This window comes from Coregonus lavaretus (assembly GCF_964263955.1).
Source record: "Coregonus lavaretus genome assembly, contig: HAP1_SCAFFOLD_823, whole genome shotgun sequence".
NCBI classification, from domain to species: domain Eukaryota; kingdom Metazoa; phylum Chordata; class Actinopteri; order Salmoniformes; family Salmonidae; genus Coregonus; species Coregonus lavaretus.
In genome coordinates, this window is record NW_028161102.1 from 1224 (window position 1) to 73312 (window position 72089).

The 72089-nt window shown below is 42.8% G+C and overlaps 2 protein-coding genes across 6 annotated transcripts; one reads left to right on the forward strand and one right to left on the reverse strand.

Moving 5' to 3' along the window:
* Nucleotides 1-3562: 3562 nt before the first annotated feature.
* Nucleotides 3563-10465, reverse strand: LOC311121095 (proteasome subunit alpha type-7). The gene is made up of 7 exons (XM_084195625.1): nt 9838-10465; nt 9447-9573; nt 9051-9175; nt 4761-4883; nt 4392-4511; nt 4147-4209; nt 3563-3999 (listed from the first exon to the last, which is right to left on the reverse strand). Exons 1-7 carry the CDS (start codon nt 9937-9939, stop codon nt 3904-3906), a joined length of 756 nt encoding a protein of 251 aa, XP_084051751.1. The 5' UTR covers nt 9940-10465; the 3' UTR covers nt 3563-3903.
* Nucleotides 10234-29979, forward strand: LOC311121093 (protein SSXT-like). Of its 5 annotated transcripts, none has more exons than XM_084195621.1 (11): nt 10616-10824; nt 11555-11631; nt 11767-11851; nt 14443-14602; nt 21070-21300; nt 21455-21625; nt 23730-23777; nt 24078-24200; nt 25741-25877; nt 27998-28060; nt 28860-29979. In XM_084195621.1, exons 1-10 carry the CDS (start codon nt 10756-10758, stop codon nt 28013-28015), a joined length of 1119 nt encoding a protein of 372 aa, XP_084051747.1. In that variant the 5' UTR covers nt 10616-10755; the 3' UTR covers nt 28016-28060; nt 28860-29979. The 5 variants fall into 5 exon arrangements, with proteins under 5 accessions (XP_084051749.1, XP_084051747.1, XP_084051750.1 ...); XM_084195624.1 differs by lacking the exon at nt 27998-28060 and adding an exon at nt 22018-22095 and having other exon boundaries at nt 28860-28977; XM_084195623.1 differs by lacking the exons at nt 10616-10824; nt 27998-28060 and adding an exon at nt 10234-10303 and having other exon boundaries at nt 28860-29976.
* The last annotated feature ends 42110 nt before the right edge of the window (nt 29980-72089 follow it).

A 72089-nucleotide genomic window follows, 5' to 3' on the forward strand; every position in this document is an offset into this window, starting at 1 on the left:
AGTATAGTATATTCAGCTAGCTGTTAGCTAGACTCATACTGTAAGCCTTAATGACAAAAGTGAGATGAAAGTGTAACTGATATGAATGTACTGCTTTTATGCAACACTGCACCCGGCTGGTGACAAGTGGTACTGGCTCCATTGTTTTCAGTGGAACAGAAGCACTCTGTAAGAGAGGAGGACTGATATAACCTTAGCTCCCAGGGGTTGTGTGTCTGTATGTGTGTGTCTCTCTGTCTGTGTGTGTGTTTTGCCCTTGAAGCAGTTATCTTATCTGGACCTGGGGACATTCCACACTGATAATTTGAAACATCCCAAGAGGGGCCTGCTTTGAAATACAGCCACGGGGTAACACATTAGAATGACAAAATGTAGATCCCAGCCTGCGCTGCCTGCAATGTGCACTGTATGTGAATTGAAATCAACACGACAGGAAGCTACATTGATTTTGTTATTATTAGGCAAAATGCAGCAGAATCATACTACAGGCAGTTTCCATCTATTTTTTATGCATTCAGGTAACATAAAAGTATATTCATTCAAACGCATAAATACACTCTGTGTTGAGAGTATGTGTGTTGAGTTGTATGGGTGTGTGTGTGTGTGTGTGTGTGTTGATGTACATTTTTATTCAGTTTACAATGTCTACTACGTGTAGTCCGCAATATATGTATACTATTGGTTTGTGAGGCGTGTGTGTGTACATCTTATACTGTTTAGGCTACTGTGTTGTCAGTAGTCTAAAAACCGCAATATGTTTGCACAATTGGTTTGTGAGGTACATTAAGAGTGTGTGTGTGTGTGTGTGTGTGTGTGTGTGTGTGTGTATACTGTAATGCACTCAGTCTACAGCCCTGGGCACTGTGCATTCTTGCTTGGAGAGCACATGTCCCCGGGCCTCGTTCCTCCGTAGATGACCTCTGGTGGAGCCATTATTTTCTGCATTAATGACGAACAGCAGCCAGCCAGTGATGGGCTTTGTCCCCAGGCAAAGTAGCTCATTCTGATTATGGGCAACAACAACGGCAGGCAGCGAAAAACAAAGAGAAACTCTTCCCACAAGCAGTACAAACAGAACTTGGAGCAGAAGCCAGCTTTGGCATTAGAAACATAAGCTGTTCTCAGTCTATTGACAAGATGGATCTAGATAACCTCTGTGTCTGAGAGGACTACCCTTAGTGAACTTGGAGAAAATTAAGGAAGTAGCTTACTTCGTTGCTGCTTTGTAATTCGGCTTCACTTTCAACCACTACCGCAAGCATCAGAAAAGCAATGTTTGTCTGTCTGTTGTCTGTGTCTGTCAGAATAAGAACTTTGCAAGCGCTTCTGACATACAACTGAGAGCTTCAACATACAACTGACTGAAATATAAAATGAATATGTTAGTGTGTGGACAAAAAAAATGTAAAGCTCATTCTTGATTAGCACACATCTGCACTACCATTGTCCTTAAATCATTGAAGAATTGAGTTTGATAAATAATTTAACAACCTATACATTTATAGTATGGCTATAAAGGATACTCCGGAAATTAAAGTATTCATACCCACCCATCTATAACCCACACAAACAAGACAAATTGCGGTTTCTCTTGCCACGGCAGTCATGGCACCCACTCAGGAAATCCTGTCTGGGGGAGATGACTCTAAATGAAGGACTTTACCATTCACCATGATGTCTTTGGTGAGAGTCACAGGGACCCCCGGGGCTCCTCAGCACAACTTTTCAAAGGGCTCCAGATTAAAGTCACTGAAGTTTCCCACTGGGGTCTGAGGCCAGGATCCCATTAAGCAGGCCTACTACACCAGCGGCCATAATTGTGTTTTTGAGAATTCAGAGCAGCGGTTGCTTGATAAGCAAATTTAGGGTGAAATAACAGGAGGGAGTGAGGCAAGAAAGGAGGGAAGAGGCATACAGACCCTTCCCTTGGTCCATCACTAATTTATTGTAAAGCCCTCATGCAGTCGTTGTAATTTTATTTTAAAATCATCACTGTATGTCTAATAAACCAATGTGTGTGTTTATTTAAAGAAAATAATTCCAAAAAATATATATATATTTCCCTGAGCCTCCTTTGGCCCTTGACATGCTCAGTCTGATCGTGTGGGAGTTAGGAAACAAATGTGAAGATATTTACATACACAGCCCTGATTGGCTGATAGGATGGTCTAGAGCCCACCTCCTTACCCAGATGAAAAGTAATCTGTCTATTATAATCAATCACATTGTGATGTCATGATGTGGACTAAAAGTTCCATCCCACCTGAACAGGCTGAAATTCCAGGCATTTCTTTCAAACAGCTCGTACACAAAAAGGGCATTATCATCATTTTCAGAGTGTTATACTCTGAGTCGATATTTACGTCATAAAAAGGAATTATCCTCGTCCACGCCCACAAATTGGGGAAAACAAACATTCATTCTTTCCCATTGACAATGGGAAGTTGTATATATACAGAAATAACAAAAAAACGCTGAAAAGCTGCTGTGTTGTTCAATGTACGATAGAGGCTACGAGAAGAGCCCTGTGGCTTCAGGCTATTTGGAGTGAGAAATGTAGGGACCTGGTGTCCAAGTAGGCTAAATGTAGCTAGCTATATGTGTGGAAAATATTTTATCACAGGTAAGACATTTAACTTGTTTTCTATAGTCCATTTGTAACTCCACTCACTACTTGTAGCTGTATAGTCCGTTTGTTTGTTGGTCTTGTTCTAGGCGCGACATTCTAATACCGACTGGGACTATTTTGACCTCATAGCTGGAAAATCACATGTAACTGCACTGCCCTTTAAATGACTGTGAGAGATGAGCGCTTCATAAAGCTGTCTGTCTGGTGCCTGGGCTACTCTTTATTCACTGTATGAGTGATATTCCTAAAGAATGCTGATAAATGGAAACATTGCCATTATGAATGTTGAGTTAACTCTGCTGGAGTGAGGAATAACAGTGATCTTTTTATATACTGCTGGGTATGATACTTAAGTGAAGAAAGATAAAATGACATTGACATATCAGTGGGTCAATATGAAGAAGAAATTATGAACTAAGCCTTCATTATCCCCCACGATGAAATCGGGGACTGTGGATCTGTCCCCGTCCATCCATTAGTCACACACGACATCTCTGACAGCAGTAGCCCGATTTTGACAAAACTTGGGTGAATGATGCGTCTTGCCATAGAGATCCGGCATTTACAAAATTACATTGATTGGCCCAAGGCCTGAGCTATAGAAATTAACTGAAATGTGTTAGTCACACACAATATCTCAATTGGTCCAATGGGGGGCGCTGAATCATTCATGGGGAGATGTTTACTGTGGCCTATTCTTGAAATAGTTGGTATACTGCTGTTCTGATTCCATTTTGAAGATGTTACTACAGTATTTTTTTTATTACTATCTGGGATTGGGTGCTTGACTTCTCACTACAGACATTATTTTAGCATTAACTAACACAACTAAGATAACATGAATCTAAAGAAAATAACACTGTCTCCCTATAATGCAATGAATGCTATAGAAGTTAAAATAATATAGCATCTTGTCAATAAAAACAAAGAATGTACATAAACAAGTTGACTTTATTAAGTATGTTGATCTATTAACATTCACTTCAAATAAGTTCAATGAAAAAAAAAAACATACTGTTCTTAAAGAGGGCAGAGGTGAGATCTCCTTGTAGTTCTGAATCCTAACTTGAAATCCACACATTTTACTCAACTTCCACATAAACCATGCATTGATGGCAATGCCAATGGGATATTTGTGTGAAAATTCAACATAGGAACCTTAGTGTGTGATATGAAAGCTGGATTTGGGCCTATAAACCTTTTTTTATGTTTACCGACCAAATACGCTGCCTTTACCCAAGTGCTAAACGAAAGCCGGTGGTTCAGTAACGACTTCAAGTAGATTTCTTCTGTTTTTTCTTCTCTGCCTCCTCTTCCTTCTCTTTCTCGATCTCAGCCACCAGGGTCTCAATTTCTTTGGACTCCAGTAACTACATGGAGCAAAAAAAAGAAGCAATTAGCCCATAGACAAATACATTTGTAAAGTAAGTCGCTCTGGATAAGAGCGTCTGCTAAATTACTATAATGTAACGCAGTAAATACTGGGATCAGAGCACCAAACTCTTTGGTGAGGTTACCTTCAGTGGCTGGTTTCTTCTGATCACAGCAAGCTCAATGTTCTTCCCACCAGACTGAACCACCTGTAAACATAGTTCAAAAGGTAAATGTACACAATGGATTGAATACGCTAATAGCTGCATTTGAGGCCATATTGAATACACAAATGTAACTGTCTCAGATCTACAGAAGTGCCTAGGGAGTAGGAAGTAGGGGTTAGGGGGTCGGTTTGGAGTTGAGTATAAAAATGACTGTTTGACCTCACCTCAAGCAAGGCTTTGATTGCCAGCTTTATCGCCTCGTTGTCAGTGGCGATGGCTTCGTCTGTGTAGTTCTTCTCCAGGAATTCCCTCACTGTCTTAGCACTGCGGCCAATTGCATTTGCCTGAACAAAGGGATGGGTAACAATTCAGTAACTGAGTATTTTTAAAACAATAAAATACCAATTGAGCTGTATTTATGGTTTTAAATACAGTTCAATAGCTAATGTTGATTTAAAAAACAGACCTCACAATTAAGACAAAGAAAATCTAATTTTTGCAACGATACACTTCAGAGAATCATCATGGCTGTGAAAAACATTAAACATATTTATCTGTGGAGAAAGGTGAGGTATTTTTGTGGATTGGCTGACCTTCCATGCATGGTATGTTCCTGAGGGGTCAGTCTGATAGAGCCTGGGGGTCCCATCGTAGTCAAAACCCACGATCAACGCTGAGATGCCAAACGGTCTGCGTCCATTACTCTGAGTGTAACGCTACAGAAGAAGATAAAAAGCTGGCTTTCAATGAAAATAAACAAACAGTCAAGTATCATATGAACTCTAGTTTACTCTACCAAACTGGGTCCAAGGTAGCCTTGCATGCAGGTTTGGCGAGTAACGGATTGCAAAAAAAGTAACTAATCTGTTACCAGCTAAAATATTGTAATCAGATTAGATACTTTTGAAAAACTAGATTACTTCTAGGGTTACTTTTAAATTCAGTTATTTTTTTTGTACATTTCTTTTCTCAATGACATTCAAATCAGCATTGAAAAAAGGCGCAAGTTTACGTTTGTTCTGCCTGAACGAGTCTGACCACAAATCAAAGACCAGTATGATGACACACCAAATGTGTTTGATGGATCGTGGGAAAAGAGCAGGAATAGGCTTTTTGTAGGCAACAGTCCAAGCTACTGTATGTCTTCCAATGGTGCGACTGCTGTAGGCATCCAAAGATGATCCAACTTGAATAAACGCTTGGAGTTAAGGACTACAGCAGTGGTACGTAACCTATGAGCGATACTGATATTTATATTTATTGATGTCCAGTGTAGCTCAGTTGGTAGAGCATGGCGTTTGCAACGCCAGGGTTGTGGGTTCGATTCCCACGGGGGGCCAGTATGAAAAATAATGTATGCTCTCACTAACTGTTAGTCGCTCTGGATAAGAGTGTCTGCTATAATGACTAAAATGTAAATCACACTACTGCTCTCATTTATTTGCGCCTTAAATCAAATTGTATTTGTCACATACACGTGTTTAGCAGATGTTATTGCGGGTGTAGCGAAATGCTTGTGCTTCTAGCTCCGACAGTGCAGTAATATCTAACAAGTAATATCTAACCATTTCACAGCATATACCCAATACACACAAATCTAAGTAAGGAATGGAATTTAAGAATATATACATATATGGACAAGCAATGACAGAGCGGCATGGACTAAGATACAGTAGAATATTATAGAATACAGTATATACATATGAGATGAGTAATGCAAGATATGTAAACATCATTAAAGTGACTAGTGTTCCATTTCTTAAAGTGGCCAGTGATTTCAATAGGCAGCAGCAGCCTCTAATGTGCTAGTGATGGCTATTTAACAGTCTGATGGCCTTGAGATAGAAGCTGTTTTTCATTCTCTCGGTCCCAGCTTTGATGCACCTGTACTGACCTCGCCTTCTGGATGATAGCGGGGTGAACAGGCAGTGCCTCGGGTGGTTGATGTCCTTGATTATCTTTTTGGTCTTCCTGTGACGTCGGGTGCTGTAGGTGTCCTGGAGGGCGGGTAGTTTGCCCCCGGTAATGCGTTCGGCAGACCGCACCACCCTCTGGAGAGCCCTGCGGTTGCCGTACCAGGCGGTGATACAGCCCGACAGGATGCTCTCAATTGTGCATCTGTAAAAGTTTGTGAGTGTTTTAGGTGCCAAGCCAAATTTCTTCAGCCTCCTGAGGTTGAAGAGGCTCTGTTGCGCCTTCTTCACCACACTGTCTGCGTGGGTGGACCATTTCAGTTTGTCAGTGATGTGTATGCCAAGGAACTTGAAGCTTTCCATCTTCTCCACTGCCGTCCCGTCGATGTGGATAGGGGGGTGCGCCCTCTGCTGTTTCCTGAAGTCCACGATCATCTCCTTTGTTTTGTTGACGTTGAGTGAGAGGTTATTTTCCTGGCACCACACTCCCAGAGCCCTCACCTCCTCCCTGTAGGCGGTCTCATCATTGTTGGTAATCAAGCCTACTACTGTTGTGTCGTCTGCAAACTTACAGATTGTAGTTGTTGTGGATGGCTGTTCACTAATGTATATGTGTATTTTAACCCAATAATGGTTGAATTTAAGAAGTTTAAGCTGCTTATCAATCATTGTTTTTGCGACCAGGGGTATATTAATTACGGAAACCATTTAAGAACCAAACCGGAAGCAAACAGAGCAAAACGCAAGTTTCTATTGGACAAATTCAAGTAGGTCCCTCCCACTGGAGGTATCATATGAACGGTCCCTCCCAGTTTCATTCAGTTTGCTTCTGTTTAAGAAAAATGTTGCAACACAATCGGAGTAATGAATACGCCCCAGTGGACAGCCAGTGAAAAATGTGCTCTTGCAACAGCTGCATAGTGCGGATCCCAGCCTATGGAATAAAAGTTTGAGTTCCTCCCTTTTAAACTCCCCCATGGTACTGTGCCCCATACTGTCAAAAACAAGTTTAATTTAAGAAGACCACAAGTGGGGCTTTTATTTTCTTCATGGAAATGTACCATCTAGATTTTCACATGCAAATAGCACTTTTCGGTAGTAATCAAAGCATGCCATTCCGAGAGCAGCATTTCTTTTTCAACTCGAAGCCCAATCAGTCCTCTATGACAACAAAATCAAAAACAACATATTAGGCTAATTAGTCCTTAGTTTTGGGTTATGATCAGGTAAAACAATTTGGCTAATCTATATTTCCAAGTCCTATTCTTGAAGATCAAGGGGTATTAAATTAATTGGAACGACTGGAAATCTGACAGACTGTTGGTTTTATGTAAAGCCTAATCGTATTACCTGTTATGGAAAGCAATGTTTTAGAAGAAGCCTACACAACCAACCCGTAAAGTAAAATGCAACATCCATTTATGGCCAGGTCTGTAAACACTAACACTGATTTATCCTGCAATAGATGTCGCTCAATTGGTAATATACATTTTGGTCTCCTAATGCCTCTTAAGCAGGTTGACGTTTATTGGGATGAGTCTTGTCCTTAAGGCAGAACTGAGCGATTTCCCATAGATGGGCCAAAATTGGCCATTAGGTTTAAAGTCAGATTTTATGACTTTGTGGCTGTGCCAGCTACTAACCTGCGCCTGAATGTAATCAGATTACGTTACTTAGTTTGGGTAATCCAAAAGTTACATTTGGGATTGCAATTTTGGACAGGTAACTACACTGAAGAAAAATATAAACGCAACATGTAAAGTGTTGGTCCCATGTTTCATGAGCTGAAATAAAAGATCCCACACATTTTCCATACATCCCTGTTAGTGAGCATTTCTTCTTTGCCAAGATAATCCATCCACCTGACAGGTGTGGCATATCAAGAAGCTGATGAAACACATGATCATTACACAGGTGTACCTTCTGCTGGGGACAATAAAAGGCCACTCTAAAATGTGCAGTTTTGTCACTCAACACAATACCACAGATGTCTCAAGTTGAGGGAGCGTGCAATTGGCATGCTGACTGCAGGAATGTCCACCAGAGCTGTTACCAGAGAATTGCAATGTTAATTTCTCTACCATAAGCCAGCTCCAACGTCATTTTAGAGAATTTGGCAGTACGTCCAACTGGCCTCACAACCGCAGACCACATGTATGGTGTCGTGTGGGCGAGCAGTTTGCTGATATCAACGTTGTGAACAGAGTGCCCCATGGTGGGGTTATGGTATTGTCAGGCATAAGCTAAGGACAACGAACACAATTGCATTTCAGCATGATAATGCACGGCACCGTGTGGCAAAGATCTGAACAAAATTCCTGGAAGCTGAAAATATATGTCCCAGTTCTTCCATGGCCTGCATACTCACCAGACATGTGACCCATTGAGCATATTTGGGATGCTTTGGATCGACGTGTACGACAGCGTGTTCAAGTTCTCGCCAATATCAAGCAACTTCACACAGCCTTTGAAGAGGAGTAGGACAACATTCCACAGGGCACAATCAACAGCTTGATCAACACTATGCGAAGTTGATGTGTCATGCTCCATGAGGCAAATGGTGGTCACACCAGATATTGACTGGTTTTCTGATCCATGCCCCTACCTTTTTTAAAAAGTTATCTGTGACCAACTGATGGATATCTGTATTCCCAGTCATGTGAAATCCATAGATTATGGCCTAATGAATTTATTTCAATTGACTGATTTCCTTATATGAACTGTAACTCAGTAAAATATTTTCAATTGTTGCAAGTGCCTGACAAATTGCTTCCCCTCACATTAAAACAAAAGTCTTACACAAGCTATCTCTTGATTGTGCACATATGAGAGAAAGACTATTGGAGGACTGTTACTTCCTGTTTTAGTGAAGTCTGTCTAATTGTTAAATTGAGTGGTGTCTGTCTGTGTCATGGCTGGCAATAGCAAGTCGTTAGGGGCTGTTAGTTGGAGAGGTGGTGTGTAACGTACCTGTTTCAGGGTGGCTATGTGTCGTGTGATGTACTCAACGGTGACTGGGTCCTCCACAGTGAGCCTGTGACTCTGGCACTCCACCCGAGCTCTGTTGATCACAATGCGGGCATCTGCTGTCAGACCTGACAGAGGTAGACAACTGGTTAAATAAGAGAAACTAAGACCGAAACGTTCAGCTGGTTGGGTTATGAGCCACATCAAACCAAACAATATTGAAACCAGACAAAGGGCAGAAAGTACCTCCCTAGACAACGCTTTACCTATGGAAACAGCTATTACACGAACTGTTCTTGCTAGACAATGTTAAAGTAGCTACGTCTGGTGATCAAGATATGATGCAACAACATGCAATGTCAAACAAATTAATGAAGATGTAGTTAGCTAGCTAGATACCTGCGAATGCCATGCAAACATGGTCGTCTAAGGCGCAGATCTTGCGGACTGTTCTTTCCTCCTGTAGTTTGGCGACGGACTTCTTCTCAACTCCAAGGACAACAATGTCTTTGCCCCTGATGCCCACCTAAATTAGGAATGAATGGGGAAATTAAACAGTTAAGTAGTTCGACGCTAGCTAAGTAATCTCACTGAAATTCAAGTAAATATTCCATATTGCATTCAACAACAGAACATGATAGTTAGCTAATGTTAGTAGTAGTTATGGCTAGCAATTTGCTCCATCAACAGCATCACAATGTTACGTTAACTAGCTATCTTATCATAAATTAGCTTGCTAGCTACGTAGCTAAATGACACAGCTAACGTTAGCTTAGCGTCACAAACTTACAGCAGTGGAGCCTTTCTTCACAGCCTCTTGTGCATATTCCACCTGAAAAAGGTGACCGTCGGGAGAAAACACAGTGATCGCCCTGTCATATCTTGCTGCCATTATGTTTCTAAAAACAGATGTACTGAAATGTTTAAAAAGTGTAGCTAGCTACTCAGCTAGCGAATGTTTAGCTAGTGTTGATTTTGTGTTCGTGTGTAATCACATAGCGCATGCGCTTGCACTCTTTCAATTTTAAGCGTTCCCCTAAGAAACTATCCACCATTTAAAATTATGGCACTGCAACATTTTATTTTACTCTCCATAAACTCAACAGCATTTCAGTGTTATCATAAGTGGTTCCGGGACCATAGTAAGGGTTTGATACAGACGTTTTCCGCGCTGTTTGGCCCCTTTCCGGGGGATATTATTTTCCAATCCCCTGTGGCCTTCGGATTGAGTTTGGATTATTCCACCACTGGACAGGGTTTGAACATATTGTTTTGTTTTTATAAAAGTCTTAGTTAACAAAACAACAATAAAATGCATTTACATAATGTTTTTCTCTCGATATTGCAGTTATTACTTTTATGTATATCTGACGAAGATATATTACATCTCAAGGGCATTATCGTTCACCCCTTTAGTTGGCCGTGTTCGAGAGCATCAAAACGATTGAAGGCCACTGCGGACTGACTGATCTACAAATCACGATGCATCATAAGTAATAACTCATTGTTATTTGTAGATCAGTCAGTCAGTCACAATTTTCCCATGATACATTGCGGTTTTGATCCTCTCGAACACGGCCATGGACTACTAGCTACATCACAGTATAACATCAGATATTGCTATTCTAAACTCTCTGCTTTGAGTTCTACAGATTTGTTAGCTGTTTAGTTGTATGTTTTAGTTTATTTAGCTTTATATGAAAACACCATGTCTGTGGCGTTTGCACCTCACAGACAACGTGGAAAGGGTGATATAACACCCGCTGGAATTCAAAAGGTAGCTAATTCATCTTTATCACGCACTGCAACAGAATGGAGGCGGATAGCACCAGCTGCTGTTGCTAGCTAACTAGCCTAGCCAGCGGCCAGGTCGAACTGTAAAGAGGGAAATAGATAGTAACAATGTTGCTTGGGTAAAGCGCGGTCAATATGAACTTCGCGGGAGTAGGAAAATAATCTAAAAATAACTAACATGTTTAGTCGATTCGATGGACTAACATTGAATTTGTTACTAATATGAATGGAGGCATAGGCTAGGGTTTTCTTAGCTAGTTGGATTGTTAGCGTCTTTTGTTAGCCAGGCACGCACAGAACAGGACTACTAGTAACTATGACATTGATTCTAGCTAGCTAACGTTAGCTAGGTAGTAGTTAGGTAGCTAACGTTGGAGAGAAAGGCAAAAGACCGGTTGAACAGCTAGCTACGATGTTGCCATCAACGTCATGTATTACTGTACTTTCAAATAACATATAATGATTCCATGAGTAGTCTACATTGGAATGGGACAACAGTTTGTCCTGCTGAAGTTCAACCAGTCAATACAAGCAGCATTGTTTCCATGCATGTTTCCAATCCCCTTAACATTGTATTTAGGCTACTGTATTCTCTCATATGTAACAGGTCAGATTGCAAACATTACTGGATAGGAAGATACAGTTGTCTGTTTTCTATAGGCCTATCCAAAAAAAAATCAGTTTTCTTCCAGTTTTGCTCTGTCATGTTTCAGTTACTGGATGAGAACAATCAGCTGATTCAATGTATAATGGACTTCCAGAGCAAAGGAAAGACAGCAGAATGTTCACAGTAAGTTATCCGTTATGTACAAAAGCTCCATACCTGATGGGCTTTCAGGTTGCACACTATCATGCATCTAAGTTTTTGGCCCATCTCCCTGTCTTTTAAATGATAAAATTTGTTTCATGTTCTTTCTGTCAAAAGGTACCAGCAAATGCTCCACAGAAATTTGGTTTACCTGGCCACGATAGCAGACTCCAATCAGAACATGCAGTCTCTGCTCCCTGCTGTGAGTATGGTTCCAGGGCGAAGGGCAGTGATTTTACAACAACAGGGACATAGGTGCTGATTCACTCCGACACATTTTTGCCAGAGAGAAAACATGAAGCTTACAAGATTTCATCAAGTTGTACAGATACTGTACAATTTCAAAGAAGGTGTTGTTATTGGCTCCGATAGTTCAAAGATTGTGGTCAGTTATGTCAAATCCTGAACCAAGCATAGACTAGTATTTTTTTATTGCCCCCAACATGACTCTCTATTTGAAGGTGTCTAATAATACCCTCTCCATAATATTCCCTTCACCATCTGATATTATTATAATAATAATAATAATATATAGGCCTAGATCATGACTTGACATAAGGGCATAGACGGGCAACAACAGAGCTATGCTGCAATTAAAGAATACCCTCTATATATACATTACACTGCTAGTCAGAAATTCCACTAGATACGTCAAGTACAGGAAATTAAACCAGAATACGGGTTACCCTTTCCCTTTTGCTTGTATATCTACCGCTGTCAAGCTCTGACGATATATTTTGTGGTGCATGTGAGATTGACTGTAATAATATGATATGCCTCATATGCCACCCAAATGCAAGCTTGCCCGGTCTCCCCTATTGTTGGACAAAGGGGAGGTGTATAATGTTCACCTAGATGCTCTGTACTTGATTTCAGAAGTGTGACTCCCCTACTCCCCCAGAGGTAAAGCTTGAAGTGAGTATGGAAGGAGAAGTGGTGTTTGAATAATGGTAGTTGTGATAGGGTGTCTTGGTTCACACAATATTCATACTGTGTATTTCAGGCTATGTACCATAAATATACAAACAGGGTGTTTTATTGTGACACGTCACACCTCTGAGACACATTGCTGGTAATAGGCTAATTGATGGCCTTTACAATAGTATGAGATAGTGTAATGTAATGGTATACTCTGTTGATAGGCCGATTACTTGTTGCTTCAATCTGGCGCTGTGAAATAGTGGATAGATTAACATGTCATATCCAGAGATTATACTGTGCATTCGGAAAGTATTAAGACCCCTTCAGTTTTTCTACATTTTGTTACGTTACAGATCCTCTCAAGCTCTGTCCGGTTGGATGGGGAGCGTCGCTGCACAGCTAATTTCAGGTCTCTCCAGAGATATTCGATCGGGTTCAAGTCCGGGCTCTGGCAGGGCCACTCAAGGACATTCAGAGACTTGTCATGAAACCACTCCTGCGTTGTCTTGGCTGTGTGCTTAGGCTCGTTGTCCTGTTGTGAAGGTGAACCTTCGCCCCAGTCTGAGGTCTTGAGCGCTCTGGAGCAGGTTTTCATCTACGATCTTGCTGTACTTTGCTCCGTTCATCTTTCCCTCGATCCTGAGTAGTCTCCCAGTCCCTGCCGCTGAAAAACATCCTCACAGCATGCTGCTGCCACCACAATGCTGTACCATAGGGATGGTATTGGCCAGGTGATGAGCGGTGCCTGGTGTCCTCCAGACGTGACGCTTGGCATTCAGACCGAAGAGTTCAATCTTGGTTTCATCCGACCAAATAATCTTGTTTCTCATGGTCTGTCCTTTAGGTGCCTTTTGGCAAACTCCAAGTGGGCTGTCATGTGCCTTTTACTGAGGAGTGGCCTCCGTCTGGCCACTCTACCATAAAGGCCTGATTGGTGGAGTTCTGCAGAGATGGTTGTCCTTCTGGAAGGTTCTCCCATCTCCACAGAGGAACTCTGGAGCTCTGTCAGAGTGAACATTGGGTTCTTGGTCTCCTCCCTGACCAAGGACCTTCTCCCCCGATTGCTCAGTTTAGCCAGGCGGCCAGCTCTAGGAAGAGTCTTGGTTGTTCCAAACTTCTTCCATTTAAGAATGATGGAGGCCACTGTGTTCTTGGGGACCTTCAATGCTGTAGACATTTTTTGGTACCCTTCCCCAGATCTGTGCCTCGACACAATCCTGTCTCGGAGTTCTACGGACAATTCCTTCGACCTCATGGCTTAGTTTTTGCTCTGACATGCACTGTCAACTGTGGGACCTTTATATAGACAGGTGTGTGCCTTTCCAAATCATGTCCAATCAATTGAATTTGCCACATGTGGACTCCAATCAAGTTGTAGAAACATCTCAAGGATGATCAATGGAAACAGGATGCAGCTAAGCTCAATTTCGAGTCTCATAGCAAAGCATCTGAATACTTATGTAAGCTATATCTATTTTTTGTGCAAAAATGTCTAAAAACCTGTTTTCGCTTTGTCATTATGTGTGTATTGTGTGTAGATTGATGAGGGGGAAAAATTATTTAATCTCTTTTAGAATAAGGCTGAAACGTAACAAAATGTGGAAAAGGTGAAGGGGTCTGAATACTTTCTGAATGCACTGTATATCCAGAGATGTCATGTCCACAGAAAGATGAGGCCTGAGTCTTTTAATTCTGTACCTTCAACAGCATTTGCTTTTATTTTGAACGTGATCGTTTCTGATCCTTCTTTTTTTAAGATTGCATGGTCATCCATCCATCCTTCCTCTCTCCCCCCTTTCTCACATGGCTCAGATATGTATCTTAACACGGATGGTGTTTCTCTCCCTGTGTCTCTGTGTTGTCTGTCTGTAGCCACCCACTCAGAACATGCCCATGGGCCCTGGTGGGATGAACCAGAGTGGAGCGCCGGGCCCCCAGCCCCCCCACGGACACAACATGCCCTCGGAGGGCATGGTCAGCGGCGGCCCCCCAGCCCCACACATGCAGAACCAGATGAATGGACAGATGCCTGGTAAGTGACCTCCCCTCCCCGTCACCTCCTTCTCCCTCAGTCCCTGTCTCACTCACTAGGGTTGCCTAGCAACACCACAGCTGGGAGAGGATGGTGCTCTGCTAAACAATGATGTCACCCATCTGTCTGTGAGCTCTGGTGGTCTTTTAGGAGAAGGAACAGTCAGATGTGTCCAATTTGTAAGTCGCTCTGGATTAGAGTGTCTGCTAAATGAGGTAAATGTGTCATGATGCCCCCAGAACTAGCCACACTAGGAACCAAATGTGTTATTTATTTTAGCAGACGCTCTTATCCAGAGCAACTTACAGGAGCAATTAGGGTTAAGTGCCTTGCTCAAGGGCACATCAACAGATTTTTCACCTAGTCGGCTCGGGATTAGAACCAGCGACCTTTCGGTTACTGGCACCACGCTCTTAACCACTAAGCTACCTGCCGCCAAATTTGAAATGGAATTACATAGAAAACAATGGAACAGGGTGAATTCAAAATTTTTATTAAAACACGATTTAAATGTATTTTCGGAAGGCCTGTGGTCTCCATTCAGGTAATACATTAAATATATACATCAGACAGTATTGGGGAGCTTTTTCATGGTTTTTTTCACGGGTACATTATTTTCCCAGTTCAATCTTATAGCAAGCCTATCTGCTTTGCAGCCCTGTTGTGACAGAGTGGAAGGGCAAAGCAGACTGTCATATGCCCCGAAATATTTTGATGTGCAACTTGGAATAAAAATGTGAGAGGACCAGTGCTTCTATAGTGAAATAAATCTCACATCTGTGCTGTTTGTGAGCGATGTTGTTAGGCTACAATGTATCGTTGTTTCCTCTTCAGAGCCCACTGGTGCACAAGTGATACGTTGTATAATTTCACTTGACCGTGAGAACCACCAGTTTTTTCAAGTCTTGCACTGTATTTTCTGAAGGTTTGTATAAAAATTCATGTCATTTGAGTAGCCTATAGGCCTACTATAAAAAAAAATCTAAACTGATTAGATCCCCCTCTCTAAAACCCTGAACGAACGCGCTATCCAGCGCAAAGCCCGCCACCTGATCTACAGCCCAGACCACTCCACTGCTTTGATCTCCCATCGCGCCACCACTGCTTTGATCGCCCATCAGGTTAGAGAAATCAGACAATTAACCCCCTAAAGTCAATTGACGCACCGGTGCGTCAGTCTAAGTAACGTAATAAAATAATCCCCATCAAAATCCGTCAATTTAAACTAGAGATATATTTTTGGTTTCGTTGCATTGGATGCGTCTCAATCTGCCGATGTCGCACTTTCGCATCTGCGGTGAAAGGTAGCAGAGCTAGAGCAGTGTTTGTCAGACCATGTGACATCCCGAAACTATTATGACTCCACTGTGGAAAGGGAAGATTCTCACTAACACGATGGTGTTCTCCATTTTGCTCTAGGACCCCCCCCACAAGTGTCACGGAACTCGTCTGAAGGTAACCGGTACCGGTTTTTAAAAAAATGAATGGAAGTATGAAGGTAGTTTTGTGCTTACCCAAAAAAAGGGGTTAAATATGTGTAAAAAAAAAAAATATGTATACAAAATATTTCCTGAGCTTTCATATATCTCCTAAATATAGGAAAAACACTTCAAAATATTGATTCTAATGTGTAGTTACCCTTTAATTATTGTGTGCACCCAGCCAGAGACCATTGTTTGGTTAGTGATGTTTCTATAGCGCTCATGTGATTGCAGAGTTTGCAAAACAAATGGCCACTGGATTGAAGCAAATAATCATGATATCATTCTGCCAGGTAGGCATAGGCTAACTTTGTAGTTAATGTTTAACCCACTACAGTCGATGTACGTGCCCCTGCGGAACTCAAATTAGCATAATAAATTTAAAAAATCCATAAAAATCTGTCTGTTTTAGCTAGAAATATGTTTTTTGCATGTGCTGTCTCAATCCACTGTACCGCCAATGGTGACCTTCCACATCTGCGGTGGAAGGTGGCTGAGCTACAGCGGTGTTTGTCAGACCATGAGACATCACGAAAATCGGTCTTCTCACTAAAACGTCTGTAGCGTCCGAATGGTTTGGCCTACAAAGTGAAAACATGTTTTTAGACATTTATTGAAAATTAAATACAGAAATATCTCATTTGCATAAGTATTCATGCCCCTGAGACAATACATGTTAGACTCACCTTTTGCAGCGATTACAGCTGTGAGTCTTTCTGGCTAAGTCTCCAAGAGCTTTGCACATCTGGATTGTACAATATTTGCCCATTATTCTTTTTAAAGTTCTTCAAGCTCTGTCAAGTTGGTTGTTAATCATTTTCAAGTCTTGCCATAGATTTTCAAGCAGATTTAAGTCAGTACTGTAACTAGGCCACTCAGAAACATTCAAGGGTAAGCAACTCCAGTGTAGGTTTGTTTTAAGTTATTGTCTTGCTGAAAGGTGAATTTGTCACCCAGTGTCTGTTGGAAAACCGATTGAACCAGGTTTTCCGCTAGGATTTTGCCTGTGCTTATAGCTCTATTCCATTTATTTTTATCCTAAAAAACTCCCTAGTCCTTGCCGAAGATAATCATACCCATAACATGATGCAGCCACCACCTTGCTTGAAAATATGAAGAGTGGTACTCTGTGATGTGTTGGATTTGCCCCAAACATAACACTTTATATTCAGGACATAAAGTTAATTTCTTTGCCTTGTTTTTTGCAGTTTTACTTTTGTGCCTTATTGGAAACAGGATGCATGTTTTGGAATATTTTTATTCTGTACAGGCTTCCTTCTTTTCACTTCAATTAGGTTAGTATTGTGGATTAACTACAGTTTCCTCCCTATCACAGCCATTAAACTCTAACTGTTTTAAAGTCACCATTTGCCTCATGGTGAAATCCCTGAGCGGTTTCCTTCCTCTCCAGAAACGGAGTTAGGAAGGACGCCTGTATCTTTGTAGTGACTGGATGTGTTGATACACGATCCAAAGTGTAATTAATAACATTTTATTTTTAACCATCTATCAATAGGTGCCCTTCTTTGCGAGGCTTTGTAAATCCTCCCTTGTCTTTGTGTTTGAATCTGTGTTTGAAATTCACTGCTTGACTGATAGACCTTACAGATAATTGTATGTGTTGGGTACAGAGATGAGGTAATCATTCAAAAATCATGTTAAACACTTATTGTACACAGAGTGAGTCCATGCAACTTATTATGTGACTTGTTAAGCAAATGTTTTACTCCTGAACTTATTTAGGATTGCCATAACAAAGGGGTTCTATACTTATTGACTCAAGACATTTCAGCTTTTCATGTTTTATTTGTAAATGTTTCTAAAAACATAATTCCACTTTGACATTATGTGGTATTGTGTGTCAAGCAAGAGGTGTGAATACTTTCTGAAGGCATTGCATATATGGAAGTAGTTTAGTGGCAAAATGTTTAGTTAAATATGGGTTAAAAAATATCTAATAGCTAAATGATCATGGTATGACCATCTTAAAACAATTCTTAATGATTAACTGAGAAGGTTTTTGGGAAATCCTTTCCATCGCTACCAGAAGACTGTTATCGTTTAGCATCATTGCTAACATTGCAGTGTGTGTGTGTGCGCACGGCACACACACACAGGGGCATTCCTGTGCCGTTTCACTGATGCATTTTGTGATTAACTTGGGAAAAGTATAAAATGTTCTAAGTTAATTAATTAAGTACATTTTTGGGGGAGGAATATTGTTGAATTCCGTTTTAATGTCTGGATTCCGTGATTCCGTCTGTGTTCTGCGTAATGTGTATTTTATAGTGCCCTACTGAACAACCCATATGGGCCGGTGTGGGATGGAAAGGTAGTTAAGGTATTTGTCTGACTTTTCCTATTGTTTTTTTCCTGATAATTTTGGTCATAAAGTCAGTCTAGCCCAAAACAGCGATTTGCGAGTTAATTAGGAAAAATGGTATGTCACGGGATGAAAGATGTAACAGTTTTCCTTGGGTTTATCATGCCCACAGCTGGCAGCAATTCCGAGCGCAGCTGCACACGACCCGATCGTAATGCCCATGGTCAATTTGGTCAATTTGGTTTGACATTCGATATCCCTATGGGGATAGTTAGGGACCATCAGTAAATTAAACAACGTACATAGGACAATATTTAAAATGTCAATAGCTGCATATTTCTGACTTAAAACCTCAAACCAACTATAAATTGTAGAAATTCATATACAGATATTGAAATCATTTTAATGAGACAACTAAAAGTGCAATTAATAGTTGGTTTGCAACATAAAAATATTGTCCCATTTACATTGTGTAATTAAGCATTCACATGTGTTTTACACTTTATCAAGCTGTTGCTGATCGCTTCTATTTATGCCAAATCATTTGACCGCTGTAGGTTGAGATTCATGTTTCCTAACGTTATTCCTTTACAATTTTCTGTAGCGAATAGAGAAGACTATATACCCATCACATCCAACATTATGGAAATGAAGTCCCCATGTGTTTGTAACTCAAATGTGTGCTTGGGTCAGGATTGGAAATGTGTGAAACGTATCAACGAGAGAAAGAAGCCAATTCAATCTTACCATAGAAGTTCTCTCTAGTTTTCGCACTCATGCCATGAACGAGAAAATAATAGCATCATTAAAGGGGGGCTGAACTTGATTTAGCCTCGGTTTTAATTCTCCTTATTAGGAAATGCGACATTTGGGAACGAGATTTGGGTCTTGGAGGCGTGCTTTGATGTGGGTGTCTCGTGTGTGTGTCGAACGTGGGAAGCGCTTGTACTTTCACTCTGCCAAAACAATACATAGTTAGTCACTCACCCTTCTAGATAACTTGAAACAGTCTAACCAGGTATTGTGTCTGGAAGTAGTCTAGACTAGGTAGCAAGCTAGCCAAATAATTTTGCCAAGTAGCTGGTTTGCGACCGTGGCAAAGTTGGTTTGACTTTGGATAGCCTATCTCTGGGGCTAGTTGGGGACCGTCAATAAACTACATTTTAAGGAATATTCTTTGGAATATATCCATTATAAAAACAAGAGAAAGCAATATAATTGGATGAATTAGAGAAAATATTAGTTGAGATGCAGCCACCACTCGTGTGTGGATTGCTATTTCTAAAATCAATATGGACAGCACCTGTGCTGAAAGTTGAGAAGGCACATTTACTAACGAGGGCTTTGTTGGCGCATTTGTGGCGTATTACCTGTTTGACAGACACAATTATGCTTTCCATATATTTGTCGGTATAGCTATTTCCTCCAATACTGTCACCATGCACTCCTTAAATAGGCCTACCTCCTCCTTTCTGCGTCAGACTCGGGCGTCATGTCTGGGGTGGAAAAGCAACTTCTGAAAGTACCATGCTTAGATTCATAATGACATCTCGGATTGAATTATTTACTAAAAGCGACCGTTTTGTTGAAAACAAGACACTGGTTTGGTATTGAAGAAATACGGTAAGATTAGATTAGGTATTAATAGAGACTGATGATATTACCACTGTAATCAGATCGAGCCCACTAACCACGTGTTAAATGTGTATTGTAGGGCTATGATTTGGGCAGCTAGTAGGCTATTTGCTAATAATTATTTTCTGGCTTGCCGACTAGCTACAATCTCAGGGAAAAATTGGCTGGATGCCAAACCTAGTTGCCAACACCTGTTGTATATTCTACATTTAATCACCCCTTTCACCGTAATCATCAACATCTTCATTCAGATCATTCAAAAATGTGTGGATACAGTGCTAAACCTGAAGATCTCGTGGTTCTCTCTGTGTAGTAAAAGTATTGGTGTTGCTCGCCAGTGCGCTCTGAAGAAGAAACAACGATACATTGTAGCCTAACAACATCGCTCACAAACAGCACAGATGTGAGATTTATTTCACTATAGAGGAACTGGTCCTCTTACATTTGTATTCCAGGTTGCACATCAAAATATTGAATGGCATGTCAGATGGTCTGCCCTGCCCATAAGTCATGAAAAGCATAGGGTTGCTATAAGATTGAAATGGGAAAATAATGTACCTGTGATAAAACTATGAAATGGTTCCCCAATACCATTTGATGTATATATTTAATGTATTACATGAATGGAGACCACAGCCCAAGTCGTGTTTTCTATGTAATTCCATTTCAAATGTGGCTCCCAGTGCAGCAGGTTCAGGGGGTATTACTGCGCATCTGACTGTTTCTTGTCTTTATATTTCTAGGTGGTCTTGGACTCCACTTCACTGTGGTAGTGTTTATATGCGTGTTTGTTTGAGTGAGAGAGACTGTTAGCATTTATTCTACTTTGTTATGCCGCAGGGTAGATTGGGCAATTATTACCAGTTGTCAAGGCTCTATACAGCACACATGCTTGTAAATATTAGAATAGGGAGAAAATACTTTCTCAGGAGAGAGTGTTTTAATTTAACAGTTCAATCTTAATCTCTGTACCTAATGGTAATATCTTCCTGAAGGTTAAATGGTCTGCCCTTCTTCTTTTGTCCCAGGTCCCAATCACATGCCCATGCAGGGCCCCGGGCCTGGCCCCAACCAGCCTCCCAACATGCCTGGCAGCGGCGCCATGAACATGCCCCCCAGCAGCCACGGCCCCATGGGTGGCTACAACCATGCTGTGCCCTCGTCTCAGGGCATGCCTGCCCAGGGCCAGATGAACATGACCCAGGGACCCATGGGCAGCTACGGCCCCCGGCCCAACATGAACATGCAGCCTAACCAAGGTACAGGAAAGAGGGGGGAAAAAAGTATCCTTGGTAGACCTTCACTTTGTTCCTTATCACCTCAATCACTGGACTTTCATTTGTCCTTTTTTTTTTCTTCCAAATTGGGTTCTTTAATGAAATATTGTCTATATTTGTGTTGTTCCTGCCCCAGGCCCCATGATGCACCAGCAGCCTCCCTCCCAGCAGTACAACATGCCCCCTGGGGGTGGCGGGCAGCACTACCAGGGCCAGCAGAACCCCATGGGCATGATGGGTCAGGTCAACCAGGGAAACCATGTCATGGGGCAGAGGCCCATGCCCCCTTACAGACCCCCACAGCAAGGTATGCTCCGCTCCACAGATTGGATCACTGGGCCCAAGGGCAAGACGCTTGGTTTGACTTGACACAGGGCTGCAACCTCCTCTCCTGTACCTAACCCCCTCTCCTCTTCATCTTTAAGTGGAGCTATCTTTCACTTCCATTGTCATTGCTCACAGACGCAGGTAGCCCCATAACCATAGAAGGAACACTCACCCAGGCGCCCTGAAGGTTGTTGTCAGCCCCAGCACTACTAAACTGTAGTTTGGTGACCAACGAGACTCACACAGGAGCTCTCTAGCAAATAAGCGGTCAAAATTCCAACCTCACTCCCCTTCCCCGCCGAAATTACCCCCCAACAACACCTTGAATCTACCTGTGTGTGTGTTGTGTGCCGTGTGTGTATGTGTATGTAGGACCCCCTCAGCAGTACCCAGGGCAGGAAGACTACTATGGCGACCAGTACAGTCACGCAGGACAGGGAGCTTCAGAAGGTAGGAGATCAAACCAACCGCTTGCTCGCTCGTAGAATCAACCAAACCACTCCGCCCGTTTAAGTTTCACTTAGAGGAGCTGTGTTGAGGCATGGAGAAGGACAGAGGATGGAGAGCGTAACAAAGCAAAACATTGTGTGATAGATGGTGACACTGTCCCTCAGATATGGAAGTGGATCGTTCAGCACCACTTCACACCCGAGCCTTATCCAGATCATCAATGGTTTATTTCGGTTCCAACGCGGTTATCTAGAACATTTGTGGAAGTAGAAAATGAAAGAAAGTCGTCTTAACTATTCAGTTGGACATTAGTCACTGTGTTCTGTAAGTCTGGCCAGAAGGAAGCTCTGATGTTCGGTTTGCCCGCCCACCGTCCCACCGGGGCTGTGCGTTGTCGATAAACAAATAGCTAGTCGGCTAGTTATTTTATCGAACCGTGATCTTGTGGAGGTGGGGCTCCAAATTCATACAGCAATTCCATCTAGGAAGATTATCTCAGGTGGTGCTTTTAGCGGAAGCAGACGTCCTACTTTAGCAGAAGCCCCACATAAGAGTTAGCAGACTTGTCAGATGTGTTAAAGACTCATGCCGTAAAAGGAGACTAGTCGGACTGGGATGATTTCCCCAGTGATTTCCCACCCCTTCATAGTGATTTTGTGTCAAAGCATCAACATAAAGAAGTATTCTCAAATGAATACATTTCTCTTCCATGTGTCACTTTCTACACCTTTTCTACTTTCTACTCCCTTTGAAATGTTGACACAGCACTCTCCAGTCTCCAATATCTAGGTTGTACTCTGATGGGAATTACAGGATTTAAATATTGTCTTGGGAAAATAAGTATATTCTCGAAATAAAGTATTTTTCTCCCATGATTAGTTATTACTTTTGCAAAAATATATTTATGAACATTTCTATGCACACAAAAACTGTGTGAAGCACAATAAATGATGTTTATGTGTATATAACAATATATTTTAATCCCCTGAATTTCCCCCCCATTGACTTCTATCACCTCCAAAATGGACATGAAATAACATGTCTTCCTATCTCCCTGTGAAGTAATGCTATAGGTGATGGTGAGTACGGTTTGCTTTAGCCACCGTTTCCTGATCAAGGCTTTGATTTCTCAGAACAATACTACCAAGGAGGTGTCAATGTAGCTTCACAGAAATGTACGTAGGGAAAAAGATATCGTAGCGTCTAAAGCCACATAATGACTTATGGAACTTTTGTGTTGCTAAGGTTGTGTTCAATAACTGCAGTAGCCTAAATGCTAGCTTTTACAATTAACATGCCTAAAATACACTTTCTACACCAGTATTATTTCTCCCAATTAGCCTTCCCTGGCCAGCTTTGTTCAGGTTAAGGGAGGTTGAGTTGAGAGTCTGTGCTCTGTTTTCTGCCTTCCTACATCTTTTTATTATTCTTGATTTTTCACTCACAAATATTTCATTTCTCTTAAATGTTGACGTTCAAGCTTTTTTTTAAACGGCTCATAGCAGGTGTCAGGTAAGGATGCTGAAAAGGTGTCACTATAACAATTCTGTTGCATATCAAAAACAAAACTCCTCTTAATGGGTGTGCTCACAGTGTTGGTTCTTTTCTCCTGTGGTTTTTGTCTTGTCTGCCAGAGCGAGACCCAGCAGCCAACCAACAGTCCCCCTATGAAAAAGATCATGGTTTGTTAACTTTGTTTGTTAACAGCCTAAATCAGTGTTTTCAAAACATTCGGATCAGGGTTGGTGTCAATTTCCTGTTCAGTTTAGTCAATTCAGGAAGTAAACTGAAATTCCAATCATAACATTTTGAATTGGAATTTCCGTTTACCTCCCGAGTTTATTGAATTGAAATGGAATGGACCCCGTCCCTGATTCTGGCCACACTAAGCACTGCTGTGCTGTCTGCTGTTATGTCGTAGAGCCTGGTTCAGATACTGTAATGTCACAGATACTGTAATGTCTTTCTGTTGCCCCCTGTAGGAAACGCCCAGTATGGCCAGCAGCAGGAGGCCTACCAGCAAGGTCCCCCTCAGCAGCAGGGCTACCCCCCACAGCAGCAGTACCCCGGACAGCAGGGCTACCCTGGACAGCAACAGGGTTATGGTGGGTGGATATACTCTATCTCCCATTTGACTCCCTCTTTCTCTGTTTCTCTCTCTTTTTCTGTTTCTCTCTCTTTTTCTCTCTCTGCCTCTTTATCTATTTGTCTCGCTCGCTCTCTCTCTCGCTTCTCTCTCTTCTCTCGCTCTATCTTTCCATAGCTGATCACTTTGTCTATACACCGTTTTACATCAATGGGAGTAAAAAGCTGTTTGTGTTTTCCGCTGCTCTGAATTTGACTGGCAGTCAGTCCACACTAATCCTGTAGGAGGCACCATTTACTTTCGATTTAGTTGCCTTGAAACATCAGTCCTTGATTCAAAATGTCACCAACCCAGAGCCTCCCGTTTGTTTACTGTACCACACCACTGTCTTCCTAATTGACATTGTGACCTTTCAATGTCGCAGCAGCACAGTCAAGGCTACAGACACTGGCCCGTTGATCAGAAGAGGGAGCTGGCAGACAATGTGCTGTGTTAGGTGTCCCTCTATTACTCCGATGGGTCACTGTATAGGCCTAGTCACTGTATTATAGGAAGTCTCAGAAAGTGAGGGATGGAGTGCGAGAGAATGAGTGAAAGAGAAGGGAAGAGGTCAGGCTTATGGGTAATCTCCCTCGGCAGTGTGTGCGAGTGGGCCTTCTCCCCTTCGTTTTTAAAATCCTGTCAGCTCTTCCTCTCCCTCTCTCCCTCTTTCTCTCTCTCTGAGCCAGAGGCCTTTCTCTCATGTCAGTAATGAGCTGGTGGAGAGAGGCAGAGGCTGTGAGGTAGGCTCCATCTGGCACACACACACACGCTCGTTCACTCTCGCAGGCGGGCCCCCACAAGGTTAAGCTTTGCGGTGTTTGCATTACGAGCACCCTAACGATGTTGCGTGGGTCTCGTTTGACTTGGCCCCAGTCAGTCAGGCATCGTATCACTGATCAGCCGTTGGAAAGCCTGATAGCGCGGCGCTACGCGGCTGTACGGTAACACCAGTGCAGTGGTAGTATTGAGGCTGTCGGATGAAGTGGTTTTTAATGAGGCTCCGCTTCTCTAATGAAGGCCCACGGAATCTCCTTGATGTCTTCTTGCATTAGACGACTTAACACCCAGCACCGTCCCTGGTGCTGGCTACAGCTCCGGCTGCAGTTAGTCAGACTCTCTCATTACAGAGAAGAGTGGGCCAGTGTCAGTGTGGAGCCAAACTTCAACAAATGGCCCAGGGCCCAACTAATACTACCCACTAGTCTCTCTCTGCCATGCCTCTGTCGGTCTGCCTGTCAGTGGTTCTGTCTATTAACTACAGTGTGTTCATGGATAGATAGAGGTGGATTGACACTGAGTTCCCCTGAAGCTCTCAATGGTGCAAGAAGAAGACGTGTCATAATGATTGACATCGAACAACAAAATCAGGGAATCTACAATGCTGTTACGCTCCCAGACTGTGTGCATTTTATTATTGAACAGACAATGTATTTGTGTGCCTATTTGGTGTGAATAACAGTATCGTCATGTAATATTTGTCAGACATCCATAACCTTTGATCTCTGTGTGTCCGCCAGGTCCGTCCCAGGGAGCCCCAGGCCAGTATCCCCAGGGTTACCCCCAGGGCCAGGGGCAGCAGTATGGGGCCTACCGGGGCCCCCAGCCCGGCCCCCCTCCGGCCCAGCAACAACGCCCATACCCAGGCTACGACCAGGTGAGCATGAGCCCATGAGTAGGCAGGTCTTACTGTGTCCATGTATGTTGACTAGAGATGGATAGAAGTTAAAGATGAGATATAACATTTAGTTTGTCCAGGGTTCAGGGAGTGTCCGTAAGTAAGTGTCCATAAGCAAGAGACCAGGGAGGAGTAGGTGTCTTGTGCATGCTGACGTTGTATGGGGAGTTTAATATATACAGTTGAAGTCAGAAGTTTACATACACTTAGGTTGGAGTCATTAAAACTCATTTTTCAGCCACTCCACACATTTCTTGTTAACAAACTATAGTTTTGGCAAGTCGGTTAGGACATTTACTTTGTGCATGACACAAGTAATTTTTCCAACAATTGTTTACAGACAGATTATTTCACTTATAATTCACTGTATCACAATTCCAGTGGGTCAGAAGTTTACATACACTAAGTTGACTGTGCCTTTTAACAGCTTGGAAAATACCAGAAAATGATGTCATGGCTTTAGAAGCTTCTGATAGGCTAATTGACATCATTTGAGTCAATTGGAGGTGTACCTGTGGATGTATTTCAAGGCCTACCTTCAAATGCAGTGCCTCTTTGCTTGACATCATGGGAAAATCAAAAGAAATCAGCCAAGACCTCAGAAAACAAATTGTAGACCTTCACAAGTCTGGTTCATCCTTGGGAGCAATTTCCAAACGCCTGAAGGTACCACGTTCATCTGTACAAACAATAGTATGCAAGTATAAACACCATGGGACCACGCAGCCGTCATACCACTCAGGAAGGAGATGCGTTCTGTCTCCTAGAGATGAACGTACTTTGGTGCGAAAAGTGCAAATCAATCCCAGAACAACAGCAAAGGACCTTGTGAAGTTGCTGGAGGAAACGGGTACAAAAGTATCTACATCCACAGTAAAACGAGTCCTATATCGACACAACCTGAAAGGCCGCTCAGCAAGGAAGAAGCCACTGCTCCAAAACCGCCATAAAAAGCCAGACTGGTTTGCAACCGCACATGGGGACAAAGATCGTACTTTTTGGAGAGATATCCTCTAGTCTGATGAAACAAAAATAGAACTGTTCGGCCATAACGACCATCGTTATGTTTGGAGGAAAAAGGGGGTGCCTTGCAAGCTAAAGAACACCATCCCAACCGTGAAGCACGGGGTGGCAGCATCATGCTGTGGGGGTGCTATGCTGCAGGAGGGACTGGTGCACTTCACAAAATAGATGGCATCATGAGGAAGGAAAATTATGTGGATATATTGAAGCAACATCTCAAGACATCAGTCAGGAAGTTAAAGCTTGGTCGCAAATGGGTCTTCCAAATGGACAATGACCCCAAGCATACTTCCAAAGTTGTGGCAAAATGGCTTAAGGACAACAAAGTCAAGGTATTGGAGTGGCCATCACAAAGCCCTGACCTCAATCCTATAGAAAATGTGTGGGCAGAACTGAAAAAGCGTGTGCGAGCAAGGAGGCCTACAAACCTGACTCAGTTACACCAGCTCTGTCAGGAGGAATGGGCCAAAATTCACCCAACTTATTGTGGGAAGCTTGTGGAAGGCTACCTGAAACGTTTGACCCAAGTTAAACAATTTTAAAGACAATGCTACCAAATACTAATTGAGTGTATGTAAACTTCTGACCCACTGGGAATGTGATGAAATACATAAAAGCTGAAATAAATCATTCTCTCTACTATTATTCTGACATTTCACATTCTTAAAATAAAGTGGTGATCCTAACTGACCTAAGACAGGGAATTCTTACTAGGATTAAATGTCAGGAATTGTGAAAAACTGAGTTTAAATGTATTTGACTAAGGTGTATGTAAACTTCCGACTTCAACTGTAGTTACTAAGACGGTTTGATGTGTTTAGCCAGCTTACATTATGGTTCTCCTCTGTTAGGAGAAACCTACCTTCTCAGTTGAGTTTTGAGTTGAATAATATATTGCCTTGGATAATACAGCAAGTCAGAGAAGAGCAGGGTAATGTAAAGTCTCTCGTCCCAAACGTAATATAGAACTTTGGGAGTGTTGACAGGGAGGGGAGAGCTACGTGTTGCCCTGTATTTTCTGTGGTCCTTTGCGGAGGCCACAGCTACACTTTGATTCTTTATCTTTGAATATTCAGGGGCACATGAGGAAATAAAGACCCAGGGATTTGAACCCCTGACTAGCTCTGTAAGAAGCAAAGGTAATGGTTTCTGTGAAGACGTCACCTTAACGTCAAATCTGGACGTTTGACCTGTTCGCCTAGCCTTGATTTGCATTTGTTATGTTTCTCCTCCTGTCTTCTATTTAAACATCTGATTTCTTTACGTCTTTTTGTAACCAGGGGTCGAACTTTATGCTTGAGGTCTTCAAATATATCAAGTACAATCTGTAGGGGAACTTGAGAAAATGTAGATGGTTTGAAATTGACAAAATCAATCAAAAATACAACTCGCCTTACTTAGGTTATTATTCATATATGTTTCATGCAATTAACTGCATTTAAATGTTTTATGTGTCATTTATTAATACTTATGCACTGTGTAGAAATAGTGTCTGATCAAAGTAGTCCAATTGAAACTGAAAATCTGAAATATGTTAACTAATGACAATTGTATTCCTAAAGAGAAGCCACTTTCGACCCCTGTTTAGAAATGAACCTTTAAAATAAAAAAAACATGGCCCTCCTATCATATTAAATGCACAAGTCACAGAGCAGCATTTTGCCTACTGCTACAGTATACTGATAAGAAGTTGCGTCCCTCCTTTCATGAGCTTTTCTGAGGCCATGCTGCCACCTGCTGGTTAAATCCAGCCAATGCAGCTAAACAGGAATCTGCATCTGTAACATAAGGTTGATAGCTACCAAAGATGTGTGTGTTTGCATCCTATTTAGATATTCAAATATTAGCTTTTCTCTAGTAAATGCTTGTTTGTTCAGATGTAAAATGAAAAGTCATAAAGATCTGTCCATTTACAGTACTCTCTTCCTTCCTCCACAGGGTCAATATGGAAATTACCAGCAATGAGAGATGGTCATGGCAGTCACCAAGAGCCCTGCTCTGACCTCTAACCTCTAAACTCGGCTGCAGCTCACTGAGACACTTACACACACACACACACACACACACACACACTTTGTGGTCCTTATGTGAAAAGTGTAATTTTTGTTAATGTCGATAATGAGATGATTCTGTCCACTTCCATCACTCCGCTTCTGGTCTGTGTTAATAGTCTCAATGCAGCGATGCCTTAAAATGAAACAGAGCTGCCTTATCCAGAGCCCTGCAGATTGTGAAATGGGCAAAAATAACAAGTAACATTCATTTTTTGGATATCACAGAGGACAGAATTGTACAGAACTGAACTTCACACTCTAGTGCAATGGTTCTCCATCCAATAGCCCCCCGTTCATAAGAAGCAATAATGCCAATGGGAGGGGTGGGACAGAGGTGGCGTGAGGAGATCTTGCACCTGAAACAAAATTCTGTTAGGCCATGGTACATGTCAAGGTCAACATATGTGATGTAAAAATGTATTTTATGCTTTTTAGATGGAGTTAACTTTGTATAAGAATTTGGAGACTAGTAACGTTGAATATTGTTTCATTTTTTTCTCTTGAACTATGTCTTGATGTCATTTTTTTTTTTAGTTGTGAGGACATTGTATTCATCCCCCATGTTGTTTGTTCTTTTGTTATTTGTACCCCCTGAATTCGCTTTGCTTCTTCAGTGACTTGTACAAAGAATGTGCTTGGGGTAAACAAATCGGATGCCTTGGTTTTATGAATGGATTGTACATAGAAATCCCTCAAACAAACTGAGAACACCCATCTGCATTGAAGCATCAGTGCTGAAACATTTATTTATTTGGGCAACAGAACTAGAACATGACCTTTGAGTGGGGCTGTATTCTGACTTGAGATATACGGTGCATTCGGAAAGTATTCAGACCCCTTGACTTTTTCCACATATTGTTACATTACAGCCTTATTCTAAAACTGATTAAATTGCTTTTTCCCCTCAATCTACACACAATACCCCATAATGACAACGCAAAAACAGGTTTTTAGAAATTTTGAAAAAATGTATTACAAATAAAAAACGGAAATATCACATTTACTGAAGTATTCAGACCCTTCACTCAGTACTTTATTGAAGCATCTTTGGCAGCGATTACAGCCTCGAGTCTTCTTGCGTATGGCGCTACAAGCTTGACATAACTGTATTTAGGGAGTTTCTCCCATTCTTCTCTGCAGATCCTCAAGCTCTATCAGGTTGGATGGGGAGCGTCGCTGCAGAGCTATTTTCAGGTCTTTTCATAGAGATGTTTGATCTGGTTCAAGTCCGGGCTCTGGCTGGGCCACTCAATGACATTCAGAGACTTGTCCTGAAGGCACTCCTGTGTTGTCTTGGCTGTGTGCTTAGGGTCGTTGTCCTGTTGGAAGGTGAACCTTCGCCCCGTCTGAGCGCTCTAGAGCAGGTTTTCATCAAGGATCTCTCTGTACGTTGCTCCGTTCATCTTTCCCTCGATCCTGACTAGTCTCCCAGTCCCTGCCACTGAAAAACATCCCCACAGCATGATGCTGCCACCACCATGCTTCACCGTAGGGATGGTGCCAGGTTTCCTCCAGACGTGACTCTTGGCATTCAGGCCAAAGAGTTCAATCTTGGTTTCATCAGACCAGAAAATCTTGTTTCTCCTTTAGGTACCTTTTGGTAAACTCCAAGCTGGCTGTCGTGCCTTTTTACTGAGGAGTGGCTTCCGTCTGGCCACTCTACCATAAAGGCCTGATTGGTGGAGTGTTGCACAGATGGTTGTCCTTCTGGAACATTCTCCCATCTCCACAGAGGAACTCTGGAGCTCTGTTAGAGGGACCATCGGGTTCTTGGTCACCTCCCTGACCAAGGCCCTTCTCCCCCGATTGCTCAGTTTGGCCGGGCGGCCAGCTCTAGGAAGTGTCTTGCTGGTTCCAAACTTCTTCCATTTAAGTATGTTGGAGGCCTCTGTGTTCTTGGGGACCTTCAATGCAGCAGAAATGTTTTGGTACCCTTCCCCAGATCTGTGCCTTTGCACAATCCTGTCTCTGAGCTCTATGGACAATTCCTTCAACCTCATGGTTTTTGCTCTGACATGCACTGTCAACCGTGGGACCTTCTACAGACAGGTGTGTGTGTGTGTGCCTTTCCAAATCATGTCCAATCAATTGAATTGACCACAGGTGGACTCCATTCAAGTTGTAGAAACAGCTCAAGGATGATCAATGGAAACAGGATGCACCTGAGCTCAATTTCGAGTCTCATAACAAAGGGTCTGAATAGTTATGTAAATAAGGTATTTCTGTTTATTTTGAATACATTTGATAACTTCTAAAAACCTGTTTTTCGCTTTTTCATTATGGGGTATTGTGTGTAGATTGATGAAAATGTTTTATTTAATCAATTTTAGAATAAGGCTGTAACGTAACAAAATGTGGAAAAAGTGAAGGGGTCTGAATACTTTCGGAATGCACAGTATGTGTGTAACACAATGCGCTGGGCCCATACTCATGAATTGTCTCTGATTAGGAGAGCTGAATTGGGATCAATTTGGCCTTGGAGATCACAATGTGAAAGACTACATGGACCCTAGATCAGCACTCCTACTCTGAGAAGGTTTATGAATGGGGCACCTGAATGCTTCCAGTGCCCCCTGCTTCTCCTAAAGGTTAGAAGCATCTACAGTATCTGTTGTCAGAATATGGCCTTGGCGCTTCAGTGTGCTCTGTTATTGGACAGCTGGATAAAAGGTTTATTCAGTTGAGGTATATTCCAAACATATGTCTTATTGTACATCAGACACAGATCTCTGTGGTGGAGAATAGTGTCTGCTCGATACATTACATTTTTATTTGCAACTTTATGAACATTATGCCCATACTGAATATTCCCATTATGGGTCTGAGGGAGTGCTTTGACCACAGACTGTCCGATCAGACTCACTCGTACATTCAGTATAATCAGCCCCACATTAGCTTGTTTCAGTCAGATGGAGTCTTCTTTACAATGTCGTAAGACATTTTCCCCCAGAATAAACGTGTTGTAATTCAAAGTGTCTTGTTGTACGTTGACCACCAACAGAATAATATGAGTTAGGTACCGTATAACATAAAACATGAAGCTTTGAGATAGATTTCCATTAATGTCATGCAACATTTTACGCTTGTACAGACTTTAGTTGTATTATTCTATGAAACCTTGGGCTTTATACACTATTACTATATGGACACATCATGCACATGTTACAGAGAAGAGATAAGTATATCATTGGTTTCCAGTCAGCCTCAAAGGTACTAACCTTGGTATACTGTAGTACATATCTTGTAATTACTGTTTTATTTTTCATTCAGCACCCTGTAGCCAATATGATGGGGTCATTATTGTAAGTGTCATTGTGATGTTAAATGGTACAGTATGTCACTGAAAAACTGCAACAATAAATTGCTAGAATTTTTATACAGTGTCTTTCTTCAAATGTCTCTATTCTCCAAATGTATGGACAGAGATAATATTGTCTGTAAGATTGCTTTGTGATTTCCTTGTTTTGAATATGTCTGTATTTACTGTATTGGCAGAATTGGTTCAATACGCTCCCACCACACCCTGCATGCCCGGTCTGTCTGGTCCAGATGTATCTGGAGAAGTCCAGGGCACATTTACACCCAAAATGACCTCCCTTCTTCTCCCTCTCAGCTCACATAGGGGGGAGAGATACAGATGGTGCACCAGATGTGTGGCCAGAACACGTGACCAGAGTGTGGAGATGGTGGCCCTGCCTTGCCCTGCCCGGCTGCTGCTGATGATGATGATGGTTGTGTGTTAGATAACCTAGCGGTTAAGAGCATTGGGCCAGTAACCGAAAGGTCGCTGGTTCGAATCCCCGAGCTGACTAGGTGAAAAATCTGTCAATGTGCCCTTGAGCAATGCACTTAACCCTAATTGCTCCTGTAAGTCGCTTTGGATAATAGTGTCAACTAAAATATAATTGTTTATGGATGTTTCAGAAACTAAGAGAAATAGTTAAATGTTTGTGTTAGTTTACACTCCTTTATAATGATCTGCATGTAGCCTATGTGCCTTTATGTATGTGCAGTGCTCAGGGTCTGGTGGCATCTCTGTCACCCCAGCACCATCCTGCTGCTCCACAGCTGGCCGCCCCACCCTTCCCAGCTGCCACTGGGACTCCCCCTGGCTCCTTGGCTTGGCAAACACACCATTTTGGGCGCTCCCCCACCAGCCCTCCCTGGCAGTTGCCACCCTCGCAGACGGGAATGGAGTCGGACAAAGTCACTCCTCCTGTGACTGTGTCTGGTGCCACGGGGTGCACAGGGATGAGGGGATGTGGTTGGAGCAAGACTCTTCCCTTATACTCCTATTGTATTTTGGGATCTCTTTTGGGCACTCATCAATTCAGCATATAGTAATTTGATAGGACCTTTATTTGAATCTAGGTTTCTCTGGAAACATACACTAAGTGTACAAATCATTAGGAACACCTGCTCTTTCCATGACATTAGACTGAACAGCTGAATCCAGGTGAATGCTATGATCCCTTATTTATGTCACTTTATAAATCCACTTCAAGATGGAGGGGAGGAGACAGGTTAAATAAGTATTTTTAAGCTTTGAGGCAATTGAGACATGGATTGTGTATGTGTGCCATTCAAAGGGTGAATGGGCAAGACAAAAGATTTAAGTGCCTTGAACGGGGTATGGTAGTAGGTGCCAAGCGCACCGGTTTGAGTGTGTCAAGAACTGCAATGCTGCTGGGTTTTTCACGCTCAACAGTTTCCTGTGTGTATCAAGAATGGTCCACCACCCAAAGGGTATCCAGCCAATTTGACAAACTGTGCAAAGCATTGTAGTCAACATGGGCCAGCATCCCTGTGGAAAGCTTTCGACACCTTGTAGAGTCCATTCCCTGACAAATTGAGGCTGTTCTGAGGGCAAAAGGGGGTGCAACTCAATATTAGGAAGGTGGTCCTAATGTTTGCACACTTGGTGTATAAACAAGTTATCCATACCACCAGAGGGTGGAGGGGGACCTGTATCAGTCATTTTGACCAGATAGACAGATAATCTGCAGAGATATAGCTCCCAATGATTGTACTTTTCTATACCACGTATCGTAGGACTGTGCACAAAACAAAAATTACCTTATTTTTGTGCATATAAGAATCTGCCAGTGGTATACATACTTGATAGAACAGCAATACAGAACTCAAATACACTCTGAATCTAAACAGAGAGCTGTATTGGTTATTCTAGGGAAAATCTAAAAAAAAGTCTTTATTTGAATAAATGTTGCTCTGGAGATAAAATATTCAGTTAAACATATCCTCAGAGAGTGTTTTTTTGGTCATTGTCTCTCAGGATTAATAGATGAGTCACTTTTTGTCAATAAAATTAATTATATTTCAAATTTTGTGTACTGGCTCTTTAAATGGCAGTCGCTTTTACCACTTAAATATGAAGAAAAAAAGATTCACTTCAAAATTCTAAAAATTAAATGATACTGCAATCAAATGATGGTAAATCTTATTTTTGTTACTAATGTGGATTGTACTTTGGAAAAAAGCTGCACATTATATAAGGGAAAATATAGTATATATTTTCATCTGACAGAATATGCAAATTATGAGAGATTTAGTTTAAGAGTTTTATTTTTTATTTTTATGTCAGATGACATTATTTACATGCCTAATGATGTTTTCATAAGCATTACGTTTCTATTATGCTATGATTGTTGCTTTTTCCAACAGTTTCTTCTTAGGGTCAAAATGACCCCATACTCTTAGAAAAAAATATGCTGATTAGCACCTAAAAGGCTTCTTCAGATGTCACCATAGGATAACACTTTGAAGAACACTTTTTGGTTCCAGGTAGAACCCTTTTGGTTAGAGGTAGAACCCTATTGGGTTCCATGTATAACCATTTCCCAAGAGGGTTCTACATGGAACCCAAAAGAGTTCTATCTGGAACCAAAAAGGGTTATCCTATGGGGACAGCTGAAGAACCATTTTGGAACCCTTTATTCTAAGAGTCCAGTTGGTAATCTATATATGTAAAATATGTATGGCAAGAGTGCACCTTACATTTAGCACTAATTAGCAGTAGCATGCTTGTTTTTGGCATGAAGTAAAGACATCATTTGATTAATCATAAATGTTAATTCAGTACATTTTCATCCATGGAATATAAGGCAAGAGGTATAAAAGAGGACAAATATTATTTAACAAAAATATAAACGCAACATGCAACAATTTCAAAGATTTTACTGAGTTACAGTTCATATAAGGAAATAAATTCATCAGGCCCTAATCTATGGATTTCACATGACTGGGAATACAGATATGCATCTGTTGGTCACAGATACCTTTAAAAAAAAAGTAGGGGCGTGGATCAGAAAACCAGTAGGTATCTGGTGTGACCACCATTTGCCTCATGCAGCTCGACACATCTCCTTCGCATAGAGTTGATCAGGCTGTTGATTGTGGCCTGTGGAATGTTGTCACACTCCTCTTCAATGGCTGTGCGTAGTTGCTGGATATTGGCGGGAACTGGAACACACTGTCGTACACGTCGAACCAGAGTAGGGCTGTTACGGTGACCATATTACCGCCACACCGGTGGTCATGAGTCATGATGGCAGTCAAATTCCACGTGACCGTTTAGTCACAGTAATTACGCTTCTCCAAGCTCTGAAGCTGCTTATTAGAAGCCTATCAAAATTGCTAAATGCCTGGTACCCAGCACTCTATTGTCCCTCTAATCACTCTGACATCAATGCAAATACAATCGAAAATCGAATCAAACACTTCATGAGAGCCCATGAGCTGATGTTGTGCAACATTTCTATAGGCTATGCAATTGCGTGAGAAAACAGAGTGATGGCCTCTATTAAAAATAGGAGGATCCCATCAGCTTTCTATAGGCTAGGCCTACTATATTTATTTCTCAACTTTCCTAATATTAAGCACATTGCTGCTCTTTACAACAGGAGTATAGCATACCTGGCTGGCATGAAAATGAACCACAGTAACGCATCCTCCATTCGCTATTTAAGTGCATAGACAACATATTGTTTTCCGCTGTCCCTGTTTGGAGACAGGTACATGATAATGTTCTATTCTATATTATAGCAAATTTCACACATATATTATTTAGTATATGTAAAGACAAGATTAAATCAAGAATAGTGTATTGGGTGACAATATTAGCCTATCACTTTTGAATGATATATTATCACTTGCGAATGATGCCCAGTTTAAGGCAAACAGCGCATGTTTTTTTGTTGTTGTTGACTTTTTTAAATCATAGTTGCATACCTCATGTAGCCTAGTCCATAGGCCTATATGTTTTGATAAGGTTTGTATCACAACTAAAGTGGCCAAATAACATTAATCCGCTTTACAACGGGTGTAGAGCCTAACTGGCATACATACGCAGCATGTGAGTTTCAAGTTTGGGGAAGATAATTTTCAACATAAAAATGCATCTTCATAATAAAAGCACACATGCATAATTGCATTTGTGGTCACTTTTGAGAAAAGTGTTTTCCTGCTAATGGAACATATGCGCTTATAGCCTGCTGCTGTGTGCGCATTGCTGAGCTTATAATGTGAAGAAATAGCCTAATAGTTTATCAACATTTTAAGCTAAACGTTCTCATCTGTTGCATCAGGCTCATTGCTTAAAACAGGTTTTTTTATGCTAGTGGTTGTATTAATTTGGGATCTATCACATCCCACAACTGTCCCAGACTATGTTTGGAATATTTATTTCTCGCACACAATATAATAACTTTTGTACTATGGGGGATAGTAGATGGACATATGCTAGTGCTTTTGCTGTTCATTAGGCCTACTCATCTTGTTGGCTGACAAAAAGTAAATGTGGACAGTTCTTCCAATATCTTCAATATACGCCTCGGAATTGGATAAGGACAAGGGCAGTTCCGTCCCCGATGTGTCTGTCTTCACTTGTAGCTTGTGAGAAAGACCCAATCACGTAACTTGGTGCCATGTGCACGAAAGGTGCTTCGGCACGCTAGGAGAGCAGCTGGGAGAAGGGAATTAAAAGTATTATATTCAGCCCAAGGGTACAACGGCCACTGGCCACAAAAGGCATGGATTTTTTCGGGGGGGCATACAAAGGGAATGCAGCCGGGAAATTTGAGGCATTATCAAGTGCTTGTCAAATTGTGAATGAGAGACTGATGAAGAGTGTACAGCCTGCGCAAAAAACAAAGCAGAGCTCATGCCTTTCATGGCACTTTTTCATGCAGCCTTAGAATGTATTAAAAATCTAAACATATAGACCAACATTTGTGTCACGCTCGTCTAGAACAGGAGACCAAGGCGCAGCGTTGCGAGTGAACATAGTATATTTATTAAATGCTCAACACGAGCAAAACAAATAAACAACGAATCCGTGACGTCTGTGGTACAACACACGCACACACACGAACAAAATCCCACAACCCGAAAGGAAAACAGATAGATTAAATATGGCTCCCAATCAGAGACAAACAGCCGACAGCTGACACTCGTTTGCCTCTGATTGGGAGTCACACCGGCAAACATAGAAAATAACCCACCTAGAACACCCACCAGAGAAACCGAAAACATAGAATGAACACACCCTGGTTCAACATAATGAGTCCCCGAACCAGGGTGTGACAGTACCCCCCCCTAAAGGCGCGGACTGTGACCGCGCCTAAATACGAGCAAAACAGGGGAGGGCTGGGTGGGCATTCTTCCTCGGCGGCGGCTCCGGCTCCGGGCCTGATCCCCACTCCCTCTCCAACCCCCCAAAGTACCCCCGGTCCCGTCTAGCCCCGCTGGCCGGAGCCGGACTGACGACACGCGCCCCTGGCTTGGTGCGTGGAGCAGGAATGGACCGGAATGGGCTGGCGACGCACACCACCGACTTGGTGCGGAGAGCAGGAACGAGCCGGACAGGGCTGACGAGACGCACCACAGACTTGGTGCGGGAAGCTTGGATGGGCCGGACTGGGCTGGCGACGCGCACCACAGACTCGGTGCGGAGAGCAGGAACGGACCGTGCCGGACTGACGACGCACCCCACTGGCTTGGTGTGGACAGCAGGAACGGGCCGATCCGGGCGGCCGAAACGCACCACAGACTTGGTGCGGGGAGCTTGGATGGGCCGGACTGGGCTGGCGACGCGCACCACAGACTCGGTGCGGAGAGCAGGAACGGGCCGTGCCGGACTGACGACGCACCCTACTGGCTTGGTGTGGACAGCAGGAACGGGCCGATCCGGGCGGCCGAAACGCACCACAGACTTGGTGCGGGGAGCAGGAATGGGCCGGACCGGGCTGGCGACGCGCACCACAGGCTTAGTGCGGGAAGCAGGAACAGGCCGGGCCGGGCTGGCGACGCGCACCACAGACTTGGTGCGGAGAGCAGGAACGGGCCGGACCGGGCTGGCGACGCGCACCACCGGCACGATGCGAGGAACAGGACCAGGCCGGCCCGTACTGGAGACACACACCACTGGCCCCACGCAGAGATCAGGAACGGGCCGGACCGGACTGGACACACACCCCAGTACCTCTCGCCGTGCCTCCACACTATCCCTCTCCTCTGTGACCAGTGGCCCCCTCAACCTGGCGGCCTCCTCTTCACACCCGCTGGACCGCTCCATCGCGGCCTCCTGCTGTCCCGTCGTCCACGTCGTGAGCCCCCCCCTAAAAATTTTCTGGGGTTCTCTCCTCCCCGTGGACCAGGCCTCCCTCGCTCTCGTCAGACTCTCGATCCATTGCTTCATCGACCAGCCTCTCTCCTCTTCATTTAGCGTGGCCCAGCCGAAACTCCTACTCCCCTGATCCCAGGTCCTTCCTTTCTCCTCCTCACGCTGCTTGGTCTGGTACTGGTGGGATTTTCTGTCACGCTCGTCTAGAACAGGAGACCAAGGCGCAGCGTTGCGAGTGAACATAGTATATTTATTAAATGCTCAACACGAGCAAAACAAATAAACAACGAATCCGTGACGTCTGTGGTACAACACACGCACACACACAAACAAAATCCCACAACCCGAAAGGAAAACAGATAGATTAAATATGGCTCCCAATCAGAGACAAACAGCCGACAGCTGACACTCGTTTGCCTCTGATTGGGAGTCACACCGGCAAACATAGAAAATAACCCACCTAGAACACCCACCAGAGAAACCGAAAACATAGAATGAACACACCCTGGTTCAACATAATGAGTCCCCGAACCAGGGTGTGACAATTTGTATCACAACTAAAGTTACATAAATAACTCTAAATTAAGCATATAGGAGTACCTGTTTCTTTGTTAACCGGTCAACACAGAATAACCACATGTGCGCACTCCCTCAAATTGTTTGGAGAAAATATCCTTTCTATTTTATTCAGCTATGTTCAATTGTATTCTTCTAACTATAAAATAATATCAAATAATGCCACGGAATTCTAAGCAAATCTGATCTGCTAAATGAACTAGTGTAGCCCACAGCCATATGGCATAGCCAGATCAGGGCCTAACATACAGTAAGTACAACTCAGAGTATGCTATTCTGTTCTTCTGAAATAGACTACATTTTCTTCATATCATGTTTCTTTAGACCTGTTTAAAATAAATAATGGATTTATTGTGATGGTGTAGGCTATATTACATGAAATGATTACACTTTTTAAATGTAGATGTTCCAAATGTATGCATCAGTGGCTTGTAGGCTATGCGTGGAAGCCAGGAGATGCTAAATGTGCTTATGTTAATTAACAGTCAATTACCGTGACACCAGCAGTTACAGTGGGGGAAAAAAGTATTTAGTCAGCCACCAATTGTGCAAGTTCTCCCACTTAAAAAGATGAGAGAGGCCTGTAATTTTCATCATAGGTACACGTCAATTATGACAGACAAATTGAGATTTTTTTTCTCCAGAAAATCACATTGTAGGATTTTTAATGAATTTATTTGCAAATTAAAGTGGAAAATAAGTATTTGGTCACCTACAAACAAGCAAGATTTCTGGCTCTCACAGACCTGTAACTTCTTCTTTAAGAGGCTCCTCTGTCCTCCACTCGTTACCTGTATTAATGGCACCTGTTTGAACTTGTTATCAGTATAAAAGACACCTGTCCACAACCTCAAACAGTCACACTCCAAACTCAACTATGGCCAAGACCAAAGAGCTGACAAAATTGTAGACCTGCACCAGGCTGGGAAGACTGAATCTGCAATAGGTAAGCAGCTTGGTTTGAAGAAATCAACTGTGGGAGCAATTATTAGGAAATGGAAGACATACAAGACCACTGATAATCTCCCTCGATCTGGGGCTCCACACAAGATCTCACCCCGTGGGGTCAAAATGATCACAAGAACGGTGAGCAAAAATCCCAGAACCACACGGGGGGACCTAGTGAATGACCTGCAGAGAGCTGGGACCAAAGTGACGAAGCCTACCATCAGTAACACACTACGCCGCCAGGGACTCAAATCCTGCAGTGCCAGACGTGTCCCCCTGCTTAAGCCAGTACATATCCAGGCCCGTCTGAAGTTTGCTAGAGTGCATTTGGATGATCCAGAAGAGGATTGGGAGAATGTCATATGGTCAGATGAAACCAAAATAGAACTTTTTGGTAAAAACTCAACTCGTCGTGTTTGGAGGACAAAGAATACTGAGTTGCATCCAAAGAACACCATACCTACTGTGAAGCATCGGGGTGGAAACATCATGCTTTGGGGCTGTTTTTCTGCAAAGGGACCAGGACGACTGATTCGTGTAAAGGAAAGAATGAATGGGGCCATGTATCGTGAGATTTTGAGTGAAAACCTCCTTCCATCAGCAAGGGCATTGAAGATGAAACGTGGCTGGGTCTTTCAGCATGACAATGATCCCAAACACACCACCCGGGCAACGAAGGAGTGGCTTCGTAAGAAGCATTTCAAGGTCCTGGAGTGGCCTAGCCAGTCTCCAGATCTCAACCCCATAGAAAATCTTTGGAGGGAGTTGAAAGTCCGTGTTGCCCAGCGACAGCCCCAAAACATCACTGCTCTAGAGGAGATCTGCATGGAGGAATGGGCCATAATACCAGCAACAGTGTGTGAAAACCTTGTGAAGACTTACAGAAAACGTTTGACCTGTGTCATTGCCAACAAAGGGTATATAACAAAGTATTGAGAAACTTTTGTTATTGACCAAATACTTATTTTCCACCATAATTTGCAAATAAATTCATAAAAAATCCTACAATGTGATTTTCTTGAAAAAAAAATCTCATTTCGTCTGTCATAGTTGACGTGTACCTATGATGAAAATTACAGGCCTCTCTCATCTTTTTAAGTGCGAGAACTTGCACAATTGGTGGCTGACTAAATACTTTTTTCCCCCACTGTATTTGCTTGACAATCACCGGCTGACAAAATTTCATGACCACCACAGCCCTAATCCAGAGCATCCCAAACATCCTCAATGGGTGACATGTCTGGTGAGTATGCAGGCCATGGAAGAACTGGGACATTTTCAGCTTCCAGGAATCGTGTACAGATCCTTGCGACATGGGGCCGTGCATTATCATGCTGAAACATGAGGTGATGGCGGTGGATGAATGGCACGACAATGGGCTTCAGGATCACGTCACGGTATCTCTGTGCATTCAAATTGCCATCAATTTGTTGTCCGTAGTTTATGCCTGCCCATACCATAACCCCACCGCCACCATGGGGCACTCTGTTCACAATGTAGACATCAGCAAACCGCTCACCCACACGACACCATACATGTAGTCTGCGGTTGTGAGACCGGTTGGAAGTACTGCCAAGTTCACTAAAATGATGTTGGAGGTGGATTATGGTAGAGAATTTAACATTCAATTCTCTGACAGCAGCTTTGGTGGACATTGCTGCAGTCAGAATGCCAGTTTATTGATATGCTGCACCTGTTAGGTGGATGGATTATCTTGGCAAAGGATAAATGCTCACTAACAGGGATGTAAACAAATTTGTGCACACAATTTGAGAGAAATAAGCTTTTTGTGCATATGGAAATGTTCTGGGATCTTCTATTTCAGCTCATAAAACATGGGACCAACACTTTACATGTTGTGTTTATATTTTTGTTCAGTGTATATGCAGTGTCTACTGGGGTGTCAAGGCAAATATTAAGTTGACAGTATTATTTCAGAAGATTATCTTGTTAAATATTTTGATAATTATAATTCAAGGCCCCTTTCAGGCGAGGCTTCTAACCACTGAGGGGAAAATGACATTGTGATCATATAGCTGGCAGGCAAGATGTGATCTCTCTCTCCATCCCTCTCTCGCTCCATCTCTCTCTCTCTCTCTCTCCCACCTTCCGTCCATCTCTCTCTCTCAGTGTGACAGAAAGTCTATGGGGAGGAATAAGAGGTAGTTATGGAGGAAATGCAGCAACCTCCACAGTTTAATTGGAGATGTGTCACACTAAATAAATGGTGCAAAAACAAGCGTTGACTGGAGTCTTGAGGGAGGGGCCCTTGGGAGGCAACCTGCTTTATTGGACCGGAGCTCTGCACCGCTTCAGGGTGAGATGGGACTAGGTTCTGCTCGGCTAAGGTAGCCTACCCTCCATAGAGTAAACCCACCAAACTACGAGCAGCTATCACAAACCAAACTGCAGGGCGAGGAGAGAGAAAACACTGATTGATTTGTTGGATGGGTATTGTTATGATAGTTTAGTGGATTTTGTTGTTGGACTTGGAATATTAGGTGTTGGTGAACTTGGTGCCCTGAAATCACATCTATTGATTATTCTAACGCAATTAGGAGGAAATTCTATTCCTGATCTGCCATAAATTTAAATCCCTACATGCCATCACAAAAATCTATAAACATAACACATTTTGCACAAACAATTTCAATCTCTCTAACGGTATTGCTCCTCGAAATCGTCTAAGTCAATTTATCTTTAGAAAAAGCACAGCCAATCCAATCTGCCTGTCCAATCCATACATGACCTGGGAGCACCTCAGGAAAATGTGTTCTATCAATGTTAATATCTGTTGTCCTCTACAACCTGGCCTTGTTGAGGGTGCACGTGTGCGTGTGTGTGTGTGTAGCGTAGATTGTACACTCTTGACATGAGTTGTGATTTACCTCTATAGTGTAGCCAGATAATTGGACATGACATTGTCCTCTGTGGTCTCTCAGGGGAACAGAAGAGGATTTAGACTATTATGGTCTGTGTCATGAATATGGCACACATACAGCCCACAACAAAGGCCCATCATGTGGAAATGCATTCTGTATGAACAGATGAATATTACAATGATAGATCTGTCACATTTACTGGGAAGCATGTTAGGGTGTTTCATTGGTGATCAGTTGGCACTACCTGGGAAAAGATAGGAATTGCAGTAAAAGCCTGCATACAGTGTTATGAATAAAGTATCTATATACATCATTATTCCTGGAAAATGATATCCAATATATATATATATCTAATATACTAAAATGCATGGCGGCTTAACAATGATGTTTACCAGTAAATCAACTGAAATGTGTGTTAGTGAGTTGAAGTTAGTGTGCACAACCGTGTGATCTCCAACAACAAAGAATGATTTTCTATTCATATGACATGTGGGGCTTCACTTCGTTAAAACCAACCACCATGTTTATTGCAGTTTAGTCATCAACTCAAATTAACAGTGTGCTGTTTTTGTTTGTGTTCTAGCCTGATAAAAGTCTCTGGGAGAAATAGCAGGTATGTTGATATCAGTATTCCCACAGCCTGCATAATTGCAGTAATTTGCTTTCCCTTTGGGTAATCTGTAAACATGGCTGTTTTGATGTTTTTGGCATCCTCCATTGGCTGGGCTCTCTCCTCCTCCAGCGGAGCCCCCATCTCAGCCCAGGGTGACACAAATAGATCCTTCCCCAGAAGGCGCACGTATTTCCAGTGTGGCATGATCAATATGGCCCAGTCCTCACTGGGACACTGGGATGCTGGCGATATTAAAAGAGCCCTGTGAGTCGCCTCTCACCACGCCGGCGTTTTAGGGAAATAAAGCTATCGATCCTCCAGGGCCTATGGCTGAGCATTAACCTGGCTAAGAAATTAGAACATACTCATCTGGACACATCTGCCCGCAATGTTCCCAAAAAGGCTGGCCTGGGGAGAAGGGAGGGGGGTTGAGGAGGGTAGAGGGGGCCCGCTGGTCAGGATGATGAGCAGAGCCCTACTTGATGCCTCCGTTTGGGCCGGAGGGATGGGGAGAGGCATCTGGATGCCCAGGACTTCCATTAGAGGGCCAGGTTGGTGGCATGGGTCGATGTGGCCAGGTCTGGTCAGGGGTACGCTGTCTGGTCGGGGGTACTCCATCTCGGCACAGTGTGGTTCAGCTCCCTGTGATGAGGAGAGAGAGGGGCTGCTGACCCACTGACAACATGCTCCTGAGAGGGGGGGAGGAGGGAGGGAGAACACAGTGTCCATGGCTGGGCTGGGCCCTTTAGAATTAAAGCACCTCTGTCTTAGGAAGAGCACTTATGAAGACCACCTGGAATTAAGTCAAGAAAACCGCCCAGAACAGAGTTTTCAGGAGATGTACTGTTGAGGCCCTTTGCTCAACTAAAATGTAAAAGGAATAAGTAATGTACGTTTTTATACAGGGAGAATGTTCTTGGGGCATGCATGACTTCTTTTACTGGTATAATCTGTGTACTGGAAAGTTGCCATGAATCCTGAATTCTAGAGAAAGATCCAACTTCTTAAAGCCATGGAAGTTCACAAACGTGTTAGCGCATTTCAAACACTCGTGTTTTTGTAAGTTGTCGAGTTGTGAAAACTATGGCCATGCATTGGCTAAGTAGTAAGTAAAACATTAAGCTGTAATTTCCATTTTCAGATGAGATTCTTGTTTGTCTGTAAAATACATGATTGGCATATACAGTATCTCCATGAAAAGCATGAATAAACAAGATGAGATATTGATCCCAAACTAAACCACTCACTGGGTTATTATACAACAAATAAGTAATTATATTTGACTGAGATCAGAGCCTAGTTAAATACACACACGCAAGCAAGCACACACACACACACACACACACACATAGCCTTGTGTCTAGACTGCATAATAATAAGAAATTAGGGGACTATTGTATGGTCTATAAGGCAAAATTAGACTCAAGACATTTATTTAATCAAGTGTCATTAAAATGTCTCAGATAGGAGTTACTGGTCAATAGATCCAGAAACCATGCATATTTCCTATGGTCTATCATCAATAAAGGAAAAACTGTTTGGAAACTCTCTCTCTCTCTCTCTCTCTCTCTCTCTCTCTCTCTCTCTCTCTCTCTCTCTCTCTCTCTCTCTCTCTCTCTCTCTCTCTCTCTCTCTCTCTCTCTCTCTCTCTCTCTCTCTCTCTCTCTCTCTCTCTCTCTCTCTCTCTCTCTCTCTCTCTCTCTCTCTCTCTCTCTCTCTCTCTCTCTCTCTCTCTCTCTCTCCCTCCCGCATCCTGCCCTACTGTAGCAGTGGGAAGCTAGGAAGTTCTCTGCCCCAGTTCTCGATGTCCTTGAGAGTTGTGCCTTCGGGCCTGGGCTGGTGGGGTCCCGTGGTGCACAATGTGTGCTTCGCGCCTGGACTCCCGCTGTACTCCGCCGCCCCTGCGTGGCTCTGGAGAGACGCCAAGCTCCGAGGGGTTGTTCGCGCGAGCGGGGGAGTGTGCTACCGGAGAAACAGCTCCTCTCCTCCACACATCCTCCTATATCTCTATCTCTCATCCTCCCTTTTCAAAACAACACCACAAACTATAAATCACAGCACTGTGTGGCACACCAGTAATATGATGCTTAGGAGCTCCCTTTTTCCAAATGTTTTATTTTGCCACAGGATAGAATGAAGGCCTATGTTGTGCAAGTCAATAGGATGCAACAAAAGCATTTGTCAAATGAATATTTAATCTAGCCCATGTATATTTTCCTCTGTCATTGATCACCTATAGTCAGTCATCAAATTAATAACATAAGAGCAAGCACTTTATAATAACTCCAGGTAATAAATAATTTATAATGGATTAGTAAATAGTTTATTCATCATTTATTCATCATTACTCCATTCATAAGAAGTTTAATATAGGTCCTTATAAACCATTTACTAAACAAGTATTTTGCATGGCCTCATCTAAAGTGTGGGCTATTTATACTTGATAAATTATTTATAAATGTTTTGAGTGCAGACAAACAAAGAGGTGTAATGGGTTCGCACTGAAAAATATGTTGCATAAAGCTGACTTCAGTATTCAACGTTTTTAATTTTACTGCATCAGGGATAGCGTAATGGTTCTGGGGGAGCGCAATGGTTCTCTTTCGATTTAAAAAAAATGTTTTGAGTGACCAGTGTAATTTCTCTCAAAAATATGGACATGCTATTGGTAGACATTCCCGGAGTACCTGATGCTCCTTAAAGAGATTCTCCCACACTTTTGTATACCTTTTAGCCAGTAGTTCTGAAAGTAGCACTCACAACCCAAAAGTGGTCAACGAAAATAGCTTACTATGTCACATATGTGCAGATATGTGGACCTAGTCGTTGCTCTCTCTCTCTCTCTCTCTCTCTCTCTCTGCTGTGTCCACTGAGCTGTTGGGCCCGCCCTGCAACCTCATTGGATAACGCTGGGCAGGCCTCTTGCTAGCTGTCACTCAAATTTGAGGTGATGAAGCTCATTGGCTAGAACTCAAATTGCTAAGGGGCAGGCCCACATGGGGGGAAATGTAGAGAAAATGGTGCGGACCGGACAGTTTTTCTCTAGTGAATTTTTATTCCTTCATTACTGGTGATATGTGATTGACGTAGAAATGTTACATGTATGATTTGCAGGTAGAAATTGTACATGTTTAAATGTTTCCAACGCTTCAGTCTTTTAACCACTGACTATTTTCACACATGGCTTTGTCTGGTGGCACCTTTAGGCTACTGGCCCTTTAAAAGTAGTAACTTTTCAAACCTAATGGGATAGTTCAATGAAATAATGTATTCAGATATTTGTTTCCTTACCTCATAAGCAGTCTATGGACTGCTCTTAATCTTTTGTGTGTCAGATTCTGCGCGTAAACTGAAGAATCTGTCAAGGTGGGATGGAATGGTAGGAGAAGTAGCTATAGTTCCCTGTTTGGGTTTTTGTCACTGATTATTTGGACGTACCAGGATTGGGCAAAGGCAGCACTTAAACTTTGACTGCTTCCCACGTATGGTAAAATTAGCGGAAGATTTTTTGGGCAAAAATGTCCCAACTCTGACCTTACCACATTGAAGTTTAAATTGAGCACTAAACTAACCGAGATAGAGCTCGGCAGCTTGTTGTCCTAAAAACCCCATTCATTTCCCCAAAGGCTTTAGCCAACAAGCCTTGGCGGAGTTAGTGCCTACAAAAATACGTCATTACTATTGCTCTATATTAGACTGCTCTAAGGAGTGACTGCAATCCACACTTTGGTTTTGGTAGAAAAGTCACTGTCAAGAAACGCTAATGTTAGCATTTTCTGACTAAAAACTTTATTTTACTCAGCATAGAGTGTGTCTGAAGTTACACATCACATTATTACAACAGTGTGACTGTTTTGGAATAAAATGTTTAATATATTTTCTTAAACATCCTCTGTATTGTGTGGTTATTGTTTAACCATTCATATGTTCTAGGGGCCATTTTGAGACCTTAAATAAAGCACTGATGGAAAGTCAACCAATGGTATGTCCATCTTTTTATTAGAAATTATACTAGTCACTCAAAACATTTATTAAGTATTTATAGAGTATAAGTAGACAACAGTTTAGATGAGGTCATGCAAAAAGACTTAACTAATGATTTGTCAATGGTTTATAAGGACCTATATTAAACATTTTATGAACGAGCTTATGAATCATTATTAAACACTTTAAAAGTTGTTTATAAAGGTGTGAATAACTAGCTTACTAACAATTACAAATGTGGGAGTAATGATTAATACATGATGAATAAACTGTTTACTAATCCATTATAAATGCATTTTTACGTGGAGCTATTATAAAGTGCTACCCAAACATCAATTTCCGGAGACATTTGGTTTATGTATTTGTAGTAATTAATATGGATATTGGCCAAGAGCAAAAGATAAAGATCCATTTCTAATATATTGTCCTTGGATTGTGTAGGTACCACAGGAATTAACTTTCCTTTTTTTCCCCGTTCTTTCTTTTTGACTGGCTTTGGCATGGGGAATTGGTGGGATGAGAAAGGCTATTCCCTAAATAGCCCATGGCAAGAGGTAGTCTGATTAGCATGCTGCCTGCTTTCTGGCAGCATTCCTCTAGGCCACAAGCGCTATCACTTACGTGCTGTTTGTATTTGTAGTTGATAGTGTGTGCTGTTATAATTGGAATGAGCTCGGGAACCTCGTTTGCTTTTGATCCGCTGCCAGCCACTCGGAGTGCTACTGGGCCACAGCTCTCACCTCAACACTCCCAGAGGATTATGGAAAATGGCAGCTTATGTTCTAAAAAGATGCCTGACAGCATCTCATTCAAGGTCGAACAATACAATGGTGAGTGTAGGGAATGATAGACCAAAAACCCCAAAAAGGATGTGAAGAAAAGTTTAACTGATATTTGATGTAACATTGGGGACAGTTTTAGCAACTGGGAAGAGGATACTTTAAGACTCCGTCCTAAAACCAGAAAGTAAAATGTCAATGATATAGATATCCTGTAATATCAGTACTGACACTCTGCTGACACAAGTAGCAGACAAAACAGCATCATGGTCTGCCTGGCCTGTAAATAATTTGACCACCCCCAGGTTGCCTTGCATTCCAAATACTCTGTCTGAAGACCCCGTCCACTCAAATTAACTCAGCTTAGCAGTAGAGAAAGTAGAAAAAGATACTCTAATGATGTCTGGCTTGTGGTCCATTTTCTCATCCTCCATGAAATGTTCAGCTCAGGCATCTGCTTGCTCAGCTCTTTCTTCCAGAGAGGACCATCTCAGGGGAATTATGGGAGTTCGACGCACCCTTTTCTGCCAAATGCCAGCGGGGCCAATCGAAAAAAGTTATCTTAAACTCCTAAGCTCAATATTTAATCAAGCTCTTGGTTGGATTACTTTTTCTGTTTGATTAAGTGAAGGGATCAGGCTGGCTTCCTCTCAGAGAGAGAAAGAGAGAGAGAGAGAGAGAGAGGTTTTAAATTGCCGTGAAAATATTTTACAAAGGTTTCTTCATTACTCTTCTTGATAAATCAACATTTTCTCCCAAACAACTAGCAACATTTTCTGAATGGTGACAAAGGTCAGATGGAACTGTCATAGTTACTAAACCTATTTCTTCCCCTTTACAGATTCTAGGATTACGGGCCACTCCAACATAGACACCAGAGAGTCAGAGGTAAGTACACAATTATAGAATAAATATAAAAATACACTGTTCACTGTTCGTAGTAGTAAAATTACTAATGACTGTTTCATTATCATATGCTCTCATTCCATCATCAATTCTCAAATGTGAATACTGGTAGTCTCTTAATGATTGTGGCCAAATATGATTGTAAATGACTGTTCCATCCTATCCCATCTTATCGACGGAAGAGCACAGAGCAGATTCACCTGAGAGTAACCCTGATGAGCTCGTTACACCAGGGCTTTAGTGCTGGTTAAGTACACACACCTGCTAAAATATTGGCAATTAGGACATAATTAGCTGCTAATGTATTTGTAATTCCAAAGCGAGCCATAGATATGTATTTTTTTGCGGAGACTCCCTTTTTTTAATGTTCTTCATTGTTATTGTGTTCCTCAGGTATTTGTATCCCGAGAACATTGACTAAGTGCCCTAGTTCATCATATGCAAATGGTTTATTAATTACACATGCATTATGCCGTTTTTCAAAAGACATCAAAGGGCCTGTGAGTCTTCAGATGGTCCCCCTTCTGTAACAGGGCTCAGGTTACAAATGCCTGCGTGTGCACTTTCCCAGAAAGATGCCTTTTCAGGCAGAATAAATGCATGCTCAATTAAAAATGTGAACTTCTCTCTTTGCATCAAAATATTTTAGAAGCATCTCCGGTGGTCTGACGATGTTTGCGTTTTGGTTTGTCAATTGAGCTATCACACAATGTCATTAGAAAGCTAGATGATATTGTAGTCTTTGAGTCAAATACTGACTAGGAATTGCAGAAGAATTGTAGCTCAACATTTGTTGATCTCAAGTTCTATATCATCAAGTACGAATGAATCTCTAGAGTCAACTTCAAACATCTATTTTCCCTCCCACATAACTATCATTTCTATGGTGTATTTCTACCATGTATCTACATGGTGCAGACATTATAGTGCTACAGTCGTGGTCAAAAGTTTTGAGAATGTCTACCGCCTCAGTTTTTATGATGGCAATTTGCATATACTCCAGAATGTTATGAAGAGTGATCAGATGAATTGCAATTAATTGCAAAGTCCCTCTTTGCCATGAACATGAACTTAATCCCCATTTCCACTGCATTTCAGCCCTGCCACAAAAGGACCAGCTGACATCATGTCAGTGATTCTCTCATTAACACAGGTGAGAGTGTTGACGAGGACAAGGCTGGAGATCACTCTGTCATGCTGATTGAGTTAGAATAACAGACTGGAAGCTTTAAAATGAGGGTGGTGCTTGAAATCATTGTTCTTCCTCTGTTAACCATGGTTACCTGCAAGGAAACACGTGCCGTCATCATTGCTTTGCACAAAAAGGGCTTCACAGGCAAGGATATTGCTGCTAGTAAGATTGCACCTAAATCAACCATTTATCGGATCATCAAGAACTTCAAGGAGAGAGGTTCAATTGTTGTGAAGAAGGCTTCAGGGCGCCCAAGAAAGTCCAGCAAGCGCCAGGACTGTCTCCTAAAGTTGATTCAGCTGCGGGATCGGGGCACCACCAGTGCAGAGCTTGCTCAGGAATGGCAGCAGGCAGGTGTGAGTGCATCTGCACGCACAGTGAGGCAAATACTTTTGGAGGATGGCCTGGTGTAAAGAAGGGCAGCGAGGAAGCCACTTCTCTCCAGGAAAAACATCAGGGACAGATTGATATTCTGCAAAAGGTACAGGGATTGGACTGCTGAGGACTGTGGTAAAGTCATTTTCTCTGATGAATCCCCTTTCCGATTGTTTGGGGCATCCGGAAAAAAGCTTGTCCGGAGAAGACAAGGTGAGCGCTACCATCAGTCCTGTGTCATGCCAACAGTAAAGCATCCTGAGACCATTCATGTGTGGGGTTGCTTCTCAGCCAAGGGAGTGGGCTCACTCACAATTTTGCCTAAGAACACAGCCATGAATAAAGAATGGTACCAACACATCCTCCGAGAGCAACTTCTCCCAACCATCCAAGAACAGTTTGGTGATGAACAATGCCTTTTCCAGCATGATGGAGCACCTTGCCATAAGGCAAAAGTGATAACTAAGTGGCTCGGCGAACAAAACATCGACATTTTGGGTCCATGGCCAGGAAACTCCCCAGACCTTAATCCCATTGAGAACTTGTTGTCAATCCTCAAGAGGCGGGTGGACAAACAAAACCCACAAATTCTAACAAACTCCAAGCATTGATTATGCAAGAATGGGCTGCCATCAGTCAGGATGTGGCCCAGAAGTTAATTGACAGCATGCCAGGGCGGATTGCAGAGGTCTTGAAAAAGAAGGGTCAATACTGCAAATATTGACTCTTTGCATAAACGTAATGTAATTGTCAATAAAAGCCTTTAACACTTATGGAATGCTTGTAATTATACTTTAGTATACCATAGTAACATCTGACAAAAATATTTAAAAACACTGAAGCAGCAAACTTTGTGAAGACCAATACTTGTGTCATTCTCAAAACTTTTGACCACGACTGTACAGTATATGACTGTGTCAGTCTGTCCTATCATCTCCCCTGGTGACTTGTATGTTAATGACCTATAGATTAGGTGCCAGAGGACGATTTATACAACCCATAATGCATTGCATTGATTAGCAATACTACTCTAATGCTGTACCAGGTTCAAAATCACAACACACACAACCACCATATCCTGCAGCAACATGTTCCAGCTATGCATCTAAGATTGCATTTCATCATATATCCAATGAGATTTTGAAGAAGGAACCCTGCAGTCTTGTGTTATCAGTCTCTGGTGGCCTGGTCTGACTAAGCACTGCTAGCATAATTAGCACAAGCTAATCTTTGATGATAAACTGGGTAATGGAAACTAGAGAGTTGGTTTCCTTCCCTGCCTCCCTCCCTACCTACCTGATTGTACATAACGTTTATTGATCTAATTAAACATAATTTAGTTTTTAATGAAGGTTTAACGGGGGATTAAAAGACCAAAACAAAGATGGCCACATGAAGATTCACGTGGCCGTCATTTGATCCAGTGTTAATTAAAGATCAAATGGCATGTTAGTGCTACAGCTCTGGCCACATCAATTACGGTGCTACTGTATGTTCTGCATTGATACAGATACCATGCAATATTCCACAGCTCAGCACCAAACTGCACATACAGTGCCTTGCAAAAATATTCATCCCCCTTGGCGTTTTTCCTATTTTGTTGCATTACAACCTGTAATTTAAATGGATTTTTATTTGGATTTCATGTAATGGACATACACAAAATAGTCCAAATTGGTGAAGTGAAATGAAAAAAAAACTTGTTTCAAATATTTCTAAAAAATAAATAATGGAAAAGTATGAAGCCCCTAAATAAGATCTGGTGCAACCAATTACCTTCAGAAGTCACATAATTAGTTAAATAAAGTCTACCTGTGTGCAATCTATGTGTCACATGATCTGTCACATGATCTCAGTATATACACCTGTTCTGAAAGGCCCCAGAGTCTGCAACACCACTAAACAATGGGCACCACCAAGCAAGCGGCACCATGAAGACCAAGGAGCTCTCCAAACAAGTCAGGGACAAAGTTGTGGAGAAGTACAGATCAGCGTTGGGTTATAAAAAAATATCCGAAACGTTGAACATCCCACGGAGCACCATTAAATCCATTATTAAAAAATGTAAAGAATATGGCACCACAATAAACCTGCCAAGAGAGGGCCGCCCACCAAAACTCACGGACCAGGCAAGGAGGGCATAAATCAGAGAGAGAGGCAACAAAGAGACCAAAGATAACCCTGAAGGAGCTGCAAAGCTCCACAGCGGAGATTGGAGTATCTGTCCATAGGACCACTTTAAGCCGTACACAGCAAAGCTGGGCTTTATGGAAGAGTGGCCAGAAAAAAGCCATTGCTTAAAGAAGAAAATAAGCTAACACTTTTGGTGTTCGCCAACAGGCATGTGGGAGTCTCCCCAAACATATGGAAGAAGGTACTCTGGTCAGATGAGACTAAAATTGAGCTTTTTGGCCATCAAGGAAAATGTCTGGCGCAAACCCAACACCTCTCATCATCCCGAGAACACCATCCCCACATTGAAGAATGGTGGTGGCAGCATCATGATGTGGGGATGTTTTTCATCGGCAGGGACTGGGAAACTAGTCAGAATCGAAGGAATGATGGATGGCGCTAAATACAGGGAAATTCTTGAGGGAAACCTGTTTCAGTCTTCCAAAGATTTGAGACTGAGATGGAGGTTCACCTTCCAGCAGGACAATGACCCTAAGCATACTGCTAAAGCAACACTCAAGTGGTTTAAGGGGAAACATTTAAATGTCTTGGAATGGCCTAGTCAAAGCCCAGACCTCAATCCAATTGAGAATCTGTGGTATGACTTAAAGATTGCTGTACACCAGCAGAACCCATCCAACTTGAAGGAGCTGGACCAGTTTTGCCTTGAAGAATGGGCAAAAATCCCAGTGGCTAGATGTGACAAGCTTATAGAGACATACCCTAAGAGACTTGCAGCTGTAATTGCTGCAAAGGTGGCTATAGTTATGCACGCTCAAGTTTTCAGTTTTTTTGTCTATTTCTTGATTGTTTCACAATAAAACATATTTTGCATCTTCAAAGTGGTAGGCATGCTGTGTAAATCAAATGATACAAACCCCTCAAAAATCAATTTTAATTCCAGGTTGTAAGGCAACAAAATAGGAAAAATGCCAAGGTGGGTGAATACTTTTGCAAGCTGCTGTAGGCTATACAGGATCTTAAGGCTAAAGCCACCAGGTGGGGCTCATACTTTCAATAGAAAGATCTATGGTTTTGGGGTGAAATATTACTGTGGTTGTGCTGTTGGGGCTCTGTATCCTAAATGCTTTAGTTTGTTGTTCTTCGATGGTGGTTTTGTGTATCACACACAGACCAATCATTCCTCATTAGTAGACCAAAGGGTTTCTGGTTTGTCCTCATTACTAAAAAGGTACCTTACTCCCCCTGAGGTAAACTTCATCAACACTAGAGACCAATCTATCTTATGTACTGCTCTATTTATATTTCTGTTCTGACTCTCTGCCACAAAGATTTATTCTGTGTTGCTGTCAATCCATCTCTCTAATGGGCAATGACATCTTTTTTTAGTTTCAGTGTGAGTGGGTAGCGGTAGCCCGTGTGTGTTTGTTAGTGTGTGTGTGTGTGTGTATGACACACACACACACACACACACACACACACACACACAGACACACACACACACACACACACACACATACACACACTCACACACACACACACACACACACACACACACACACACACACTCACACACACACACACACATACGCACACACACATACGCACACGCACACACAAACACACACATTTTAAATACTTTATTTGAATCCACCATCTGAAGGCTCTCTCATGAGAATCTGGAATTGTTTCCATTCATGTTGGGACAGCCGATGTTCATAACCGGCCAGGTATCCCCGCCCACCAGATGAATTGGGGATGGGTCGTAAATGCTCCATTGCTGCTGGTAGACTCAGCCCCTGAGTAGGGCTGGTTTGAAAGCTGATTTTAGCATTGCGACAAGGCACATCTGTACCAAAAGTGTCCTAAACATCATCCGACCTTTACTGCATTAACGGCGGCAGTTACAACGGGTGTGCTTAAGTTATGTTATAACCATGTTTAGGCACAGAGCTGCAGCACTCACGTCTGGTCCCGGTGATCATGTGCACACACACGCACACACACACACAAACATGGAGAGACTCCTAGAGGTCGTCAGAGTCAGAGACCCAGTCATCTCAGAGGAGCATTGCGTTGCGATAGAGAGCTGAGATGTCATGTCATTAAGATGATAAAAAAGCCATTTCCTTCTGCATGGGTTATTAATGTGGACTAATGATGCTGAGATCAACGCTGAGATGGCTGCTAGTTATGGGGTTAATCTCCTCACTCCTCTAAAAACCAGAAAGATAAGCATCTCAAACACAAATGGTCTCATAAAGTCTCCTGAGAACTTCTGTTAAACATAATTAATCAGTAGGAGTAAAAGAGAGACAGTCATTGAACTCAAGGGTTGGCTATATTTCAGTTTTTTTTCTTCCGGCAACTTGTTATATAACCTATGTAACAATGTCATTTGTATGTAATGTCATTTCATTGTAACAAGCTAACTTTTGTTTTCACATTTTTGCTGCAGAAAGACAAATACTCCATCACTCAGCGCATCACTGACTACATCAGTCAGTACATCACTTGGTACATCTTCATCTTCATCATACTCCCTTAGGGTGAGAATGGATGTATTTTATATTAGATTACATTACATAGCTTATTCTAATGGTAGTTACTTCATCCCTTGTTCAAATGAATGAATCATTTATCATTTATTAATACGTTAGTTTAGCGTAAGAAACATTCACAGGAGTGACAAATGATTGTCAAACATTTAGATTTCCCCACAATTGATTTCTATACAGCTCCTGACATATAGAATACGTGTCATGCCCGTCTGACGACTTAATCATAAAGAAAAGGCCTGTGAGTTCCTGATCATTAGGATGTCATTAGTTACCGGACATGGTCTCACCTCATTACTGCACACAAACAATCCTCCTAACAGCAGCAGCCGATAATGTTGTCTGGTGGTTCAGTTTAATGAAGGGATACATTTGCATACTGCCCCCGACCCACACCCCCTGCACCAATACCCACACCCCACCCTCATTTATAAAAATTAATTGCATTAGACCATCATGGGGTAATACCTTCTCTAGCCCATATCACAGGGACGCCAACGTCTCAGAGCAGGAAATACATGTTAGCCTCATACGATTAATATGGACTCATTAGGGGGAATATTAATGTGGAGATGTGTGCATCATTATTCTTTAACATTCTAAAACCCTTTAATTGTGTTATTAGTATATGTCTTTAATCATATGCGTAAGTATATGTCGTATCTAGTCAAAGATCCCCAAATAAACTTTACAATGCAAAAACGTTCAAAGTCAAATCAGGTGACATAACGTTGCATCCACTTAGGGAAGTTAAATTGATTAGATATCCCCTCAGTGAATTATTTTCTTGATTAAAAACAAGAAACGGTTTGATTTCAAGTCATCTGTAATCTTGATTGCACTTAATTGTATAGGATACCGCCTGAGGTGGGTTATACTTCCATTATCGAAAAGCTGTGGGTTCTCGAAGAAGAGTTCCAGGCATTATTTAAGCTGTTGGTTCCGAAATATAAAGACATGTTTTATTTTACAGGGTCTGCCATAGTAGTACAGTTGCCCTGGACCAAATGAGGGTTAAGTGCTTCGTTCAAGGGCACATCGACAGATTTTTCACCTTGTTGGCTTGGGTATTCGAATCAGTGACTTTTCAGTTACTGGCCGAACGCTCTAACCGCTAGGCTACCTGCCGGTACCTAAAATATGTGGGTGTGTTACTTAAACAAGAAGGTAATGTAAGTACATGCTGTCACTATGCAAGTTAGACTTTCTCCTCTCCTCACTTCTACCGACAACAAGACTTACAAATAGAAGAGGGCAGAGCTCAACCCTTGTAAGTGGGCTTTGTCTCTGTCTGTGTGTCTATCCATGTGTGTGTTTGTGCGCGCGCGTCTGCCGTCTGTGTGTGCGCGTTTGTGCTCCCAAATCGGACGCTCCTCCTAAATAAACATTGTGTTTCTTGATGCCTAACCGTGTGCACGGCACATGCACCACTGATGTCGATCCCCAGAGAACTACCAGTGGCCCCTGTTCTCTCGCTCGCTCCCTCCCTCCATCCCTCTCTTCACCTGCTCCCTGCACCTTCCTTCATGCCCAAATTGACACTTGGTGATGCGGGAGTCAGATAGGGGCCCTTTCCACCCGGCGCCTCCAGAGATCTGGCCTAGCTGTCAGCCTTTTAATCCAGCCCAGCCTTCCCCCGAGCCAGGCAGGGGAGCTCCTGGCAGGCAGGGGCTCCAGGCTGCTCTCCCTCCCTGCCTCATCCCTCCACGTGCCCAGAGGCACCAGCATACAAAATAGACCTGCAGAATAACACAAGAACACAACACATCAAGTGATCACTTGGTCAAATCCAGGGGCGCAACTTTGGTTTTAGAAATGGGGGTGACATAATAATAGTTATTTGTATTTATTTTTTACATTTGGGGGTAGATCAGCTTTAATATTGCAGATAGATTGTGGCTTCCATCAATGTAAATGTCTGCATCATTTCCAATCCCCCATATCTTGTTTTATAAATATATACACTACCAGTCAAAAGTTTAAAACCACCTACTCATTCAAGGGTTTTTCTTTATTTGTACTATTTTCTACATTGTAGAATAATAGTGAAGACATCAAAACTATGAAATAACACATATGGAATCATGTAGTAACCCAAAAAGTGTTAAACATTATATTTGAGATTCTTCAAATAGCCACCCTTTCCCTTGATGACAGCTTTGCACACTCTTGACATTCTCTCAACCAGCTTCACCTGGAAAGCTTTTCCAACAGTTTTGAAGGAGTTCCTACATATGCTGAGCACTTGTTGGCTGCTTTTCCTTCACTCAATTTGGTTGAGGTCGGGGGATTGTGGAGGCCAGGTCATCTGATGCAGCACTCCATCACTCTCCTTCTTGGTAAAATAGTCCTTACACAGCCTGGAGGTGTGTTGGGTCATTGTCCTGTTGAAAAACAAATGATAGTCCCACTAAGCCCAAACCAGATGGGATGGCGTATCGCTGCAGAATGCTGTAGTAGCCATGCTGGTTACGTGTGCCTTGAATTCTAAATAAATCACAGACAGTGTCACCAGCAAAGCACCTCCACACCATAACACCTCCTCCTCCATGCTTTACGGTGGGAAATAAACATGCGGAGAGCATCCGTTCACCCACACAGCGTCTCACAAAGACACGGCGGTTGGAACCAAAAATCTCAAATTTGGACTTCAGACCAAAGGACAAATTTCCACCGGTCTAATGTCCATTGCTCGTGTTTCTTGGCCCAAGCAAGTCTCTTCTTATTATTGGTGTCCTTTAGTAGTGGTTTCTTTGCAGCAATTCGACCATGAAGGCCTGATTCACATAGTCTCCTCTGAAAAGTTGATGTTGAGATGTGTCTGTTACTTTAATTCTGTGAAGCATTTATTTGGGCTCCAATTTCTGAGGCTGGTAACTCTAATGAACTTATCCTCTGCAGCAGAGGTAACTCTGGGTCTTCCATTCCTGTGGCGGTCGTCATGAGAGCCAGTTTCATCATAGCGCTTGATTGTTTTTGCGACTGCACTTGAAGAAACGTTCAATGTTCTTGACATGTTCCGTATTGACTGACCTTCATGTCTTAAAGTAATGATGGACTGTCGTTTCTCTTTGCTTATTTGAGCTCTTCTTGCCTTAAATGGGTTTGGTCTTTTACCAAATAGGGCTATCTTCTGTATACCCCCCCTACCTTGTCACAACACAACTGATTGGTTCAAACACATTAAGAAGGAAAGAAATTTCACAATTAACTTTTAAGAAGGCACACCTGTTAATTGAAATGCATTCCAGGTGACTACCTCATGAAGCTGGTTGAGCGAATGCAAAGAGTGTGCAAAGCTGTCATTAAGGCAAAGGGTGGCTATTTAAAGAATCTCAAATATAAAATATATTGCGGGACTGCGGTTGGATTTGGGCCAGTTCTTGCGGTGGCGGGTGGCAGTCGGACAGAAAGCCAGCAGGTGCTGGCGGGAGCGGGAGGAAGAAATCGGCGCAGACCTCTACTGTGCACCATGACAGTGAAGCCTGTAACTTTAGAGCTGTTTATTACTGTGTCAGTGTGAAAAGTAGGGAATTAGCTAGGGAAACTGACAGATCAATAACATTACATTGACATACGGACTAATATAACTCACATTGCACTGAAAAACATCAGAATATCAATCTTCAATTGTTTGGCTGATGGTTTCATCGTTTGATTTAGCTCTAGTTTGATTGAGGCAAAAATAATAGCTAATGTAAGCCAACTTTTGGCCAGCTCTGGCTCTACTGTTAACAATACATCAACTGGCAAAAACTTGCCAAGTTCATTTACTTCTGAAAGGTGACAAAACAAAGGCTACAAAACATTTCCATACAAACAACTGCTGTTAGATAGTAATGATAGCCACCTCATATCGCTATCTAACAGATAACTAGAGGCTAGAGCTGACCTGGCTGGGGTAGCTACTCACTAGCGTAGCTTATTCATTCACCTCAGTCAACAGGGGATGAAACATTGACTAACGTGACATGTCAGTTAGAATACTAGCTCAGCACTGCGAATAAACACAAGTTTAGTTTTTTTTCTGTTAAGTTAAACAGAAGTTACCTTGCCAGCTACACACACAACTAAAGAGTAGCCAGTTTCTATTCCTTTTACAACTCGGTGGAAGAGCACAACGCGTACACTGACCTACAGTTGAAGTCAGAAGTTTACGTACACCTTAGCCAAATACATTTAAGCTCAGTTTTTCACAATTCCTGACATTTAATCCTAGTAATAATTCCCTGTCTTAGGTCAGTTAGGATCACCACTTTATTTTAAGAATGTGAAATGTCAGAATAATAGTAGAGAGAATGATTTATTTCAGCTTTTATTTATTTCATCACATTCCCAGTGGGTCAGAAGTTTACATACACTCAATTTGTATTTGGTAGCATTGCCTTTAAATTGTTTAACTTGGGTCAAACATTTCGGGTAGCCTTCCACAAGCTTCCCACAATAGGTTGGGTGAATTTTGGCCCATTCCTCCTGACAGAGCTGGTGTAACTGAGTCAGGTTTGTAGGCCTCCTTGCTCGCACACGCTTTTTCAGTTCTGCCCACACATTTTCTGTAGGATTGAGGTCAGGGCTTTGTGATGGCCACTCCAATACCTTGACTTTGTTGTCCTTAAGCCATTTTGCCACAACTTTGGAAGTATGCTTGTGGTCATTGTCCATTTGGAAGACCCATTTGCGACCAAGCTTTAACTTCCTGACTGATGTCTTGAGATGTTGCTTCAATATATCCACATAATTTTCCATCCTCATGATGCCATCTATTTTGTGAAGTGCACCAGTCCCTCCTGCAGCAAAGCATCCCCACAGCATGATGCTGCCACCCCTGTGCTTCACGGTTGGGATGGTGTTCTTCGGCTTGCAAGCACCCCCTTTTTCCTCCAAACATAACGATGGTCATTATGGCCAAACAGTTATATTTTTGTTTCAGACCAGAGGACATTTCTCCAAAAAGTACGATATTTCTCCCCATGTGCAGTTGCAAACCGTAGTCTGGCTTTTTTATTGCAGTTTTGGAGCATTGGCTTCTTCCTTGCTGAGCGGCCTTTCAGGTTATGTCGATATAGGACTTGTTTTACTGTGGATATATATATTTTTGTACCTGTTTCCTCCAGCATCTTCACAAGGTCCTTTGCTGTTGTTCTGGGATTGATTTGCACTTTTCGCACCAAGGTACGTTCATCTCTAGGAGACAGAACGCGTCTCCTTCCTGAGTGGTATGCCGGCTGCATGATCCCATGGTGTTTATACTTGCGTACTATTGTTTGTAGTCCTCTGTAGCTCAGCTGGTAGAGCACAGCGCTTGTAACGCCAAGGTAGTGGGTTCGAGCCCCGGGACCACCCATACACAAAAATGTATGCACGCATGACTGTAAGTCGCTTTGGATAAAAGCGTCTGCTAAATGGCATATTATTATTATTATTATTATTTTGTACATATGAATGTGGTACCTTCAGGAGTTTGGAAATTGCTCCCAAGGATGAACCAGACTTCTGAGGTCTTGGCTGATTTCTTTTGATTTTCCCATGATGTCAAGCAAAGAGGCACTGAGTTTGAAGGTAGGCCTTGAAATACATCCACAGGTACACCTCCAATTGACTCAAATGATGTCAATTAGCCTATCAGAAGCTTCTAAAGCCATGACATCATTTTCTGGAATTTTCCAAGCTGTTTAAAGGCACAGTCAACTTAGTGTATGAAAACTTCTGACCCACTGGAATTGTGATACAGTGAATTATAAGTGAAATAATCTTTCTGTAAACAGTTGTTGGAAAAATTACTTGTGTCATGCTCAAAGTAGATGTCCTAACCGACTTGCCAAAACTATAGTTTGTTAACAAGAAATTTGTGGAGTGGTTGAAAAACAAGTTTTAATGACTCCAACCTAAGTGTATGTAAACTTCCGACTTCAATTGTATGCTCAACTCTTCCGCCCTTTGCTGGTGCAGCCAGCCTTCCACCGAAGCTTTGCCTTCACACAGCCTTTCAGCCCGCTCTGTGGCTTCAGCATGGTCCTAAATCCAGTTTCTAAACATTCCAAACAGCCTACCCGACCGCTCGGAGGCGTCCGCATGGTCCTAAAGCACACCCGTGCCTTATTTTGCATCACATTCCCAATGATAAAACTGTGGGGGGGGGGGACAAAAATGCAATGTCCCCAGTGAAAGTTGCGCCCCTGGTCAAATGAAGCCTGACCATTCACCATAAATCAACAAGCTGACTGTTTCGATTTGAAAGCCAAGTGGTTCTACAAATAAAATAAAATGTTATTGGTCGTGTACACATTTTTTGCAGATGTTATCCCGGGTGTAGCAAAATGCTTATGTTCCCAGCTCCAACAGTGCAGTAATACAAAACAATACACACAAATCCCAAAAATTTAAAGAAAGGAATTAAGAAATATACTGTAGAAATATTAGAACGAGCAATGTCAGAGTCCGGAATATAAATATATATGTATATGATGGTGTGTATAGACATTATGGATCATATATGAATGGAAAAGGTGTGTACAGCAGTAGTTATATTGGATGAGCCTTGACTAGAATACAGTATATACATATGAAGTGGGTAAAACAGTATGCAAACATTATTAAAGTAACCAGTGTTCAATTACTACGTACATAGGGCAGCTACTACGTGTCTAAGGTGCAAGGTTGAGTACCGGGTGGTAGACAGCTAGTAACAGTGACTAAAGTTCAGGGCAGGGTACTGAGCGGAGGCCGGCTAGTGGTGACTATTTAACAGTCTGATGTCCTGGACATATAAGTTGATTTTCAGTCTCTTGGTCCCAGCTTTGATGCAACTGTACTGTCTCCACCTTCTAGATGGTAGCAGGGTTAACAGGCCATAGCTCGGATGGCTGAGGTCCTTGATGATCTTCTTGGCCTTTCTGTGACACCGAATGCTGTAGCTCTCCTGGAGGGCAGGCAGTGTGCCCCCGATGATGCATTGGGCTGACCGCACCACCCTCTGGAGAGCCATGTGGTTACGGACGGTGCAGTTTCCGTACCAGGGGTGATACAGCCAGACAGGATTCTCTCAATGGTGCATCTGTAGAAGTTTGTGAGGGTATTGGGGGCCAAAACACATTTACTCAGCCTCCTGGGGTTGAAGAGGCGCTTTTGTGCCTTCTTCACCACACTGTCTGTGTGGATGAGCCATTTCAGGTTGTCAGTGATGTGCACGCCGAGGAACTTGAAGCTTTGCACCCTCTCCACTGCGGCCCTGTGGATGTGGATGGGGGGCGCGCTCCCTCTGCTGTCTCCTGAAGTCCACAATCAGCTCCTTTGTTTTGTTGATGTTGAGGTAGAGGTTATTTTCCTGGCACCACTCCGTCAGGGCCCTCACCTCCTCCCTGTAGGCTGTCTCGTTGTTGTTGGTAATCAGTCCTACCACTGTAGTGCCATCTGCAAACTTGATGATTGAGTTGGAGACATGATTTGATTTGTTTTGATTTTAAGTAGCCACGCAGGGAGTATAGGAGGGGGCTGAGCATGCACCCTTGTGGGGCCCCTATGTTGAGGATCAACGTAAAGGAGGTGGTGTTGTCTACCTTCACCACCTGGGGTCGGCCCATCAGGAAGTCCAGGACTCAGTTGCACAGGGTGGGGTTCAGACCCAGGTCCCCGAGCTTAGTGTTGAGCTTGGAGGGCACTATGGTGTTAAAGGCTGAGCTGTACTCGATGAACAGCGTTCTTACATAAGTATTCCTCTTGTCCAGATGGATCCGTGGATCTGTTGGGGCGGTATGCAAATTGTAGTGGGTCTAAAGTGTTGGGTAAGGTGGAGGTGATATGATCCTTAACTAGCCTGTCAAAGCACTTCATGATGACAGAAGTGAGTGCTACTGGGCGACAGTAATTTTGTTCAGGTAACTGACAAAATAAAGAAAACACCAACATAAAGTGTCTTAATAGGGCGTTGGAGCGACCACAAGCCAGAACAGCATCTTGGCATAGATTCTACAAGTGTTTGGAACTTTATTGGAGGGATGCGACACCGTTCTTCCATGAGAAATTCCAACATTTGGTGGTAAACACTGTTTCAGGCACTGCTCCAGAATCTCCCATTAGGTGTTCAATTAGGTTGAGATCTGAGGCCATGGCTTATGGTTTACGTCGTTTTTATGCTCATCAAGTTAATTCTAAGGATTTTCTTTCTATTAATAGTGTAAAATGAACAGCTGTACAGAAAGACTCAAGGCCAAATTTCAGAGGAGGAACTTCTTGATGCAATTAAAGCCTTTAAGTCAGAGAAAACTCCAGGGCTGGATGGCATACCAGTTGAGGAACATCAAACCTTTTTTGATGTACTCAGAGGTCCGTTCTTACAGTTCTCATAGACTAGACGTAACACAGTAAACTTAAAACTGGGACACTCAAATTAGTATGATATGTTATGTTTGGTATGGTTAAATAAGACAGAAGGTTACTTTATGGCAAAAACGAAAGGAGGGTGGTTAGGGTTGAATGGGTGGGCCTATAACGCGAATGTCTAGCAACCCAAAGGTTGAGTTTTCGAATCTCATCAAGGACAACTTTAGCATTTGAGCTAATTAGCAACTTTTTAACTACTTACCACTTTTTAGCTACTTTGCAACTACTTAGTATGTTAGCTAACTCTTCCCCTAACCCCAACCTTAACACTTTAACCTAACTCCTAACCTTAACCCTATGTTTTGCAAATTCATAACATATTGCACATTTTGAAATATGTATCATACAAATTACAATTCATAACACATCATACGAAATGGATGATGGACATCCACAAATTAATACATACCATACGAAACGTAACACATGATACTAAATGGAGTGTCTCGGATTTACGTACAGAATAATACAAAATGCTCTGAGACCAGGTTGGTTATTAGCATGTTTTATCCACTCCTATAAAAATGGTAGACTATCAGATACTCAGCAAGAAGGTCTGATTTAACTACTGAAACAGGACCCAGATGGTACATATAAAGATCCAGTCCACCTAAAAAAACTGGAGGCCCCTTACACTTCAGTGTTGTGATGCCAACATTTTTGCTAGATGCTTAACGCATAGAATTAAAAAGATATTGTTGGATATTATTCATCCGAATCTGACAGTTTTTTTTACATAGACAGAGATAAGACAAGTACTAGAAACAATAGAACCCTATGAAAAATCTGTGAAACCAGACCTGGTATTTATAGCTGATTTTGAAAAGGCCTTTGATAAAGTAAGACTAGAATTTATATATAAATGCCTGGACTATTTAAATTTTGGAGAATCTCTTATACAATGGGTTAAAGTTGTCACACCCTGATCTGTTTCACCTGTCTTTGTCATTGTCTCCACCCCCCTCCAGGTGTCGCCCATCTTCCCCATTATCGCCAGTGTATTTATACCTGTGTTCTCTGTTTGTCTGTTGTCAGTTAATTTTGTTTTGTGAAGCCTACCAGCGTTTTCCCCCTTGCTCCTGTCTTTTTCTAGTTCCTGTTTTCTAGTTTTGCCGGTTTTGACCATTCTGCCTGCCCTGACCCTGAGCCTTCCTACCGTTCTGTAAATGTCACACCACCCTGGATTATTGACCTCTGCCTGCCCTGACCCTGAGGCTGCCTGCCGTTCTGTACCTTTTGGACTCTGATCTGGATTACTGACCTCTGTCTGCCCTTGACCTGTCGTTTGCCTGCCCCCTGTTTATGTTATAAATGTTTGTTATTTCGACACTGTCTGCATCTGGGTCTTCTCCTGAAACGTGATAGTACAAACTGGCCATGACTGACCCAGCAGACTCGGACCAGCTCTGCAATGCCATCTCCTCTCAAGGAGCCACCATTGGAAGGCACGAGGAGTTGAATAATGCTCTCATAGAAGGGTTCCAGACCTTGGCCGAACGCCATGACCGAGCGTTTAACACATTGCTGGAGCAATTCTGCGGGTTGTCTGTTAGGCAGCCTACCACGACGGTAACCTCCTAGCCCCTCAGTAACCGGCTGTTAGCAGCGGGGTCTCCTCGGCCACCCCGGTTTCCCGAGAACCCCGCTTACCTCCCCCGGAACACTTCAATGGAGAGTCGAGAACCTGGCGGGCATTTCTCGCTCAGTTTTCGCTCATCATTGAGCTGCAGCCCTCCTCCTTCCCCTCGGACCGCTCTAAGATAGTGTACCTCATCACGCTGATGTCCGGGAGGGCTCTCGCCTGGGCTACGGCAGTGTGGGAACAACAGTATCAGGGAACCACAGCGAGACGATCCAATTTCTGCTAATTAAGTCTCCTCAGGTTCCCGTGGTATTGGGTTTCTCTTGGCTCCAGCGACACAACTCCTTTATTGACTGGTCTACTGGTGGCATCATGGGACGGAGCCCGTTCTGCCATGCTCATTGCCTGAAGTCAGTGCTGCCTGACCTGGGACATCTTCCTGGGGGCTCGGAAGTTGCCTCGGACCTCTCCGCCATTCCCACGGAGTACCAGGACCTCTGGGAGGTGTTCAGTAAGGCCCGGCTGCTTCGCTTCCACCGCACCGACCCTACGACTGCAGAATCGACCTTCTCCCAGGCACCACTACGCCCCGGGGATGACTGTACTCGCTGTCGGGTCCGGTGACCAAGGCTATGGAGACTTACATTGAGGACTCCCTAGCTGCCGGGTTCATCCGTCCTTCTGCCTCCCCCGCCGGGTCAGGGTTCTTCTTTGTGGAGAAGAAGGACAAAACCCTGCACCCGTGCATCGACTACTGGGGCCTCAATGACATCATGGTGAAGAACCGCTACCCGCTACCACTCATCTCCTCGGCCTTCGAGCCGCTCCAGGGGGCCAACATGTTCTCCAAGCTGGACCTACACAACGCCTACCACCTGGTGCGGATACGGGAGGGGGATGAGTGGAAGACTGCCTTCAACACGGCCAGCGGTCACTACGAGTATCTGGTCATGCCATTTGGCCTTACCAATGCTCCAGCTGTGTTCCAGGCCCTGGTTAATGATGTTCTCCGTGACATGTTGAACCGGTTCATCTTCATCTACCTCGACGACATCCTTGTCATCTCCCGCTCCGCCCAAGAACACGTACTCCATGTCCGACAGGTCCTCTAATGCCTCCTGGAGAACCAGCTTTTTGTGAAAGCGGAGAAATGCGAATTCCATAGCTCCACCATCCCCTTCCTGGGCTACATCATCGCTGCAGGGAGTGTACAGATGGATCCCGGGAAGGTGAGAGCGGTGGTGGATTGGCCCCAGCCTACGTCCAGAGTGCAGCTGCAACGTTTCCTGGGATTCGCCTATTTTTTATCACCGCTTTATCCGGGGTTACAGCACCCTGGCTTCCCCCCTGTCTGCACTCACCTCTCCCAAGATTTCGTTCACATGGTCCCCAGCTGCTGACCGGGCGTTCCGGGACCTCAAACACTGTTTCACCACTGCTCCCATCTTGGTTCATCCTGACCCGTCCTGCCAGTTTGTGGTGGAGGCCGATGCTTCGGATGTCGGAGTGGGGGCAGTCCAGTCCCAGCGTTCGGCCCTGGACCTCAAGTTACATCCCTGCGCCTTCTTCTCCCATCGCCTCAACATCACGGAGAGGAATTACGTTGTGGGGAATCGTGAGCTAACCGGATGTTTGTTCCTGACGCCGTCCGCTCTTCGGTCCTGGAGTGGGCCCACTCCTCCAGGCTTGCCTGCCACCCAGGCTCTCGTCGGACTCTGGCCTTTGTGCGACAACGCTTTTGGTGGCATACCATGGTTCCTGACGTCTCCACATTCGTCGCTGCCTTCACAATCTGTGCGCAGAACAAGACTCCTCTGAAAACTCTGGCTGGTATCCTCCAACCTCTGCCTGTTCCTCACCGTCCCTGGTCTCACATATTCCTGGACTTTGTCACGGGTCTTCCCCCATCTGATGGCAACACCGCCATCCTGACAGTTGTGGACCGGTTTTCCAAACCCACCCACTTCATTCCTCTCCCCAAGCTACCCACCGCCAAAGAGACGGCCCAGCTCATGGTGCAGCACGTCTTCCGGATCCATGGACTCCCAGTGGACATGGTCTCTGACTGGGGTCCTCAGTTCTCGTCCCGGTTCTGGAAGGTGTTCTGCACACTCATTGGGTTGTCGGCCAGCCTGTCCTCCGGTTTCCACCCTCAGTCCAATGGCCAGTCGGAGTGAGCCAACCAAGACCTGGAGACGACTCTGCTTTGCCTGGTCTCTGCCAACCCCACCACCTGGAGCCAGCAACTGGTGTGGGTTGCATACGCCCACAACACCCTTCCCTGCTCTGCCACGGGTCTTTTGCCCTTTGAGTGTTCCCTGGGTTATTAGCCCCCGCTGTTCCCGGACTAAGAGGAAGAGGTCGGCATACGCTCGGCCCAGATGTTTGTCCGCTGCTGTCGTCGTACCTGGAGGAAAGCCCGTTCGGCTCTTCTCAAGACCACCTCCAGGTATTGACGACAAGCGGACCGCCACCGGAACCCGGCTCCCTGGTATCATCTCGGGCAGAAGGTATGGCTGTCCACCTAAGATCTGCCCCTCCAGGTGGAGTCCCACAAACTTCCCCCCCGGTTTATTGGCACTTTCCCCATCTCCAAGATCATTAGCCCCTCTGCTGTTCGTCTTCTATTGCTCCATACCCTCCGTATACATCCCACTTTTCATATGTCTAGGATCAAACCCATGTCTCACAGCCCTTTGTCTCCTGATTCTGATCTGGATTACTGAGCTCTGCCTGCCCTTGACCTGTCGTTTGCCTGCCCCCTGTTTTTGTAATAAACTTGTGTTACTTCGACATTGTCTGTATCTGGGTCTTCTCCTGAAACATGGCTACTTCTCAGAAAGTATTAAACTGTCAAGAGCAGTAAAACAGGGATGTCCACTATCGGCATATCTATTTATTATGGCCAACGTAATGTTAGCTATTAAAATCAGATCCAACAATAATATCACAGGGTTAAAAATCCAGGGCTTAAAAAAAAAGATTTTAAATCCGCAAGTTGGATCCCCCACACATAGAGGATCTAGACAATTTCTCGAACCTCTTTGGATTACCACCGAACACTGATAAGTGTACAACATTACGTATTGGATCGCAAAAAAAGACAATTTATACATTACCATGTAATTTACCAATAAAATTATCTGACAGTGAAGTGGACATACTCTGTATTCATATCCCAAAAGAAATAAATGATCTCACTAGCATAGCCACGGGAGGATGTTTGCGGGTGGGGTTGCAGAATTCTTTGTTTTGCCCACTATAGACAGCTATATCGGTCCGCTAATACAGGACTAGTAAAGGCCCAGTGCACTACTTTTTAGATTTTTCATTTGAATAGAAAGTTATCAAAAAATAGATAAGCTCTTACTACCATGGAAAGGTAAATACCTGTCTATTTGTGGAAAAATCACCCTGATTAATTATTTAGTCATATCCCAGTTTACCTATTTACTTATGGCCCTGCCTACACCAAACAACTAGTTTTTTAAAAATATTATACTTTATTTGGAACGGCAAGCCAGACAAAATTAAACAGGCCTATTTATATAATGAATATGAATTCGTAGGGCAAAAATTATAAAATATTAAAGCATTGAACCTCTCACTAAAGGATTCAGTCATACAAAAGTTACAGTGGGGAAAAAAAAGTATTTAGTCAGCCACTAATTGTGCAAGTTCTCCCACTTAAAAAGATGAGAGAGTCCTGTAATTTTCATCATAGGTACATGTCAACTATGACAGACAAAATGAGAAAAAAAATCAAGAAAATCACATTGTAGGATTTTTAATGAATTTATTTGCAAATTATGGTGGAAAATAAGTATTTGGTCAATAACAAAAGTTTCTCAATACTTTGTTATATACGCTTTGTTGGCAATGACACAGGTCAAACGTTTTCTGTAAGTCTTCACAAGGTTTTCACACACTGTTGCTGGTATTTTGGCCCATTCCTCCATGCAGATCTCCTCTAGAGCAGTGATGTTTTGGGGCTGTCGCTGGGCAACACAGACTTTCAACTCCCTCCAAAGATGTTCTATGGTGTTGAGATCTGGAGACTGGCTAGGCCACTCCAGGACCTTGAAATGCTTCTTATGAAGCCACTCCTTCGTTGCCCCGGCGGTGTGTTTGGGATCATTGTCATGCTGAAAGACCCAGCCACGTTTCATCTTCAATGCCCTTGCTGATGGAAGGAGGTTTTCACTCAAAATCTCACGATACATGGCCCCATTCATTCTTTCCTTTACACGGATCAGTCGTCCTGGTCCCTTTGCAGAAAAACAGCCCCAAAGCATGATGTTTCCACCCCCATGCTTCACAGTAGGTATGGTGTTCTTTGGATGCAACTCAGCATTCTTTGTCCTCCAAACACGACGAGTTGAGTTTTTACCAAAAAGTTCTATTTTGGTTTCATCTGACCATATGACATTCTCCCAATCCTCTTCTGGATCATCCAAATGCACTCTAGCAAACTTCAGACGGGCCTGGACATGTACTGGCTTAAGCAGGGGGACACGTCTGGCACTGCAGGATTTGAGTCCCTGGCGGCGTAGTGTGTTACTGATGGTAGGCTTTGTTACTTTGGTCCCAGCTCTCTGCAGGTCATTCACTAGGTCCCCCCGTGTGGTTCTGGGATTTTTGCTCACCGTTCTTGTGATCATTTTGACCCCACAGGGTGAGATCTTGCGTGGAGCCCCAGATCGAGGGAGATTATCAGTGGTCTTGTATGTCTTCCATTTCCTAATAATTGCTCCCACAGTTGATTTCTTCAAACCAAGCTGCTTATCTATTGCAGATTCAGTCTTCCCAGCCTGGTGCAGGTCTACAATTTTGTTTCTGGTGTCCTTTGACAGCTCTTTGGTCTTGGCCATAGTGGAGTTTGGAGTGTGACTGTTTGAGGTTGTGGACAGGTGTCTTTTATACTGATAACAAGTTCAAACAGGTGCCATTAATACAGGTAACGAGTGGAGGACAGAGGAGCCTCTTAAAGAAGAAGTTACAGGTCTGTGAGAGCCAGAAATCTTGCTTGTTTGTAGGTGACCGAATACTTATTTTCCACCATAATTTGCAAATAAATTCATAAAAAATCCTACAATGTGATTTTCTGGATTTTTTTTCTCAATTTGTCTGTCATAGTTGACGTGTACCTATGATGAAAATTACAGGCCTCTCTCATCTTTTTAAGTGGGAGAACTTGCACAATTGGTGGCTGACTAAATACTTTTTTTCCCCACTGTATACTTAAATCCGAACTGGTTCTCCAGCACATTAGTAAGAATGGCTGACCACGTGTTCAAAATTTTTATTTTTCCCTTCATTCAGATTACAACCTCTCACTTTTGGTTATTTGAAAATGAAATCATCTCCAAAATGTCGCTCTTTCTAAAACAAACCATATAAAGCTGGTTGCAATTTCAGTTTAATCCACCAGAAAAGACAGAACAAATATTATAAAAAATATTATGGTTAAACTCAAATATACTCATTGATTTAAAAAAAAAAACATTATTTTGGGAATAAAGAAAAGGTATGATCTTTGTTAATGACATCATAAATAGGACTGGTGGAGTTATGTCACACATGCAGTTAAAAAAATATATATGTAAATGTCTATCCAAAATTACAACTGATTGCAGCATTTCCGCAAAAATGGAGAAGGCAAGTGGAAGGGGGAGAAGGTAAGGAACTTACTTGTCTGTTGGCCCTTCATTAAAGACCAAAATTAGTTAAAACACATTGTGATCAATAAAAAAGTTTACCATTTCGATTTAAGGACCAATAGTTGGGAAGAGATTTTCAATGTGTGCATTCTATGGCACATGGTTTACGAACCGATACACAAAACAACGCAGGATTCAAAACTTAGAGTTTTCAATTAAAATTATATTATATACAAATTTTGCAAAAAAATTGAAAGTTATGTACAGTGCATTTGGAAAGTATTCAGACCCCTTGATTTTTTCCACATTTTGTTACATTACAGCCTTGTTCTAAAATGGATCAAATAAAAAATCATTGCTCATCAATCTACACACAATACCCCATAATGACAAAGCGAAAAAACAGGTTTTTAGAAATGTTTGCAAATGCATAAAAAAATTAACATGGAAATATCACATTTACATAAGTTTTCAGACCCTTTGCTTTCTACAACTTGATTGGAGTCCACCTGTTGTAAATTCAATTAATTGGACATGATTTGGAAAGGCACATACCTGTCTATATAAGGTTCCACAGTTGACAGTGCATGTCAGAGCAAAAACCAAGCCATGACGTCGAAGCAATTGTCCGTAGAGCTCCGAGACAGGATTGTGTCGAGGCACAGATCTGGGGAAGGGTACCAAAAAATGTCTGCAGCATTGAAGGTTCCCAAGAACACAGTGGCCTCCACCATTCAGAAATGGAAGAAGTTTGGAACCACCAAGACTCTTCCTAGAGCTGGCCACCCGGACAAAATGCGTAATTGTGGGAGAATGGCCTTGGTCAGGGAGGTGACCAAGAACCCAATGGTCGCTCTGACAGAGCTCCAGAGCTCCTCTGTGGAGATGAGAGAACATTCCAGAAGGA

Excerpts from the sequence above, each read along its gene's own strand:
- LOC311121095 (XM_084195625.1), bottom strand. The coding sequence starts at position 9,939 with ATGGCAGCAAGATATGACAGGGCGATCACTGTGTTTTCTCCCGACGGT. Across the intron at positions 4,210-4,391 it reads CAATCAAAGCCTTGCTTGAG|GTGGTTCAGTCTGGTGGGAA; the intron begins GTGAGGTCAAAC and ends CTATGTTTACAG. Across the intron at positions 4,000-4,146 it reads GAAGAAACCAGCCACTGAAG|TTACTGGAGTCCAAAGAAAT; the intron begins GTAACCTCACCA and ends TGCTCCATGTAG.
- LOC311121093 (XM_084195624.1), top strand. The coding sequence starts at position 10,756 with ATGTCTGTGGCGTTTGCACCTCACAGACAACGTGGAAAGGGTGATATA. Across the intron at positions 10,825-11,554 it reads CACCCGCTGGAATTCAAAAG|TTACTGGATGAGAACAATCA; the intron begins GTAGCTAATTCA and ends GTCATGTTTCAG. Across the intron at positions 23,778-24,077 it reads CCCCTATGAAAAAGATCATG|GAAACGCCCAGTATGGCCAG; the intron begins GTTTGTTAACTT and ends TGCCCCCTGTAG.